Genomic DNA, 63,607 nt, shown 5'->3' with positions numbered 1-63,607 from the left:
TTGTGTATAATGAAATCATGGAGCCAAGATCTATTCAATTTCATGTTTTGAAGGAGGATGGTTGATGAATACATAAAGCTTCAATTAAGGCTTGCTTGGGACTGCAAGGATGGTTTTTTTTAGGGGTTTTTCAGATAAATTTTTAATGTAATTTATTAATATAATTTCATTTTATTAAATTTTATAACCAAATAAAATGCAAGTTCACTCTAATTTTTTTTTCTTTTTTAACATGTTTGTTAGCTACTGTGATGTTGTTGTGTTTTCCTAGTTGTTGTATTTTTATTAATATGCACTAAAGTGATATGATTTTCCGTTTTAAGATTTAACAATGATGTAATTTTATATTATATAATATTTATATTAATGATTCATATATGTTATGCGTATGTGTTTTTTGGTTACAAAGTACATGAGATTAGGGGTGTTTATAGGATGGGACAGGACTGAACTTAAACATGCCTATCCCGTGTCCCATCCCAAAAAATGACCGAGACTAAATTTTTGTTCTATGTCTCACCCTATCTTAAAAGTTATCCTATTTCATTAGGAATTGAAAAGGAATCAAGACAAGATCAGACATCCTGTTATTTTGATAAAGTGAACAATGTGGGAAAAAAGGTCAAGATAATAACATTTATTAAAATTTTAAATGACATAATTTATTGAGTTTAAAACCAAAACAACACGAGTACATAAATTACAACAGTTTAAAATTAATTATTAAATTATGTCAATCACAACTACAAATATGTAGCACATTGTAATGACAATTATAAATTATCCATAGGCTATAAGAGCAACAATAACAGACAAGCTAAGCACAACATTAGGTCATTATTCTTCTTCTTTAGTTGAGATATGTTAAGTTAGTTACTCTTTCAAAAATAAAGTAAGAAATATAATATAAATAAAAGTTATTAAATAAATAGATATAATAATAAATTGTATTAATATAATTAAGAAATTATAAAAAAAAATTACCTTGTATTGCCAACTCTATATCATTAAAATTATCAATATAAAAAATTTTTAGTTTTAAGAATTGTGTTTATTTAAATTATAATTAATATAAGAACAAATTATATTAATATAAATAATATATTTAATGTATACTTTTAAAATAAAAGATAATATATATATATATATATATAATATTTGGGATGGGACTTGGGACATTCCAAGAGCAATCTTGTGTCCGGTCCCATCTCGTCTTGAATCTCTTTCTCATTCAATCCCATAAAGTCTTGTCTTTATTGTTTTTAGATCGGGACAGGACCTATCCTGATTTAATCGAGAGAAAATTGGGTCAATCGAAACGGGTATAAGTTAAACACCCTTACGGGAGATAAATGAGCTTTTCTTATCTTGTTTATAAAATCTATATCTTTCACATATGGTCTAGACATGCATTTGGTTCTTTTATATATCTATATATATAAGGTGCATCTGTCCATAGAATCATGTCAAACAATAAAGGAAAAGCAACATGGGAAGTAATAGCGATACAGATTTTCATAAAGGAATGCTAAGATCAAATAGACAAGAAGCAACGTCAAGGAAAGTCTTTCACAAAAACTAGATGGGTTGCAATTGTTGCCACTTTTAATGGAAAAATAGGCAAAAACTGTGACAAGAAGCAACTAAAAGATAAGTTGGACGACCTTAAGAAAGATTGTAATGAGTGGGATGATTTATTTTCTAAAGAGACTGGTTTAGGTTGGGACAATGAAAGAAATATAGTGATGGCACCAAATGAGTAGTGGGAGCTAAAAAAATTGGTATGAAATGGTTAATGCTAAGTTACAAGTTGTATCATTCTTTTTATATAGGCTTTGATATTGGTTACTTGTAAACTTCCAGGAAAATCCAAAATATGAAAAGTATAGGTATAAGGGACTTATGTTTGCAAGAGAATTACCATTCTATTCAAGGATATGATAGCATCTAAAGAGTATATGTGGGCACCATCTTTTAGCCAATTTCCAAGACAAGTGGGTGAGGAGGATGATGTATACCGTGTCTCCATTGACATACAAGAAGAATCAAGGGATAGTGAAGAAGAGATAGTGGGTGCGGACATTGCACATAGTGTAGGAATCACTAATGAGTTGTTGGGCATGAACTTAACTCCAAACATTGCACCTAGTGGGACTAATGGTGAAGAAACTCATGGGAAGATAAAGATGATGATAGGGTCTGATAGGACCAAAAAGCAAAAACTTCTTACCTTTAAAAAATAGTGGATGCAGTAAGATAGCTATTGCATCTAAGGCTAGAACAAATACAGTGAACAAAATCATGAATAATGAGATATTAATTGGTGAGGTTATGGCTGAACTTCAAGGCATGGAGGAAATTGTTCATGATCCAGATTTACATTGACAATGTTGTCAACTTTTAATGTACAAGCCTCCTCGATAGATGTTTGTTGCACTTTGAGGACCTTAAGAGAGGTTGGTGAAGTGGTTGAGGAATCAAGCTTACAACCCACTGCCATTCGGGAAACCCCTTGAATGCTTTACTTGTATTTTAGTTTGTTATTGTGATAAGTCTTAAATTATGCTATGTTATTGTTTTTGACTTAATTGCATGTTCCTTTTTTTTTTTTTTCTGGATTATAAGGTGTTGTTTCTTTTGAGGGTGATTATGCAAGTCTTAAATTATTTACCTGTATGTTATCATGAAATATTATTTATTTATTTGTCACTTAGGATGCTTACACTTGAATTTAACCATACTAATAGGTTAAAGAATTCATGGCAAATTGGAATGATGAATTCATGTCAAGGTGGATGCAAGGTTGCGGGAAGAAGAGTCAAATAATAATCAAAATGAACTATCTCAATTGCTTCTCCTTTTACATGAAAGATATAACAGAGCATGAAGAGATATGTGCATTATTGAGTCTCTATGTGATGCCTTATGTGTGTAAAGAACTGCATAGAATTAGTGAGCAAATACGTCACTCATGGGTGTAAGAAATTTTGCAAGACCATCCAACACGTTGTCATGAAGTATTTTGAATACAAAAACATATCTTCCATCAATAGCGCCCTAAATTGGTTGAACATAGTTTAAAGAGTTCTAAGTGCATGGGAGTTAAAGAAATGGTTGCAATGTTCTTGCACATAATTGGACATGGAGTAGCTAAACATATGATACAAGAAAGATTTCAACATTCAAGAGAAACTATACATAGGCATTTTCACAAGGTATTAACTTCTTGCCTTAATTTATCTAGGGATCCTGTTTTGTAAATGTCATGCAAAAATAAAAATAAAAATAAAAAAAAAAAGACAATTGATATTGGCTATTTTTCAAGGATGTTATAAGAGCAATTGATGGCACTTATATACCATGTGTGGTTAGTCTTTCTGAGCAACCTAAATTTATCGAAAAAAAGGGATACATAACATAAAATGTTATGGCTATATGTGATTGGGATATGTGCTTTATTTTTGTTTTAGCGGGATGGAAAAGTAATGCACATGATGCTCGCATGATTAACAATGCTATCTCAACTCCATCCTTGAATTTCTCACATCCAACTCAAGGTATATTTATTATATCTTGATTATTTTTATAAATACACAATATAAAATAATACAACTCATTTATATTTGCATTGATTCCACATCAATTCTATTATTTATTATGAAAATATTATTTGCTCAATTTTGGCTATCCAACACCAAAAGAATATCTTGGTCCATATAGATGTGAGCATTATCACTTCCCAGACTTCAGGTGAGAATTGAGATTTGCAAATAATAATAAATCCTCAACTATTACCATGCAAGTTTAAGGTGCATTGTCAAAAGGATTTTCGAAGTTTGGAAGAACAAGCTTGCAACTTTATAGCACATGTCGAGACTCAAGTATCAAACACAACCTCATATAGTTTGCGCAACGATGATTATATAAAATTTTATTAGGTAAAATTCCAAAACTAATATGGCATTCATCCAAGCTAAAGTTGAAAGTGTAATAGTGGATAAAGATAATGAAGCATTCTTGTCAAATTTAACTAAATCATCTTCAAGACAATGAACTGTATTCGTGACATAATTAGAGATTGATTTGTCGAGCACATGAGATTCAATTAGTTATCTGTTAGTTTAGAAACTTGACATTTTATGATTTGTAGTTTATATATACTTTTATTCATTACATAGATATAATTAAGTCTTTTAGTATTGACTAATATTTTCTCAATAATATATTGTCTTTTTTATTTTTACATTCATAATTATAAATTTAATATTTTTTCTTAAATTTACCAAATTATATAATTATAATATATATATATATGTGTGTGTGTGTGTGTATATATATTATATAAAACTTATGTCCTTACTATCATTTCACTGATAAACTTTTTAATTATATCATTCAAATGTTTCTTTTTGTCAAACTAATTTTTTTTTGCAAAAAAATATGTAAACACAAATCACATTACAGTAATTGACATTTACCCCAATTTTAGCTTACAAATTGTAGTTTGTGCAAACTTTAGTTGGCGAAACATTAATCCAAATAGGCTCGAAGTAACATAGGAATATTAATCCAAGGTACATGCTACTTCTTTCTTCCCTTTCATGAACACACTAGATTAATAATAAGGGAAGACATAAATACTATGCAATCAAAAGTTAGATGATGTTACATTCAAACAATCAAAATACTGAATCCTTAACTTAGAAACAAAACCAACAAAATAATAAAAACAAACATTACAAGGTCATATGGCCAATATTCCAAGAAGCAAGCATAATAGTATAATACAAATAATATTAGTGAGGCTGTACAAATGCAAGCAACAATATTAATCATTCTCATCATCTAAATCACATAATCATCATGCAAAACACAATTGCATGGCCATATACTATTTTACAACAACCAACCAACCCTCCAAATTAATTCTTTAATTTAATCCACATAATTGATTTTAGAACCAATATTTAAAAATTTAGGACATTATTACCTAAGAGAATTTTGATCATTCCATCAAGTTGGATAGAAGGATAAGTGGAATCATTGCTAGCATCAATTGTTATAACTAAAGAAAATTGCAAGGACTTCAATTAAAAATTAAGTAAAATTATGAGGATTGAAGGATAACTTCGCATTATTTTCAACTATCATTATCCTTTTTTTTTGGTAGAAAAAGGAATTAAAATTCAATCAAAACTATAAACATTACAAATCACAAAGCAAAACAGGGAAAAAAAAAATTATCAACTACCACTTCAGTAGTGGTGGCGGTTGATCATTACTTTTTTTTTTCAGTCCAAAGTCCAAAGTGCCTTCCTCCCAAAATTTAATCACCACCTTTTCAGTTCAACCAACTCGTTTGATCAGACCACAAATATTGAAGAAAAGAAAGAAATCAGACACCTACATTGTTTTTCCCATTTACTGCAACTTATGGGCTCAAAATCTCAAATGCCGACCACATGCATGAAATTGGAACTCTCCTTGTCTCCTCCATGCCGTTTGTGCATCTGTAAACTGTGAGCAATCAATTGAAGACACCCGTCAACAAAGTTGGAGGTCTCAATCGACGCTTTGACGAAGATGATACGTTGAAGCCAGCAGGATCACGGGTTTCCTTTATAAGCGATGGGTACAATTCAAAGCCCGGAGATAAAAACCAAGCCAAGGACTTGCGTAAGTTCAAGCATTGGACTAGGAAGAACGAGAGAGAATGGAAAGCGACACAGGAAAAGGAAAGGTGGTGTGCGTGACAGGTGCTTCTGGGTTTATTGCTTCCTGGATCGTCAAGCTTCTTCTGCTTCGTGGTTATACTGTGAAGGGCACTGTTCGTGACCCGAGTGAGTACGATCTCTCTTTAATTACCCCCAACCCATTTATACAGAATGAGAAGTCTGATATGTTGATTTGTTCGTTTTAAGAGAGAATTAGGAGTATGAATTGAACACTTGACATGAAACGTACTCAAATTTTTTGCTGGTGTCATGTGGGATACTAAAGCTAATTTCTTGTTTCATTGGCTTGCTGTATTATGATTTTGGGTTATGGTTTTGAGTGACTGAAAATTTTGGATTCCAAGGGCTAACCAGGCTCTGAGCTCAAAAAGCGTTCATAAGGATAGTTATGAATCACTCACCAAGAACATCCTCGTATTGGCAGCAGAATTTGAACCCATGACCTTATGGGTTATGGGCTAAATTCTTACCAACTAAACTAACCTTTGTTGGTCCATTTTGTTGTTTCTTATCTGCTACTCAACATCATTTTGAGTTTCATGATAGTGATGGTTTGTAACTCCTTGCAGATGATCCAAAAAAGGTAGATCACTTGCTCAAACTTGATGGAGCAAAGGAGAGGCTGCAGTTGATTAAAGCAACTCTTCTGGAAGAAGGTTCCTTTGACTCTGCTGTTGAAGGGTGTGAGGGCGTCTTTCATACTGCATCTCCTGTTGCTCTCAATGTCAAAGACCCACAGGTTGACATCAATATAGTCTACTTCATCAAAGAATTCTTTTTGAATGGCTTAATTTGTTTGAAGAATCTATCTACCAGTTTTATCTTCTTTTGATTATTATCTTCTGCCCATTTTTAGATGACATATCAGGAAACTATTCCTGCATAGAAATTAAAAGCCCAATAACTGAAAAACAAAAGCTTCAACATATCATTTTTGTCCAACAAAGCAGGCACCATTTTTCCAAATACATAAAACAGTCTTAATGACCCTTTCAAAAGTTGCCCCTTTCTTTGGCGCCCTTGGAAAAATATAGTAAAACAATTTCTTGTATGGATAACCTAGTAAGTTCACTTGTACTTTAAGACTTCAAATATCACAGAGTTTCTTTTGAGTTTTCCATTAACTGTTAGGCCATAAAAATAAAGAGTGGCATGTCACACCTGCTAGCTACTGCTTTTTACCTCTTTAGTTAGCATAACGTCTTTTAGAAACAAAGATATGGTCATAACCTTGGCCTTTAGCTGTAAGGCTCATTTAAGATTGACTTATCTTGATTATTGTGGGGATCTATAGGCTGTAAAGTGCAATATGGAATATCTTGGCATGATTGACATCCAAAGTGGTTAATTCTTGAGTACTTCAGAGTGAGATACTTTGAGATTTTTGTATCGACTATGAACTATTTAGTGTTAAGGATTTTGTTTTTTTGGCTTTGGAATTCGTTAAGCTCTCGGGAGTTTAAACTTTAACCTATTCACAAGGCTGACAGCCTTTTAAATTACCATTTTGTTGTCTGGTTAAAAAAGGTTTCTTACTAAATTCTAACTGCTGTGCCTTTCATTTCAGGCTGAATTAATTGACCCAGCAGTCAAAGGAACTCTTAATGTTCTCAAATCATGTGTGAAATCACCATCTGTGAAACGAGTTATTTTAACCTCTTCCATTGCTTCAGTTTTATATAATGGAAAGCCTACAACTCCTGAGGTTGTAGTTGATGAGACTTGGTTTTCAAATCCAGACATCTGTAGGGAATATAAGGTATGCACTATATTTCATGATTACTGACATTGATTGTAGTTAATGGTGCATAGAGTTGAGATACCATGTTCTTAATATGAATGCCATTTGCAAGTCTTGCACATTGGCTTATCAGAATAGCGTACGTTTATGTTTTGTTATTCTGGCAGGTGGACTTTACAAGAAGTGTTTGCTTACGTTCACTTGAAATGTAGGATACATTCAAACTAAAATTGAAGACATCTTTTCTGTAAGAAATATGTAAAGATAGTTGTTTGACTATTATCATGGACACAATGCAGAGCAAAACATTCCCCCGGGGTGGGGGAAGCAAAGTAATTAGGCTTTTATTCAGATATAACACCTTTTGAGTTTCCGGTGATGTTTTTGTGCTTTCAGCTCTGGTATGTACTTTCCAAGACTTTGGCTGAAGATGCTGCCTGTAAATTTGCAAAAGAAAACAACATTGACATGGTGGCTCTCAACCCAGCAGTGGTGATTGGACCGCTCTTGCAACCATCACTTAACGAAAGTTCTGCTGCAATATTGAACATAATAAATGGTAATGTCCATAGATTCATAAGGTTCATGCTGTATAGAGTACAAAAATAAATTCTCTGTCAAAATTTATCTCCATCTGTTTTGTTTGATCTTTCAACTAAAATGCTTGTTCTGGCTCTAGTTAATAGAAAAGGGAATTGGTGTCAAAATGTTGATGTGGTGTCACAAGGTATGTGCCTAGGGATTATGAGAGACATCATGATTTTAATCAAAGACTCAATGTTGACTTATTCCACATGTATTTTTGGAATCACAATCCATGCCATTGTGCTAAATCAGAGACCCAAAACAGTAATGCTCTTTGCTATTTTCCTTTTTCACTTGACATTAGCAAATTAAGATAGCAACGATCATGATTTCATATTTTTAATAAAAGAAGAACTTTCCTTGTACAGATTTGATGTATAAATTCAGAGAAACTGAGTCTCTGAATGTCTGTTTATCATCATGGTCAACAGAGAAAGTGGACATATAAAGAATAGGGAACAAAACTCCTGATCAATCCCACTTAGCTAATTCAAAATTTAAGTTGAAGTATAATAAAAACTAATTGCAATCAAGATACATGAAACAAAATAAAAAGGATATAAATCAGGAAGGAATAATGCTAATTAAAAGGATACAGTGAATTCCACAAAAAAAAAAAAGGGGGGGATACAAAAAAGCTTTTAGTGTGATCTCTAACACTTTCTCTGAAGTTGTGGAGTAGGCATCTAACATTCCCAGTTACAAATTAATCTTTAAAACTTTATTAACACACTTATAGTTTTTAATTTGTTTTCCCTTCAAATTTGAGAGTTGTTGGCTGATTTGAAATATTGAAAAAAAGTACAGGGAACGGTAACAAAATGCGCTAAAATTATAAGGATTAATAGTTATGTTTCCCTATAATTATTTATTAGTTTATTATTATTTTGAGAGTTGTTGGCTGATTTGAATGCGTTAAAGAATTTCTTGGTTTGGCTGCTTGAGAAAACTGTTTATTTTGCTTCTCGGAATATTCTCAAGCTTGTTTGATGCAGGTGCGCAAACATTTCTAAATTATTCTTTAGGCTGGATTCATGTGAAAGATGTTGCAATTGCTCATATTCAAGCATTTGAGATTTCTTCAGCTAGTGGAAGGTATTGTTTGGTTGAGACAGTGGCACACTACTCTGACATTGTGAAGATTTTGCATGAGCTATACCCAACATTACGACTCCCAGAGAAGTAAGTTAATTAAATCTCCATCTGCTGAAACCCCTCTCTCTCCCCACGCGCGCTGATAAACAATTGCGTTTAGCTCTCCAGAGATTTTTAGAATTTTCGCTGACAGCCCTTAGGCTTCACCTTATTCCAATAAGTCCACTTTTCTATAAAAACAATTGTTAAACAAACTTTATACAATATTTGGTAAGTAGAAAAGTGTTTTCTAGAAAGAATATAGTAAATGTATATATCTCATTTTCTTTCTAGATACATTCTCTATTTTCTTTTTAAAAAACACTTTTCTATATATCAAACATGCACCTAGATCGTCTTAAAACTTACCAGACTTTTCTGTTGAAAACGCTTATTAACCTTAGTTTAACATGTTATAGACAGATCAGGGAAGACGAGGTATTTGAAAATGTAAAGTTATGAGAGGTTAGTATAAAATATGAAACAAGAAGGAAAATTGGTTTAGGTTTTATAAAATAAGAGGAAAATGAAGCTAGAGGGGTGATGAATATAGGTCTTATTAACTCTTGACTACTTTAGATGAGGTGAATGTAATTATTAAATCATCATTGTCACATACATACATACATACATACATATTGATTAGGAAAGAATTTAAATTCAGAAATAATAGGGTTGCAAAAGAGGAGAACATGACATCCTCTAAAAGAAGCCTAAAAAATAAACAGTATCAAAAAAATAAAACTAAAAAACATTTAAATTAAAAATGAAACAATATAGCTCAATCTTATCACTAACATCAGAGACTGGCTGCATATTATACATGTACTGTTAAGATTTCTCATTGTTGTCACATCTTCTCATTCATTTGTACCTTGGCATTGCCTCTTTAGTTCAAGCTTTTGTTTCAAATTTGTGCTCACCCCATTTCTTGCTTTCTCAATAAACTTAATAGGTGTGAGAATGATGAGCCATTACAGGCAGTGTATCAAGTTTCCAAAGAAAAGGCAAGAACTTTGGGGATTGAGTTCACTCCCCTGGAAACGAGCCTCAAAGAGACTGTGGAAAGCTTGAAAGAGAATAACTTTATCAATTTTTAGTGTTGATCTTTCCCTAAAACATGAATGCTAATAATCTTAATATTATATTTGATACTTGGAAAAGCTTCTTCTAAAAAGAAAATGAAAAATGCATCTATCATTTTTTCTTCCTAGATGTGTTTCTCATTTTCTTTCTAGAAAATACTTTTTCACGTGCCAAACATTATCCAAGTAAGCTCTAAATTAGTGCCTTTAGTGTTAGCCAATCCATTGGCTTTGTGAATTGTGATAATATCTACCATGCTTGGTGAGTAATAACTATGATGCTTGGCTTTTGCTTGAATTCTGTACAAGTTCTCTGTCAGTGTGCTGGTGAGATGTCTTACAAGCTTGTCCATGCTTCTTCCTCTTGTCATTCTCTTAGAGACAATTCTTCAAGACCTCCTAGAATTGGTTTAATGCATCGGAGAAGGATAATCAACTAGATTAGTTTTTGTACATCATGCTGAGTAAATTATAATCTCCATGGGATTTGGGTCTCCTCATACCTTCCCTTAATACAACTCTTCATAACAGTGTAAGATTGTTAATTATGATACTAAAATAAATATTTTATTTATAATGAATATCGTAAAGAAGTTTTATGATCTTATTTTTAAAAGTATTTAAACTATTCACTTAAATGAATAATATCATAATGCTTTTGAATATATTATTCACTAAAATGTTTTTAAAATAAAATCATATTATTTCTTTATGGTATTCATTAAATGAATAATATATTTATTTTAATGTCATAATTAGTATTGATATTGTAAACTAAATGGATAATTAAATGGATAGATGAAATTAAATATGAAGAGATATATTGAAAGAGAATATGAAAATGATCCAAATGTGATGACAAATGGACATGCAATGTATTGGAATTGGCCATCCATTTGTCATAGAAGCAATGTACACAGGTTGACGGACACATTAATATAGGATGTCATACGAGATGATACCTAATACTCTTTTTAATTCAATACTATAAGCATGTTATATCATGAAGTACTTTTAATGAAGTTTTACATGAGTTAATTTTTTTAATTTATACTCTCTTTCTATATTTATCTCTATTTAATAAAATATCTCAATTAAAAAATTTTATTAATTATACCTGTAATTAATGATAGTTTTGAAAAAATTTCATTAATTATATTTTAAAAAACTCAACGTATTATCTTTTTAAACATCTTGTCTCAAAAAAAATATATTATATTTTTTAACTTACGGGGTATATAGATAGATTTTTGCTATCACAAGTTTTAAAGCCAACCAAGTCATTTTTTTTTTAATGAAAAGTTAACCAAATCATTGATATGAAAGAAAAAGATAACCATGTAAAATACTACAAACAAAGTTATGCTTAGGGTAAATGAGCAAATTACATTTTGAATTTTTAATCCAATAGCACCATAGATCTTAAAACTCATTTCTTTTGTAGATTGTTTTTTCAACTTTTAAAAAAATACGATGTTATCTTGTGATTGATAAAAATTAAATTTGATCGTTAATTCATCAAAAAAGAATAGAAAATGGCAAAAGGAAGTAATTTTTTTTACATCATTTTCTATAATTTTTGATGTTTGTAATTTTTGAATCTTTTATTATTTTTTTGTACTTTTATGTAATTTTGATGTTTTTCTATTATTTTTTTATTAACTAATAGTTAAAGTTAACTTTTGTGAACAATAAAGACTAAATTACATTGTTTTTAAAAGTTGAGGGAACAATTTTTCTAATAAATGACTTTCAAGATCTATGATACTATATTGAATCTAAAATTTAGGGGATAATTTACCCATTTACTCTTATATCTTTGTCAATGTATATGATATTTAACTATTATATTAAATACTATTAATCATAATTACAATACTGATAGAAGTGTAATTCAAATCACATTTAAATAATTTTTTATTGCATATTACACTTTGAATGCAGTATTATATATTTTAAAAGATTTTTTAAGAGTTGGACTCAAACTTTAGTAATTATTCACGTTTTATCGTTTATGTTATGAACTCTTTCAAGTTTGCCATGTAAAGAGTCTAGTTACAACTTACAAGTTTATCTTATCTTTTTGAGTTTGTTTTAATTTATGAGTTTGCCAACTTTTCCAACTCAAAATAAAAACTATGTATAATGAAAGTAAAATAAAAGAGAAAACCTATTAATCGGTGCTGAATTTCTGTCTTTGGGCCGATCTTTCAGATCTCCCAGCCTCAATCCATCTCCATGTCTAAAATAAGTAAAATAAAACCTTTGAATTATATGAAAGAAACCCTCAAAAATTAATAATTACATTTGTTTTGATGAAGATGTGCGTTTCTAGTCTGCAATGGTGTTGTAGACCAGAAAGCATGATCATTGTTTTCTTGTTACTGATTCATGGCACCATGATGGTGGTGCTATGGCATCACATGCTAGAGCCTCTAATGTGTCAGACTTGTTGGACTATCTGTTTAAAATCATTTTTTAAGGTTTTGTTTTGAAAAAATTAGAGTATTTTTTTAATCTAAAAAAAGGCTTCCAAACCCAGCTCATTTATGTTTTTAAAAATGGACTCGCATTTGAACTACCTGTTTAGGCTGTAGTTAATTTTGTCTTTGAAAAATGAGAGATTTTTAATTTTTAAATTAAATTTAGGCTTTAAAATGTATTAATACTTTAAAATTAAAATTTACATAACTTATTTTTAATTTTTAAATATTATAATTTGTATTTTAGAAAATGAACATGTACTATTCAAAAGAAAATGAAAATGTAATATTATAATGAAAAAAATTAAATTTTAAAAAAATTTAAAAATAAACAAAAAAGGTTACAAGTCTGACAGTGGGCACAATCATGAATAAGAGTTGGGTTTTGAAGAGAAATGATCAATTTTAAGATAATATCATAATAGAACTTTTAGGTAGAGCCGGTAATTCGAGTGGACCAAGCTCATTCGGGCCGAACTTATTCAGATCAGACTTAAAGTATCCTAGACCTTTTAAAAAAGCTCATATAGTTAAGCCCGATCCTAATATCTTCGGGCTTCGGGCTTATTCAGGCTAGCCTGAATACCCAAAACTTTTTAAAAGTATTTTTTTTATTTTTTAAACCAATTTTAATTTTTAAATAATTCTATTAAGCGTAAAATATTATCTTAATTTTAAAAGAATGAAATAAAAAATAACTTATTAACTTTGTATTTAAGTAGCTTTGTTATTATTTTGTTGTATTATGTATAATTTATTCATGAATGTTTTCTTTACTTGTAAATTAATGTTTTAGTTGTTTAAATATTGCTTTTATCATAGTCATATGTAAATATTTTATATATTTTAATGAAATTATATTATTTTAATTATGATTAAATTGATCTCAATTCAATCACAGTTAGACTACTAACTTAAAATTATTATCCCGATTAGTTCAAAGTTTTTAATAAATTTTAGGTAAATTGTACTTTTCATTTTTATGAATATAAAAAAATTGCAGTCATTATATTATTTAAAAAAATTATTTAATTATGAATAAACTATTATTTTTTTGAAATCATTTTTCTTTAACTTTTTACATTGTTTAACTCTTACATATAAGGGATTCTGACTCTAGTTTATCTTTTATTTTTAACCAAATCTAGCATTGCCAATAACTAAGTAATTTAAAAATATTATTCTATTTATTATGTTTATCTAGTAGTAGAGTCAGAAATTCGTATATACCTAAATTTTATTTTTAAAATTATTTTTAATTTTTTTTACTTTAAAATTAATTATCTTAATTTATAAAAAATATAAAATTATTTTTTATATGAAAATGATTTATAGGATTCAATTTTTTTTAAAAAATTGGGTCTTAAAATATTAAAATTAATATTAAAATATATTTTAAATATTATTTTGAGATATTTTATTGATTAAAAATAATAAAAATATGAAATATAACTATTTTTAATTTTTTTTAAAAAAATAACTATATTAAAACACTTATTATATAGTATTTTGGTATAAAATGATATAAAACTTAAAAAATTAATTAATATTTGTCATATTTTATATTTTTTTAAAAAATTTATTTTTTTTATTCGAGTATTCGGGCCAAGCCCGACCCGATCGGCTTGGCTCGAACAATAAAAAATTAATATTTTTTGGGCTTGATCCTAAATTTTTTGAGCCGATTCAAGCTGGCCCATCGAGTTTAGCCTAAATTACCGACTCTACTTTTAGGTATGAGCTCATATGAGTTAGGTTCACTCATTTACTGATTCTATCACATAGCATTCCTCAATTTCTTTTATCTCAACTTCCTTTCCATATTAATTTCTGAAATTACCACAAGAAAAGTAATGAAAAAAATATATTTCCTTGCTTTAAGGTTTAAACCAATTTTTACAAAATTATTTTCATATGTTCTAATGTTGTAAGCGAAAGCTAAGATTATAGCTTGTCCCTCTTCGAGCAGAGGGCTTGATCTAGCTTTCTAGTCTCAATTTTAAAGGATTTAATTTCCACGACATATTATTGAATGTTGTTTAAAATAAAAATAAGAGTAAGCATGAAGAATAAGAAGCCAAAGTTATCATTAACATGCTATACTCAAGATAGAAGAACATTAAAAAAAATAATTATTTAAGAAGAGATTAAGAAGATTAAAGATATTTATACAAGTTTAGATGGATCATAACCTTAGAATTGACAGGTATGTTATCTTTATATTAAAAATTTCTATGTTAAATTTATTGATTTAGATATACAAGACTAGCTCAAGATATTTCAAACCAAAATATGCATTTTAATTCTTAAATTAATAGTGAAATATAATTTTCTATAACTCATATTTTTTATCTTTTGTCATCTATATCTCAAAATTTTTGAAATACTTTGATCATTAACTCTATAGGATTTTCAAATTTGTCTATTTACTCAAAATAAAATTAAGTTAAAAAAAAGTTATAAACACTTAAAATCTAAGTTTTGAAATGTGAATTACATAGAAAATCAAATTTGACATTTGGTCACATTTTTTAATTCTATCTCTTACAATAATGATCATTTTAATATGAAATATATCTCATTTTAAAATACACTCTAACATCCTTCCAATAATAATTAATTCATTTAAAATAAAATTCTATTAAAAAAGTCATGACTTTTTGAAGTAGTAAAATATTGATTTTGCAATATGTTTATTTTCACCTTTGTCACTCTTTTACTCATGTCTCACAAAATATATTGAATTTAGTTGTAAAATTTGTTTTTTTGAAAAATAAATTTTAAAATCTTTCCAATACCACATACTTTGCTTAATTTAAAGTTATATTAAGTGAGTTACAATCTTTAAAATTTTTGTATTGTAATATGACTCGTCCTCGTTTGATCCTATTTTCGCCCATTGTGAATTTTAGCCTTGAAATCATTTCACATATCATCCTAAATCTTGTGTCTCAAAATATTGTCAAACCCGTATTCATGAGTTCCAGAAAAGCATCTTGTGAGTTTTAATGTTCTAAAAAAGTTTTTGCTTCTGCCTATTTAAAACATGTCAGTTTCAAAAAGCATCCTTATGAGCTTTAAAGTGACAAAGAGGAGTTTGCTTTTGCCTGTATAAAACGTGCGAGTTTTAGACTCATCTTTATAAGTCTTTTATGTTTGACAAACATTAAATGAATTTTTTCAGAAAAATATACATTTCACAAAAAAAAAAAATCCTTCCATACTTAACCCAACAACTCCGAACAACTATATTATATTTTCAATAACTATTTTACTTTACAAGCTATAAATATAACATTTTAAATTTGTTTTAAGAAGAAATTAAGCTAAGAAATTATTAAGTTATGAAATTTGTGTTCATGTTATTCTCACTTTGTAAAAGCTATTGTTCTTGAGCCAATATCTTTAAAACTTGTATCATTTAAGTATGTGAGCTTAATTGTACTTATTCTACTCTTAGAAAGAGTTTATGTGAGTGTAACGAGTGTAATAATAGCTCACATATACTCGACTCACACTTATGGCAGATAGCGAAGGAATATCAAGTAATTGCTTGGAGACTAAACATGAGCTCTATTTTCAGCTTCTCATTCAAGTTCTATTTTTTCTGTTAAACATTTAATTTGAAATATTTATAACTTCTTACTCAAACTTCCACCTATAAAGTGATTTTAATCTTTTTTTACTTACATTAAAATTATGAAATCAGGTTAGCATTCTTTCAAACATAATTTTGAACTTAAATTTGTTTAAACTTCCACTTATAGTTTTATTATGGAAGTTTTAAAGTATTAGAAATTTGATTTACATTCAGTTTACTTTTAGGGTTGCCATTTCTAGTGGGTAAGACTTCCTAACTTGGGAATTCTTGCATTTTCAATCTTGGGATTTACTTCTATTTTTAATCGCAGTAACGCTGAAGAAATTATGTTACAGTCTTTATGCACACAAGATATAAAGAAGAGTGAGGGGAGATCTCCCTCGATCAAATTTAAATGGCTTAGAACCAGTTTAGTCTATATGGTTTAAGTTAAAATTGGACAACCTAATACATATATGAAAGGTTACGCTCTGAGATGAGTACTAGTGAGGGAAAGCTTTTGGGGCCGTCGCCGGAGGAACGTGATGCTCTAGCACGACACTGGAAAAAGGTCCGAGCAGGGGACGGCTCTTTCTCCTTCGAATAGAGCCTGGTTCCACGAGAAGAGGCTTGGATGCGTGATGAAGGTGATGAGTCTGAGGGCGAGAAGGAGGAAGGAGGTAAGGGCTTCTCTATTACCGAGACGACCAGGAAAACGAGCAAAATCTAGAAATCTTATAAACACGCATGCACGAATGGGAAAGATGATGAGGAAGAAGAGGAGGATTGGTGGAGTGGAGATAAGTGGAAATCGAGGGTAGCGGTGGAGATGACAACAAGGGGTCTGAATGTGATCATTCCTCCGGCGGAGAAATAAAGGCTAGCAAGGAAGTGGAAGAACGCTCTTATAGTTACTTTATTAGGTAGAATGGTCAGGTCGGAGTATATGGAGTCCAAGCTACCTTAGATGTGGGGGCGGTATGGCGACGTTGAAGTTATTGACGTAGGTTCAGGATTCTACGTGGTACAGTTTAAAGATAGGAAGGATTATGATTTTGCACTTACTGGTGGACCATGGCTTCTTTTTTATCATTATCTGGCTGTTCAACCTTGGAAACAGGATTTCGAACTGAATGAAGAGAAGATAACTACGATTACTGCTTGGATTCGTATCTCTCAAATTCCCCTAGATTATTATGATCAAGGCATTTTTTATGTTTTGGGGTCACAAATTGGCCGCGTCTTGAAGGTAGACACAACCACCATGAAGAGGAAGAAAGGTCGCTTTGCTCGCCTGTGTGTTAAACTGGATCTGAATGCTGCGTTAAGACCGATTGTCCTTATCAACGAGAAAGAAAAACAAATTCAGTATGAGAGCATTCACCTAATATGTTTGAGTTATGGTAGGTATGGACATGATGTTGACAAATGTCCAGTGAGACCTCTACCACAGAAGACGACGTAAGGTTAAGCTTCAGAGATTTCAGGTAACAAAGACGAGAACGTTAATGTGAATCCTGATGCGACTACACTCCACACGAAACTGAGAGCGGTGGAAGACAGTAAAGAAGTAATGGAGGTGGCTGTTTCAGATGTCTGTTATGAAGAATGGATGATGGTCCAGAGGAGGAGGAGATTCCGGCACGACGGTGGGTCAGAAAATCAGATCAACAAGCAGAGGTGAAATTATCAGGCAAAATCCAACACTGACGAGCGTAAATCTCAGTTTTCTGTTTTAGATGTTGAGGAAGGAAGATTGGATGAATCAAATTATCATAAGAATACAGCACGTAATCTGCTTATGGATATTAGCAATCAAATATGGGAGATCAGTGATACGGCCAAGCAGCACGGTTTAAAGGGACAAAATGGTTATGGGTCGAAGTTCAATAAAGACGATGCAAAGCCTACGGCAGCAGGTAAATGGGCCTAAATACTCAGGAGCTCTAAAACCACGGGGGAAAAAACAACCTGGACCTAATGAAATAGACACGCTGCAACAGGCTAAGGTTAGACTGGATTTAAATAATGCTTCAACAAAAACTGGGCTAAACGACCAGAACGACATGGAGACGGATCATGAAGATGGAACGGATAAAAATCTGGATCATATGTCTGAAAAACTAATGGAAGAGGATAGTGCAGAGTTTGAAGAAGAAAGCATGAAAGTTGATGATGATCCTATAGATCCAAGAGCGGGAGAACCGAATGAGTTCCTCATACATTCGAACCCGCTTTCATGTGATCAGAATGCAAATATGACGGGCATCTCAGAGGTTGGAGACCACCATGCAGCTCATGCGTAATAGATGAATATGGTACGTAATGAACAAGTTTTCTATGGATAGAAGTATAAATAATATCTTAATCTGGAATACTCGAGGGATTGGTGGAAGAAGCTTCCCGAGACTACTTGTTGAGCTAAGGAGTAACTGTAAGTTTGATTTCTTAGCTATTCTTGATCCCAGGCATGATAGTTCTAAGGCACAAAGGATTGCTCGTAAAGTTGGCCTCTCAAAGTTTGACTGTGTTGAAGCTGATTGTTTCAGTGGCGGAATATGGTGTTTTTGGGGAGAGCAGATTGATTTTCGAGTAAAGGAGAAGTATAACCAAGTAATTCATGGGTGCTTTAATCGTGGCACCAGAGAGGAGTGGGAGCTCTCTATTGTTTACGAAAACCCATGCTACGCAAGACGGCAGGGTCTATGGCAATCCTTACATCAACTAGAAGAGAATGGTGCACAGAAATGGTGTATTGGGGGCGATTTTAATGCCACTTTATGAGATGAGGAGCGTGTTTCTTTTTCTCCTACCCCAGTTCGATCAAATAGATTTTTCAAAGAGTGGTTTACTGGTACTGACTTAATTGACATGGGGTTTCATGGACCTAACTATACATGGAGTAACGGCCGAACATAAAGCAGAATTGACAGGGTATTAGTTAATGTAGATTGGTACGAGACATTCCCTCATGCGGTAGCAATATACTTACCCAAGTTCAAGTCTGATCACTGCCCCGTACTGCTAAAACTACGGCAAGAAGCTAGAAGGACGAAAAAAGAACGCTCTTTCAAGTTTTTCTCCCCCTGGGTCACCCATGAAGATTTCAACTCAGTTGTTAGGTGTTCATGGAGTTCGTCCCAGAGCTGGGAAAAGAACTTAGATCTCGGTTTATCTCGAATGTGATTGATTGGAACAAGAACGTGTTTGGGAACATCAATAAACGCAAGGATGATTTGCTTTATAAGCTCGAGATTATTTCGAAGCATATGGCTAATGCTACTAACTCGCACAACATGGAAGTGGAACAAAGTAGGCTGTGGAATGAGTTGGAAGGAGTGTTAGTACAAGAAGAAATTATGTGGTTACAAAGGTCAAGATGCAACTAGTACTTACAAGGTGATAAAAACACTGGATATTTTCACATTATGACTAGTACCCGTAAACGAAGGAAGTTGATTGAAGCACTTAAAGGGGAAGATGATGAGTGGATCTATGACACAGCAACTTTGAAAGGTATGGGGACTGATTACTTCACTTGTCTTTATTCAGAGGATTCTCCTACACTAAACAGTATTATCTTTAAAGGTACATTCCCTAAAATCTTAAACGGGGAATTAGAGGTGCTGGGAAGGGAGGTACCTACTAATGAAGTTAAACAAGCTCTTTTTTCTATGGGGCCTTTGAAAGCCCCAGGTTTAGATGGGCTTAATCCGCTTTTCTTCCAGAATCAATGGGATTTGGTAGGCGATTCGGTCGTCTGCTTAGTGCAACATATCTTCCATACCCCTGAACTAATAAGCAAAATCAACGATACTAATGTTGTATTAATTCCAAAGGTTGATACTCCAGAGTCTATAAAAGACTTCCATCCTATAAGTTTGTACAATGTTATCTATAAAGTAGTGACTAAAGTCCTGGCATCAAGATTGAAGACTATCATGCCTCAAATAATCGCCCTTAATCAGTGTAGCTTTGTTCCTGGAAGACACAGTATGATAATATTATTGTCACCTAAGAAATTATTCACTCTTTTCGCAAATGCAAAGGAAAAAAGGGCTTTATGGCTTTGAAGATTGACTTAGAGAAAGCTTATGATAAAGTTCATTGGGGCTTTGTTACACAATGTCTAGAGGAATTGAATATTCCAAAGGAGTTTATGGACCTAGTATCCAAATGCTTTACTACTGCTTCCATGCAAGTATTATGGAATGGGGAGAAGGGGGGAAAGTTCATACCTTCGAGGGGATTGAGGCAAGGAGACCCCATATCCCCTTACTTGTTCGTGTTAATTATGGAGAAATTAGTCAGCTAATTCAAGGAGAAGTGGAGAATGGAAATTGGCTTCCCTTTCACTTCAAAAGAAATGGGATAGGAATATCTCATTTATTCTTTGCAGATGATCTCCTGCTATTTGCTGAAGCTAGTTTGGATTAAGCCGAAATGATTAAAGCTTGCCTTTAAGATTTTTGTAGTATCTCAAGGGAAAAAGTCAATAGTGTTAAATCTAGGATTTTTTTCTTCAAGAATGTGGAGCAGATACAAGCAAAAGAGATTAGTAGTTTTTTGGAGTTCACATTGACATCGAACCTGGGGAAGTATTTAGGTGTACCTTTACTCCATAAGAAAGCTACAACAGCCACGTATCAACATGTATTGCATAAGATGGAGACGCGTCTCTCAGCTTGGAAGGTGAACTCTTTATCCTTAGCTGCCAGGCACACGTTAGTCTCATCAGTGGTAGCTGCTATCCCTTCTTACACGATGCAATCAACAATGTTACCTACCAGCACATGTAATAAGATAGATAAAAAGTGTAGGCAATTCATATAAGGGAGCACAAACATCCATAGGAAGATGCATTTAGTCGTGGGAGGATATGTGTCAGCAGAAAGAAGAAGCAGGAATGGGTCTTAGGGAGGCGCATAGACAAAATAAGGCTTTTATGATGAAGTTAGGCTGGGGCTTGATTAAAAGAAGAGATGCGCTTTGGGTCAAGATTATACGTGAAAAGTACAAGTGTGGAGAAGACTTGATCTATAAAGTAGAGCTTCAAAGACATGCATCTAGTGCTTGGAAAGGAATATGCAGTGCCTGGAATGACACCACTAATAGTATTGCATGACAGTTAGGATGTGGAAACCGCATTAGCTTTTAGAAGGACTGGTGGTTTCCTCACCATGAACCTCTAATTAGTTACACTACTAATCCTGTGTCTAATGAAGTATGTGTGGAAATGGAGGATCAGTATTTTACAGCATCTGGTAGCTGGAACAGAATCAAATTCGAAGAGCTCCTGCCTTCAAGCGTGGTGAGGCAGATCCTTCACATGAGTAGAACAATTAATGAAGATGAGATAAGGTGGAGATGGTTTAACAATATGAGTTCACAACAAAATCTGCTTACCAAGGTTTATGTCCCATTAGGAACACGACTTGGAGAAGCTTATGGAGGAAGATATGAAAAGCTCCTATACCCCAGAGAAACAAGACCTTCTTGTGGTTATGCTGCCGGGGTAGGATTATGACCAATATGTTTCATGCCACCAGAGGGTTACAAACGAACACCAACTGCTCCATGTGTACTGATTAACCAAAAGACATTCTGCATGTGCTACGTGAATATCGACTGGTAACAGGTTGTTGGGAGAGATTAGTTCCATCCGAAAGGAGTAACACCTTCTATTCTATCGAGAATTATGTTGAATGGATTGACTGGAATATGACACAGAGGTTTTTAGTTAATAGGTATAGATGGGACGTGTATTTTGCTATTTTGTGTAGACAAATCTAGATCAATAGAAACATAAGGATTTTTCAACAAAAAGCCGTTGGTGTTTGTTAACATCTAGAAGTTCATGTTATTTTATCATATTTTCCTTAGATTCTAATCCATTTTGGTTCAATTGTATATGTTTTTATTGCCCAAATTAAAAAAATGTGTATTTTGTTTTCAACTTGTGTTCTTGGCTTTAATTTGATATTTTTAGCCTAATTTTATGTTATTTTGATTGAAGTTTTGATTAGAAGCATTTTTGGAGCTTTGTGGATGTTTTTGGAAGGCTTTTGGATGAAGAAATCAAGAGCAAAATGAATGATTTTTGTTAGCTGTAAAAATAATGTAAAACTGCCAAAGTCGTCCCAAAGTAGTGACTTTCGTTCCCGACTTTCACCGCTGTCAGAAAAACGCTGCGTTTCATTTATCAGAAATTAGTTTGCTAGGATACATATAAGCTAAGAGCTCGACCCAGAATGCATTCTTCAGACTTTTAGACACTTTTAGAGCTTAGTTGTGCTAGGGTTTGGGCATTGAAAGAGTTGGGATCAAGAGATTGAAGCTTTGAAGACATTTGGAGCTCATTTTCTTTGGTTTTTCTATTCCTCTTCCCTTTCCTCTCTTGTAATCTGAAATGGGTCCACTTATTTTGTATATTTGTAGCTTGTGGATGATTATGAGTAGCTAAACCCTTTGTTCTAGGATTATTTGGAACCTTTGTATGGATTAACACTATATTTCTCCTCTCTTTTTGTGATTAATGATATATATGTGTTTATTTTACTCTTTCCTTAATGCTTCTACTTGATTGGCCACCATTTAGATGTTGGGTTCACTTAATTGATGCTTGAGAGGGCTAGGTTGAGTGTAAAACTTGAGTAAAATTGTGTAAGAACTTGATATTTGTATGTTGAATGGATGGTTTTGCTAGTAAGATAGAGATATACTTGTTAGCCTTGCATAGCCACATTAGGGTTGGTGTTTAAAACTGAGTTTTATTAATTGTAACAAGAGACTGAGCAATTAATTTAACTAAACACTTTTTCATGACTTGAGAGAGCTTGTCTAAGTATTTTTAGAACCTTAGGTTAGCACTTATTTTCATTAAAAACATTTATGAGATGAGATAATTTTGGTGTTATGAAATGCAAGGGGGACAATTAATCTTAGGTCTCAATTTGTGTTGGAAGTTTGTAAATCACTCACTTTCTTAATTTTCTTGTGTTAGTTTCATTTGCAAAACCATTTCACCTAACTATGTGTGGCTCAACTTGATCAAATTTACTTAATCTTTTGCTTGAATATAGTTTTCTAAACAAATCCTCGAGGGAATGATACTCTACTCATTTTATATTACTTGCTACGACCTGTGCACTTGCGGTGAGCAATAGTGTTCAAGCAATACTTGCACAGACATTGGCAGTGATCAGATGGGTAAATCCGAGATTATTGCAAGACAGTATGGATGAGGATCGAAGCTTACGGCATGCCCCTGTTATAGGAACAATAAAGTTCAATATTGATGGTGCTTGCATTACTGAAAGTGGTATCGCTGGTTGTGGTGGTGTCGCTAGAGATCACGTAGGGAAGACCTTAGGAGGATTTATGTATCATATTAGATTGGGCTCCAGTCTGAGTGTGAAACTTTGGGGAGTAATTTGGGCTTTTAAGAGAGCTTGGGATATGTCATTGGTCGACGTGGAAATTGAAACTAATTGTAGAGAAGTCCTGGTTCTTCTGTAACAGGATGAGGCGAGTAGTCACCCGGATAGAACATTGATTGATGAGATTCAGAATATCAGAAGCAAAGATTGGTCTGTGAAGCTTACATGGTGCAGTAGAGAGGCTAATTTGGTTGCAGATAGGTTAGTCAGGGAAGCTATCGGTCAAATGTCTGATGTGTTGTTCTTCACGAGTCCTCCGGATTGTATTTCTGATGCTCTGAAGTTTGATAGCAAGGTCTAATACCCTTAAGCTATTCTTGATCGAAAAAAAAAATCGAACAACCTAAATTTAATGTAATTTTTTTTAATGTTTTTAATAAATGATTATTTTAATAGGTGTATAATTTAAAATAAAAATAATTTTATTACTATAACTTTGTCAAAAATAATTATATAAAAAATTACAAATTGAAAAAAATAATTTTTTAGTTTTTCAACTTTTAACTTACTTATAACTCAATCTTTTATCTATAACTCACTACAACTCAATTCCTTAACTATAATTTATTATAAGTCAATCTCTCAACTTTTGATTTATTTATAATCTGATTCTTATTTTAAAATTTTTTTTGAAAAATTATCCTTATCAAATAAGGAGAGAAAAGAAATGCTCGTATACTCTAAAATATCCTTCTTTTATTCTTTAATGTGAGATTTAAGTTAATATAAAAAAAGAGAACTAATAAAAGTTGAGAGATTAAATTATAAACAAGTTAAAAATTGAGGGATTGAATCATACAAAAGTTAAAAATTAAAAAATTAAGTCATACCGAGTCATAATTGAGTGATTGAGTTACAAATAAGTAGAAAATTGAAGGATTAAAATATTATTTTTTTTATAAATTTAATTTTTTTAAAACAAATTAAACCGTTAAAATCGCTTTTCACATCACGTGTGCTGCCTACTGTGTGACTTGAGAGCACCAAATCTCGTCACCTCCACCGTACGCCGAGTACTGACCTCTTCCCTGTGTCTCTGTTGAAACATACGCTACTTAAAATTGACTGCCTAAATTAGCCATTCGGCCAATTTTCTAATTTATTTTGAATTTTGACGGATTTAATTTAATTTTCTCCATGATTAGTTCTATAAAATTTCAGCGTGATTCCAACTCTTAAAGTTCAACCAAGCTGTAGTGTTGAGCAGATTCAAGTTATGTATACATATTTATATCCCTCACTCATGACGCCGAACACAGACTCCAAGCCCCGTTTTTTGAAAGAAAAGTGAATCAAAAGCCTACACTGTTACCCATTCTATTCTTACGCATGGCACAAAATTAAAATTCCACTCAAATGCATGAAATTGAAGCTACACATGTCTCTTCTTCCATCTGTGGCTGAAAGCACACACGTCAATTAACCGCCGCTTTGATGAAGATGATACGTTAAAGCCAACAATATGCCGACTTTGTTTTCTGTAAACAATGGGTACAAATCGCAGCCGGAAAATAAAAACCAATCGATGGACTTGCCAAAGTTCAAGCAGTGTATTAGGAAAAACGAATAAGAATGGAAAGCAACAGTGGGAAAGGAAAGGTGGTGTGTGTCACTGGTGCAACTGGCTTTATTGCCTCATGGATCGTCAAGCTTCTTCTTCTTCGTGGTTATACAGTCAAGGGGACTGTTCGTGACCCAAGTGAGTACTCTCTCTTTACTACTGACATAATCAAATTCTGTTTCGATGATCTGTTCCTTTTCTTTTTTTTTTATTTTTAACCAAGAGGTAGGAGTAGGGATTTGAGCACGGGACATGAAACGCGCTCAAATTTCAAACTTTTTTGGTTTTACCACGATCTTTGGTTATTGCTTTGAGTAATTGGAAATTCTGTCGAAAGTTGAAACCGATTTCCAAGTTTTGATTTCTAGTCATTAGCCGGCAATCGGACGTGAAATTCTTCGGTTTGTTGCGTCCAGCTACTGGATGGAGATGAATCCGTGAGCAATGGGGAGAAATGGCTAAAATAGACATAAATCTAGATACAACACAGATTGCTAGATACATCAGTCATTTTCATAATTCCTTCTTATCTCGCCACGCTTTTATTTGGGCCACAAAGGAGCATATGATCACCCAATTACAATACTAGATTTTTTTTTTTTTTTTTCATAAAGGGGCCAAGTGGAAGGAATCCATGGCTCTGATATTGGCTTTTGCAATGAACATTGCATTTCTTTGTAGCTAAATTTTGGCCATGTGGAGAAAATATAATTTTAAGTATGAAAGTACACACGTGTATTCACCAAGTGCAAATACTAATAACTAATGCAATAGGTTTCCTTAAATATAATATGATTGTGGATGCCTGTATTTATTGTGGTCCTTTCTTGTCAGATACGTTTCCAAATTGTTCTATTTCATTTTGCTTTCTGTAAGTTTCTCTATCATGTGAGACGAATCAATTATACTTTATTTTTTCTTATTTACTATACAACATCAATTTGATTTAGTAATTAGTGATGGTTTGTGACTCCTTGTAGATGATTCAGGAAAGGTAGGGCACTTGCTTAAACTTGAAGGGGCAAAGGAGAGACTGCAGCTGATTAAAGCAAATCTCCTGGAAGAAGGTTCCTTTGACCAGGCTGTTGAGGTGTGTGAGGGCGTCTTTCATACTGCATCTCCTGTTGCTTTCTATGTCAAAGACCCACAGGTTGATATAATTATATTCTACTTAAGGCATTCTCTTGAAATGCTTTAATCTGTTTAAAGAATCTATTAATTTTTCTCGTTTTTTTTTAGTATCTTCTATGCATTTTTTAGATAATAAATTGTGATATTATTCCTACTTTGAAATAAAATATTCTCTTGTATTTATAATCTAACAAGTTCACGATGTACTATGAGACTTCAAGTATCAAATTTTTTTTGGTGTTTTCCATTAACTTCTGGGGCAAACTTGAGATTTATGCTAAACTTATGGTAAAGAATAAAGCATCATCCCTTCGGTGCCTCGGTGCCCACTATTCATGCTGTAAAAGGTGATAAAATTAAAGAATGGCATGCTTGCACCTGCTAGCTACTGCGCTTTGGTCTTTGCCTCTTTACTTTGTAATATCTGTTAGAAGCAAAGATCATACTATAACTTGAGCCTTTTGCTGTAAGGCTCGTTTAAGATCACCTTATTTTGATTGTTATCAGGATATATAGTTAGCAAAGTACAATCTGGAATCTCTCAGCATGATTACCATCCAAAGAAAGTGGTGAATTCTTGAGCACTTCATGCTTTGAGCTGTTTCTGAAATCTGTCAGTTAAGGGCGGAAATTTGTATCAATTAAGAAATATTAGTATAAAGGATTTTGCAGATTTGGTTTTGAACCTGTTAAGTTCCCACGAATTCAAATAATTCTCACAGCTGACAATCATATCAATATTGATTTTGTTGCCCCATAAAAAAAGCGTTTTTTTCTAAATTCTAACAGTTGCATTTTTCATTTCAGACTGAATTAATTGACCCTGCAGTCAAGGGAACTCTCAATGTTCTTAAATCATGTGCAAAATCACCATATGTGAAACGAGTTATTTTGACTTCTTCCTTGGCTGCAGTTGTATATAATGGAAGGCCTATGACTCCTGAAGTTGTAGTTGATGAGACTTGGTTTTCAAACCCGGATATCTGTAGGGAAAATAAGGTATGTACTATATTTCATTTTACTAACATTTAATTGGAGTTTGCACTTATTGCATAATTGCATGTTGCACGTGTGATTGTAGTTAATGGTGCATTGGGTTGGGATTGCCAGATGCCATCTGCAAGTTGAGCACATGGGCTAATCAGAGCAGCATGATTTTATGTTTTGTTGATCTGACAAGTGGATTCTATGAGCAGTTATTGCTTACATGCATTTGAACTGTGGGACACATTCAAACTGACATTGAAAATATATTTTTTTTGCGTATAAGAAATAGATAAGGACAGTTTCTAAAGATCCATGAGTTCTCATCCTTCCTTGTCCTCTGTTATTTTTCATATATTTTTCTTTTTCCTTGCCATTTGGCTGATATCATTTCTCCTCATTGCCTCATTGTTGGTGGGCCTATAAATGGATGTACCCTTTGGTTGAAAATCATTCAGAATATAATATACAACTAATTATCAGCTCATTTATTTGTTGTGACTTTATTCCACAAGAGGGCTACATATTGTTTCAATCATGACAAAGGTCAGTTCTTCATGATATTTGGATCATGAAGTTGTAACTGCGATGCAGAAATTGCCCATTAAATTTTCTAAACTGCTTCGGCAGTCTTCCTAATTAGTTTATTTGATAATAGATCATTCTTTGAAACTTATATGCTGTAGACAATTTCGGCAGAGAAATAGTGCTGATATATATGTTCTAACTTCCAACGTGTGCAAATATGATACTTGTCTGTAATCACAAATAATATTCTATGATGCCCTTCAAGTTTCCTGCTATTTTTGTTTTGTGGTTTCAGTTCTGGTATGCACTTTCCAAGACTTTGGCTGAAGATGCTGCCTGGAAATTTTCAAAAGAAAACAGCATTGATATGGTTGCTCTCAACCCAACAGTGGCGATTGGGCCACTCTTGCAACCATCACTTAATGAAAGTTCTGCTGCAGTATTGAATATTATAAATGGTAATTATGATATACTCATAAGGGTCATGCTGTAGAATACAAAGATAAATTCTGTTACGTCATTTATCTCCATCTGTGTTGCCTGATCTTGCAACTAAAATACTTGTTCTGGCTCTAGTAAATAGAAAAGAGAATTAGTGTCAAAATGTTGATGTGGTGCTACAAGGTATATGCTTAGGGATAAGAAAATGGGATGACAACGACAACAGAAGATTTTATTCCACTAGGTGGGATTAGCTACATGAATCATACTATGGCAATGTTCTCTATCAACAACCTTCTCTTTAGGGATAAGAAAATGGGAGGCATGATTATTTTAATTATAGACTTAATGTTGACTTGTATGATATGTATTTTGGAATCACGATTCATACAATTATGCTAAGTCAGAGACCCAAAGCATTAATGCTCTATGTTATTATCCTTTTTCACTTGACATCAGTAAACTAAGATGGCAAGGAAAGATTATGATATAATTTTTTTTAATAAAAGAATAAATTTTCTTGCACAGGCATTTAACAGACACATCTATCCCGCTTAGTTGATTCAAAATTTAATCTAGATTACATTAAAAACTAATTACAACGAAGATACATGAAACAAAACAGAAGAGATACAAATCAGGAAGGAACAATGCTAATTAAAATGAATATATTAAAACTTAAGTGAGATCTCTAACACTCTGCTTGAAGTTGGGGAGTAGATGTCTAACATTCTAGGTTTTTAGTTAATCATCTAACCTTGACCTGGGGTGGGTCAGTTGGTTAAGACGTCAACTTCGTGATTTTGGGTAGATGTGACTGTTAATTCAAGAATTTCATTTTCAAGTTTTTTCATAATGAAGAGCTTATGAACTTCGACTGTTTTCATTCAACCATGTGCACATGAATTTATGCAATAATAATTGTAGACATAGCATCACAATTTTTTCTTGTATACGTGTTGGACACAAGATGCTTTTGCAGAGTTCTGAGTGAGAACTATATATTCATCTTTTAAAGAAACGCAATGATAGTACTGCATGTTTTCTACTTCAAATCTGATATACATGTCATAATGTCATTAAATTTCTTCAATAACAATCGTTAGTTGATTTGAATGCGGTAATTTATTTCTTGTGCCCCCTAGACAAATTGTTTATGTTTCTCCTTGAACTATTCTCAGACTTGTTTGATGTAGGTGCGAAAACATTTCCAAATTTATCTTTTGGATGGATCAATGTGAAAGATGTTGCAAATGCCCATATTCAAGCATTTGAGATTTCTTCAGCTAGCGGAAGGTATTGTTTGGTTGAGACAACATTGCACTACTCTGACGTTGTGAAGATTTTACTTGAGCTATACCCAACTTTACAACTTCCAGAGAAGTAAGTTAATTAAATATCCAATTGCTGAAACTCTCTCTCTGCGCGCTGGCCCCATACACACTCATATGCTCACACAGCTAATTACATTCAACTCATCAGCGATTTTTCGGACTTTCACTGATGGCCTTTTGGTTTCACCTTATATGCCCTCCTCTATAAATCAAATGTCAAAAGGACTAGATCCCCCTAACACTAGTCAAACTTCTGTGAAATCACTCATTTACCTAAACCACCAGAAATGCGAGCGAATACTTAAACATATTATTGACATATCAGGAAGTTGAGTTAAATTATCTGGAAATGTAAACTTAAGGAGGTTAGTGTAAAATTTGAAACTAGAAGGAACCTTAGTTTGGTTTTATGAAATATGGGGAAATTGGAACCAGAGAGGTGATGAACGTAGGTCTTATTAACTCTTGAATACTTAAAGGGAGGTGAACGTTAGTAACACATCATACATGTTGATAAGAAAGGAAGTTAAATTTAGAAATAAAAGGTTTGCAAAATAGGAAAGCACGACATCCTCCAAAAGAAACCTAAAAAAGAAACAGTATCATAAAACTGAAAAATAAAAAAAAATTAAATCTAAAATGAAACAATGTAGCTCAATCTCATTGTTAATATCAGGCAAGCTGGTATGCCTATGCTGCTGAGATTTCTCTGTCTTCACATCTTCTCCTTCATTTGTACAATAGACTGTATGGCCTTTCTTTTATTCTGAGTACAGATTGCAGAAATTTTACTCACGGAGGAAACTTAAGTACATTTGTAGTGTTTATTATCAAATTCTCCTATGAAAGTTTGGAATGCCGATTTTTTGTTGCAGTTCAGCATCATGTGAGTAGGTCTTTCAAAGTATGTTTTCTAGTGTTCCAATTTTCCGACAGATAAGAAACTTGCTTAAATCTCATCCTACAAATCCTTTTCAGTAACAAGAAACTTCATTCAAGCGTCTATATTGATTCTTAAGATTTTGATATAGGCATAAAGCAAACTGTAATTCTGCTACCATATTTTGAATTATCTTGTTCACCTCTGTTTTTGCCTCGTGGTTGTGTTATCCTTACATTAGTATGAATGACACTTGAAAATAAATTTCTTAATCACTCATCGCCCAAAGTTTTGCGTTTGACCATGTCAGGCCATGTGTGTTGTATAGAGTTCGGAAAAAAAAATGATTTGCAGTCTTCACAGCTTGTGTCCAGTGTAGTTTGCTGCAGCTTTTGCATCTTACAAATGATATTAATATATGTCAATAATGGTTGTTGTGTCATGTGACAAAATGCCCACATAGTTTCGATACTGTGCTTTAGTTCTATTTATGCCTTCATTTGGCATTTTGCTGATTCCATATCCCTTTAGCTTTCCCTCAGAAGTATTCAATTTAGTTTCCATTATTTTGATCTTTCTTTATATGATAAACTCGAAGCACAAAAATGAAATTTGTGTATCGTAAGAACTATATTTGTATTATGCTTTCCCTCTACATGACAAGTGGGTGACTCGGAGATTGATTTAAATTGCTTGATGTATACCTGTATCATGGGAATTGATGCGAATGGATTTTGATTATATATATAATCATCCAATCATATTTGATTATCCAAATAGTTTGCTATCACTTCTTATTCTTAACTACTTTGGCTTTGCCAATTTAATTCAAGCTTTGCTTCCAAGTTTTGCTCACTGCATTTCTTGCTGTCTCAATAAACTTATTAGGTGTGACTGTGAGGACGATAAGGCCTTCATGCCAGTGTATCAGGTTTCCAAAGAAAAAGCAAGGACCTTGGGAATTGAGTTTATTCCCCTGGAAGCGAGCCTGAAGGAGACTCTGGAAAGCTTGAAAGAAAAGAACTTAGTCAATTTTTAATCGTGATCATTCCCTTAAAATTAAGTATTGTTAGCCTTAAGCATGCTTAAAAAATAAGTGCCTCTGGTGTTAACAAGTCCATATCCTTTGTGGCAAGATATCTACCAGCCTTGGGAAGTGATGATGACTTTGACATTATGAACTCCATAATAACAATGTGTTTGTGCAAAGTCTATCAGAAAATATATTCTCCATGAGCTCCTAGAATTGATGTGGATGTGGTTGGATATGTTGATGCACATCTTTATTTGTGTGTGTTGGATTAAAGGATATTTTTATTCTTGAATTATTTGGTGAGAGACATTGGTTCTCCTAAATTATTTACTAGAACAATATCGGCCTCAAGTATCAAAATTATTGTAATTTCCCCAATTGACTGATTGACATTGATGTTGATCATTAACTTCATATTAATTTTATTTTAAGGAATATTTTTGTCGTTAAAAGTAGTTAAGGTGAAATAATTGGCAGCCAAAAGTTCTGTAATATAGAGCAATTGGAACTAGGTTTTTGTTCTAGAATGAAACCTGTTGCATCGTTGGCTCGCCAATCACGTATTCATTAGTTAAAAAAACAAAAAAAAAAAAAAAAAAACTATCAATCTATATTAATGACTAGCTAATGTTATTATCATGTTATATTTGTCTATATTGGTACAAACTATATAGGTATCCATCATTAGTAATCAATGGTCAATCAATCCTATTGCTAGTTAGGATAGATAAATATGACTGTTGGTGACAACACTGTTTGTTGATTGTACGCGTGGGCTGACAAAACGATATCTTAATCCATGAATCTTTAGTTTGCGAAATGGCAACCATTTCTTTCTCGAACTTTTTTAGTATAACATGGGCAATGCATTTTTTTTTTTTTTTACATTGGCGCAAATTGAGAGATTTTTTTTGGATTGTCAAGTGTGTAGTTAACGAGTTAATATATATGTGTATGTATGTATATGTGTGTGTGTATATATACTATTAACAACTTTATGTGAACAATGTTTAATAATAAGGGGCCCACAAAAAAAGAAAAAATTGGTACAATGAAAATAAAGATACAAGGCGTGAAATTAAATTTTACTGTCAATTTAAAGATGTTATTAGTAAATGATATGTAAATATTTTTTATAAGCATTATTTAAACTTGAAAACATGTATTGATTTTAATGAACTTGTAGGACCGAACTCATTTAAACTTTTCTGAAAAAATACAATCATTAATCCTTGTAATTTTATTAAATTTTTCTTTTAGTTCATTTAATTTCTTTCAGTGTTTTCAACTAAAAACACTGAAACTATAGAAATCTGAGTAACAAATATTATCTAATTTTACTGAAACTGTAGGAATTGAAAATACTGAGAAAATTATGAGAATTAAAAGTAAAATTTGATAAAACTATAGGAATTGATGATTATGTTTTTTTAAAAAAAGAAAGAATCTAAAGATGAAGTCCACACGATACTATTTATTCAACAGTCCAAAATTATTGTGGTTAATATATATATATATATATATATATATTTAGAGTTGCACTGGGAATAAAGTTTGTGCCAAAAAAAGATGATGTTTCAGCTCCATAGTACATACATGAAATGTGCAAAGATGATTAATTATTTTATCATAGACCAAGGCCATCATGTCCGGATAATCTTCAAACTAAGGTTTTGGGCCACTAAAACCTTAGACCTGTTTGGGTTTTACCTTCAACAAACCAAACATTCTTTTCACATAGGATTTAAACTAAGAAGTCGTTGGGATTTAAATTTTTCTCAAAAAATCTATTTAAAAAGTTCATCCCAAATCTACCTCAATTTGCTTTTCCTCAACTCTCAATATAAGAGAATCGTCCCTAAAAAAAAAAAAAAGCCTAAATTTGTTGTAAAATGGGTAGAACAAGTGAAATAATTTGAGAAATAATTTTGAAGCCAAATTCAAATCATATATTACTGTGTGTATGCATATGTACGACCAGATTCATGGTCCCTACCATATATGAACCTAATAAAATATAATTAATGCATGGCTACAAATGTTGACTCCTACAATCACGCTTATAGAAGGAAAAAAAATCTCAATAATTGCACAATCTCAATCACATCCCAATTATCTCTCACACTTTTCCCTCAAGTTGGAGGGAATTGGTTTCGGTGCTCAACACTAAAAACACTGTTTTCTTTTTCGTTTTTTTAAATCACAAACTCATTGTAATAATAAATAAATAAATAAATATTATAAAAATATTTTTTTAATATTTAATAAATAAATAAATAATAAGATGTTAAAATTAAATCAGAGTAGCTCAAATAAAAATTTTAGTTTGAACAGTTTAGAATTATACTGAAAAAAATAAAAAAATAATTTAAAGAGTTTAAAATTGAGATTGAGTTTAGCAAAATAAATTAATTTCTTACACTACAACAAATCAATATTTGAATTCTTGTTAAAAAAAAGTATCTATATTTAATGCTTGATCATGTCTTGAATAATATTACTTTTCATAGATAGACAACTGAGCAAAATTAATAAAATAAGAAAATAAAAATTATTTTTTCAATTCTAATTTTTTTAATATAGTCCTAAACTGTTTAGATCAAAATTTATATATGAATGATTCAAGTCAAATTTTAATGAGTCAAACTATTTAGGTTTAATTTTGATATCTTAATATTTATTTTTTATTAAATATTAAAATAATAATTTTATAATATTTATTATTATTATTATTATGAGTTTATGATTTAAAAAAAGCAAAAAAAAAAAGAAAAAGAAAAAGAAACAACACTGCCAATCGGCAGCATTTTGGTGCTGAGCACTACGGTGCTCATCTGATGAGCACCAAAACCGATCCCCAAGTTGGAGCATGTAAATCCATAATGTCCAACTTGCTCACGAGGAACTTCAATTTTTCTTTTTCTTTCCCAAGTGCGTTTGTAAATATGTCTACCAACTAATTCTTTGTCCATATCTTTCATGGTTCTACTTCTCTTGATTGGATTCTCTCTCTCTCTCTCTCTCTCTCTCTCTCTCTCTCTCTTACAAAATGACAGTCCATTTCAACGTGCTTGGTTCGCTCGTGGAAGACTAGATTCATTGCCATATGCAGTGTTGCTTGTCACAGCATAGTGGTGCTACCTTGTTTTTTAGTGCTTTCAACTCTTGCATGACCCACCAAGGCCATATTATCTCGCTGACCGTTGATGCCATTGCTTGATATTTTGCTTCTGCAGATGATTGTGATACTACGTTTTGCTTCCTTGATTTCCATGACACTGGCGCTCCACCAACCTTGATAAGATACCCAATACATGACCTTCGTGTTGTTGGACATCCTGCCTAGTCTACATCACAGTAATCTTCAAGTTCCAATGGCCCTTTTAATGTGAGCGAAAATCCATGTCCTGGAGTGCACTTAAGATACCGCAGTATTCTTTCAGCAGCTACCATGTGTAATTGTCTTGGAGATGCTACAAATTGACTTAAAAGATTGATAGCATATGCTATGTCATGACGGGTTACTGTTAAATATTGAAGCTTACCCAACAATGTTCGATAGCGCATTGCATCTACATGGGGATCATCATCATTCACCTATAACTTACAGTGTTGTTTTATTGGAAAACCATTGGAACGACATCGGTCCATTCGTACTTCTTCCTTCAATATGTCTAACGTATACTTACGCTGGCTTAGAGTGAAACCATGTGATGATCGCACTACTTCAATCTCGAGAAAATATTTTAATTTTCCCAAGTCTTTTATGCCGAATTTATTCTCCAAATGCTCCTTCGTCTCCTTTATCTTTTGTAGTTCATTTCCTGCCAAGAGTATGTCGTCCACATAAACAAGACATGCTACATAAAATGTGGAGTTGCTAAAAGTGAACAGAGAATTATCTGCTTTGCTCTATTTGAACCCTATATGCGTTAATGCTTGCATAAGTTTCTGGTGCCAATTTTGAGAGGCCTGTCATAATCCATACAATGATTTCTTCAACTTGCATACTCTCGTCTCCCCCTCACGATCAAACCCTTGTGGAATCTTCATATAAATTTCTTCATCAAGATCACCATGCAAGAACGCATTGTTGACATCTAGCTGGTGCACTAGCCAATCTTGCTTAGCGGCAACTATGAGCAATGTACGGACCGTAATGAGCTTCGCAACAGGTGAAAAAGTGTCATGGAAATCAACTCCTTCGATCTGAGTAAAACCTCTCGCAAACAAATGAGCGTTGTAACTCGCCACTTCGCCATTTGGTTTGAACTTGGTGTGATAGACCCGCTTGGAGTCAATGACGTGTTTGCTTGGAGCAAGAGGCACCAAGGTCCACGTGTTGTTTGTCTCAAGTGCTATAATCTCTCGCTGCATCGCGTCTTGCCAGTATGAATGATGGCGCACCTGAAAGAAGGTTTTGAGCTCATATGCAGACTCGATGGCTAAAAGAAAAGCTTTGTGGATAGGAGAGAAACAATTGTAAGATAGGAACTGAGAAAGAGGATGTCTTACATTGTTTCCCGATGGATAGGTAGTGCGTGGGACATCTGAAGATGGGGCCATAGATGGGGGAGATCAATGACATAACCATGAAGCCGTTTGGGTGCTGCACGTTGGCGTTGACTTCGATGAGAGAAGCGTTGATGAGGATCCAGAACTGTTGTGCGAGAATCAGGGAGTTGATAAAGATCAATGATTTGATGATGATTCACACGTGTTGTTTGTCTCAAGTGCTATAATCTCTCGCTGCATCGCGTCTTGCCAGTATGAATGATGGCGCACCTGAAAGAAGGTTTTGAGCTCATATGCAGACTCGATGGCTAAAAGAAAAGCTTTGTGGATAGGAGAGAAACAATTGTAAGATAGGAACTGAGAAAGAGGATGTCTTACATTGTTTCCCGATGGATAGGTAGTGCGTGGGACATCTGAAGATGGGGCCATAGATGGGGGAGATCAATGACATAACAATGAAGCCGTTTGAGTGCTGCACGTTGGCGTTGACTTCGGTGAGAGGAGAGTTGATGAGGATCCAGAACTGTTGTGCGAGAATCAGGGAGTTGATAAAGATCAATGATTTGATAATGATTCACGTGTGCTAAGCTAGAATCAAGGAGATGTGAGTCATCAACGATTTGATGATGATTCACACGTGCTAAGCTAGAATCTGGTGTTTCTTTCACGAGTGAAGACAGTGCGATTGCTGGGGTCAAATGCGGTGATCAAGCAAACACAAGCAAGGGACATTCGAGAATCATGACTCGGTGAACAAAAGAAAATGCACCGTCTCAATTCTTGCACAGGAACGTGTGACAGTTGTCAGCGGATTAAGCAAGAAACACAGCGTACTAGAATGGTTTCTGTTAAACTAAATTCTTGACTTTCGTGGATCAGCTTCTTGATTATGCGACCTGTTTCCTTCAATTCAGTCACAACCTTGAAATGTAAAACACAACTACTCTGGCCCATTAGTTGAACCAAGTTCATGATACCATGTTAACTAATGTAAAACCTCAATAAAAGAATGATGAATATGATGAATCGATGATTAAACAACATAATGAACAATACAACTTCAACTTGGAGAAAAAACCATGAATCCCAAAAATACTTTGAGATGAGGAGGACCTATGTTAACCTCCTTAAAGTTGGGATGTAACCCCCTTATTCAACTTAACAATATAATGCCCTATATATAGACTTTTAGGGCCACTAACGAATCTAGTGATTAACTCTAATCACCTATCACTAACAAACCTAATGATTAACTCTAATCACTTATAACATTCCTTAATAATATTCCAGCAAAGATGTTCCCTTTCCTTCATCTTTGTCATCTGCTTTTGAAGATCACACTTGCAACTTCCACATATGCATTTGGGCCATGGCATGATTGAATCTAATTCATCCCAGAGCCCTTTCAGTTTTGTGAAGTAAGTAGGAACCGAGTATTTGCCTTGCATGGTGTGCGCTATTGCTCTTCTCAACTCGTACAAATGTGGTGCACTCCTTGGCATATCATTTTTCAAGATCTGTCCATATCTCTCATGTCACCTTTGCGTAATGTACACTACTTCGGATCTCTTTGTCCATTGTGCTTTTCGGTCATCCCTTCACCATGGCATTACAACGCATCCAATAACTCAGATTTGACGAATCTACACAGGCATGAAAATGAATCTATCAACAAAGCCAATCTTGTTCTCGGCAAACAAAGCATTGCTCATTTCATTTATCCATTCTCCATAGTTAAGTTGCTCTTGTGTAGGAGTTCTCCAACATGTACTTGCTCCGGATTGTTAGATGCGTGAATGCAATATGGAGACAATACATCCACCCCACCTATTTGTGTTTTTGTCGAGCTATCTCTGTCTTTTGTCATTCTATAGTAATTTGGCTACTTGAGTTTAATTTGAGTGTTTTTTGAACCTAGTGCTTTGGTACCATGAGAAATAATTGTGAAGCCAAATTCAAATTGTATATTACCTTGTGTATGCATACATACATCCAGATTCATGGTCCTTACCAGGTAAACCTAATAAAATATAGTTAATGCATGGCTGTTGAGAAATTCTTAAGTAAATTAGGTACGCTACTTCATTTATGGTTTATCTAATAAAAACATGATATTTAAATTGATTCTAATATCAATAATAATAGAAAGAGAAAAGACCATAAATTAATTATGTATTCTATTATAAGAATAAAATTAATTAAAAGAATGTCATGTAAGATTTTATTTAAATAGCTTGGAGCATTCTAATGGGATAAATCATAAATAACGTGGTGTAGTGGTGCACCTGGTTTACTTAAAAATTTGTCCATGACTGCTTTTGTTGACTCCTACAATGACATTTATAGGAAAAAAAATTCACAATAATTGCACAATCTCAATCAAATCCCAATTATCTCTGACAAAATTTACATTGAACAGTTCCATTTTCTTTCACTAATAATCAGCACAAAATTTAATACATATGCTACATGCTCCTAATTACAAATGATTTTCTTTTCTGCTTGTAAACTCTTACAAATTAAATGATTTAAACATTAATCAAGCACCACACCCAACATGACTATTGAAGAAATTACAGTTCTATAATTAAAGAGACACTCATGCCTTATTAGATATATATGAGTTTTTTTTATTGTTTCACGTGATTTAACTCTTAAAATTAAACTAGGTCTTAAGCTCACACACACATATCACAACAAATTCACTTATTATAAGGAAGAAGTGATCAATCTTGTTTTGAGCATTGTATCTAACTCCGTCACAAATCTCTCCATGGCTTCACCAGGTAAACATAAAGGCACCACCAGACCTTCTTGTCCTTTATCATTCTTAAAAGGTATATAAAAGCTTGCCGTCTTGACTACTCTCGCCGGACCGCCATACACAGCCTTTCCCCACCCAAAATCAACGCCATGAAATCCGGCACGTGTCACATCAGACACCGAGTACGTCCCCCACTCGTTGAAAGGACTAAGAGGTCGTCCATTTATCACCATGAAATCTGCCAAAGAGTGCATGTACTCATCAGTCACAATACCTTTCACTTTCTTCACCAACTCTAAAGCATATCCCAATGGGCTCCTCCGAAGTTTCCCGGCGGTGGTCACGGCCATCGGAAAGGCGAAGGCATTGCCGTAGTAACCTTCTGGCAATGGAGGGTTGAATTTGGCACGAGCATTCACAACACAGATAATACGAACCTTATCATCATCGTTTGGTTGCAGAGCTATGGTACGACACCGCCATAAGAACGCAGTGATGATTTCAAAATTAGAAGATTGACGAAGATGATAAGGGATTTGATTGCGAATAGAAGCAATTTCATTAGGTCCAAAGAAGAAAGAATGATGAACCATGTCCATGGCATTGAAGGCGATGGTTACCATTTCTTCAGTATTAGAGACATCTCCGTATTCACCATGCATGCATGTCACACGTGGTGGGTCTCTTGCAGTTAAAAGCTCACGACGCCAGACTGGTGGAGTCAAAGGCCGACGCGCACCGCGAGCAATTTCTCCTAACGCTCTCATAAATTGAACGACGCCAGCTGCGTCACTCATAGTATGGTTCAAGCGTAGAGCAAAAATAAAGCCACCGCATTTCAAGCGCGTTGCCTATAGATTTGGAGAGAGTTGTCAAGATTTATTTATAAAAAAATTAGTCATGATATAACTTTTAATCCCCAAAATTTAAAATTTATTTTACTTATTGATTTTATCTCTTAAATTTAATTTTTATCAATTTAATCTATTATATTTTCTTAAATTATCATGACTTTTAAATTTATTGATGATTTGGCATTTATATGTAATTAAATAAGAACAAATTAACCCTTAAATGAATTTAGCTTTTATCAATATGATCCCTTACAATTTGTTTTATTTTCTTGTTTTTAAAATTTTAGAATCTACTTTTCATACCTAAATAATTAAACTCATCTTCTTTAATATATATGATTGTCATCAATATTTTATTATTCAAGTTGGAAAATTTTAATAATGTAACTTCTTTTTTGAACAATAAGGACTAAATGAATAATCAAAATAAATTTAAAAAATTAAATTAATAAAAAATTAAATTGATAATTCAAACAAATGTAAAGGACTAAAAATTATATTATCCCGAATTTTAATATATGGGAAGTTGTATAAAGAGAAGGATGACGACAACATTTTATTTTCGTGAATAAAGTCAACCTCATTTTCTTGGAATTCATATCCGCGATCTGTCGTCAAATATATTGCCAGAAGGTCATGCAAGTTTTTAGCCCATTGTATTCAGGACTTATTAATTTGATTTCTTAAATAATAAATTATTTTTTGCACTCCATTATATTCAGAAAATACTATTGTTTAAATTTTTTTAATATGCATGAAGTAACAAATTATAAAATAAAACATGTCATTTAGATTTAAATTTGTATGGGATAAAATATTTTCAAATAAAATAAAGTTTTATTTATATTCTTTATATACACAAGGGTAAAAGATATTAAACTAAAAGAAGTGGTTATATATGTGTACGGGATAATGAATTCTAAACTAAAACATGTTTAAATTTTAATACCTGTGGGATCAACTATGCATTTTTTTCTTCAATAAACTTCTTGTTTTATTATAAATGAATTATAATTATAATATTGTGTCCTCCGTAGCTTGTGCCGACAAGAATGCTAAATAACCATCTTCTAACACCGTTAGTCAAACACAAACACAAATACTCAAACTTGATTAATGCCACATGGATGAGTTTTGGGGACTAACTTTGTTTCTTAAATTTGAGGGACAAACAGATTAAGTGGTAGATAGAAACTTGAAAAATTAATTTTTAGAGACTAAATAATTAATTTTGAAAAAAAATCCACTAAATTGCTAGCTTGTGCCGACAAGAATGCTAAATAACCATCTTCTAACACCGTTAGTCAAACACACACAAACACTCAAACTTGATTAATGCCACATGGATGAGTTATGGGGACCAACTTTGTTTCTTAAATTTGAGGGACAAACAGATTAAGTGGTAGATAGAAACTTGAAAAATTAATTTTTAGAGACTAAATAATTAATTTTGAAAAAAAAATCCACTAAATTGTACACCTACTTTTATTTATAGTTTGTATATATTTTGTAATTTGTTGTATAAATATTCTTATACCTATTTTCTTTTCTTTTACCATAGCCCACATTATTTCAACATCTCCCAACTATATAAAAATAAAAATAAAAAATAAAAATATTTTGAAAAAATAACATAAAAGGGGGAAAAAGCATGAATACGGAAGTCACCGTTCAAAAAACTGTTCATGAAGCTGATCACAAAAAACTGTTCAGAATAATAAACTTCACTAAACTTCATCAATGTGTGTGTGTGTGAGAGAGAGAGAGAGAGAGAGAGAGAATAAAAAGAATAAAGATAAAGATGTATGTTTAAAAGTAAAAATAAAAATTGGAAATGGAAAAGCCAAAAAAAAAAAAAAACCTGAATAAGGAGAAGTGGGGTATCAAGAATATCTGAAGTTCCAGGCACATCGTAAAGAAGCTCTTCAAGGCCAGGAAATGGAGGGTGAAGATCTCCAAATTCCTCCAGGGTGACATCAGCATCAGCTTCGATGAAAACGACGCCATCGCCATTACAGTCCACCATCAGCTTCTGGTTAGGCCCTTCCCGGAGCCTGCCGGCGAAGGGATAGTAGAACACCAGAGTCTCGGCCAAAGCTTTTCTGATCACCTCAACTGGATCTCGTCCTCTCATCGAAGGATTGTTCCTATAGAACTGGATCACCGGAATTTGGGACCGAAGGCTCCCTTGGTCGTCGATATCTGACAAATTCTTCACCTCGTGCGGTGTGGCCTTTGCAGGAGCCACCATCTCCGGCTGACGCCGACGAACTATGAACGAAAGACCTGATGGTGGTGCCATTATGGAATACAGAAATAAATTATGAATTGGTTGTTATGCAGAAGAGAAGAGTATGCGTTTATATATAATAATAAACTATGTGTTCATAAAATATATATATATATATATAAGAAACCATGCATAAACAGAATAATACAAGCGTGAAGCTTCATGTTGATAAAGAAAATTAAAAAAAATAAAAATAAAAGGACAGATCCCGTGGTCAAAATTTTGAAATTAAATTAGAAAAACTTGCATTCAAGGCCCTAAAAAACATTGTTCACAGATACGGCCCAAATAATTCTGATATGTTTCTATAGGACCTTATTTGCAAATATATTCCGGTTTGAAAAGACTTGGTTACTCTTCTTCCTTCCCATCTTCTTCCTCCCTCTTTCCTCTGCCTCTTCACAACATGCTTTGTCTTCTGAATGATATATATATGGAGGTGGCCTGAGATCACAAATGATATGTAGGTTCTTTTTCCGCGAGGACTAGAAATAATAGGTGTGCAACAGATTTAATGGATTTAGAGGCGATAATTCCGATCAAGCTCGATTAACCAAATTGAATAAACCTAAAAAATGTTAGTGCCGAGCTTAGCATCTGAGAAACAGACCAAGTTCAAATGCAATACCCGAATTTATTTATTTTTTTAATAGAAAAATGAATTCACCTGCTCTTTCTTTCTTCCTGCTCTCGGTCTCGCACGCGTCCAGAGTCCAAACTCCAAAGACCAAACCCCTGAAAGCAAAACCCTCTCGGCTCTGCGAGTGCGCCTCTGCCTCTCGCCTTCCTTCTCGTCCGTGTTCTCCTCCTCCCTTCTCAACGGCAACGGCGACCGTCTTCTCTGCTCCGAAAACGGCGACCGTCTTCTCTGCTCCGAAAACGGCGACGCTTGATACTCACAGTCACGCTCAGTCTTCTTCCACCTTCGTCCTTTGTCTTCTTCATTCAATCTTCGGTCTTCCATGTTCGTCCTCCTTTCTTTCTCGCTCAACGCTGGCAGCTGGATTCAGACTTCAGATAATCTTACAGGCTCTGATTGTTTCTCATGTCTGTTCTTTATATATCGTTTTAGATTGCGCAGTTCAAAAGCGTTGAAGGAGTAGTTGTAAAAAAGCAAACCCGAAGTTTTCAAATGAAAAGGCAAACATTATGATATAATCTTATCCTGTTACCTTTGTCGGAGTGGGAAGAGAGTGACTCTCCAGGAACCGAGGGCGAGAGAGAGGGGGAGAGAGAGAGAGAGAGAGAGCGCGCGGAGAGAGAATGGAATCAAGAGGGAAGGCAGGGAGAGGAGAGACGTGCGAGGAGGAGGAATCTCCGAGAGGCGTGTTGGAGATAATTTTACTCTTTGAGTTGTCTCCTTTAGAGTAATTTTACTTGCATTGTAAATTGTTCAAGGCTATATATTATTTGAATGGTTTCCAGGTATCAGATATTGCTTGGAAAGACGCCAAATATGCTCAGATATGGGAGTGCCTCAGGGATGAATTTGAACTCAGAGATTTGCAAGTCTTGATTAACATTGATTTAATTTTTATGATTTATATCTTGTGCATTTTACTCTTGTAGGGTGTGTTGTTTGTGGTTACGTTGCTTTAAAAAATTACTTTTTAAGTTAAAAATTGAAATTGATCTAAAAAAATTAAAAAGTTTCATATATTTGGACTAACCTGAATAAACTTAAAATTTAAGTATTATGATCGAATTTAATCATTTTTTATAGGTTTGAATATTTCAAGTATAATTCAAATAAGACTATCTTGAATTGAACCCAATAAAATTACCGGCTTGAACCTCCATGATGTTCATCATGGAGATTGGAGCTAATAACCGTGCTAAGACTCTGACCATTCCCATATTCATTTTGTTGAAACAAGAGCAACGACGTTCGTCAGTTTGATTTGACTGTGAGGACGATAAGGCCTTCACGCCCGTGCATCAGGTTTCCAAAGAAAAAGCAATGGACGGAAGGACCTTGGGGATTGAGTTTATTCCCCTGGAAGCGAGCCTTAAGGAGATGGTGGAAAGCTTCAAAGAGAAGAACTTAGTCAAATTTTTAATTTTGATCTTTCCCTTAAAATTAAGTAATGTTAACCTTAAGCATGCTATTATGATGGGAAGTGATGATGACTTTGATATTATGAACTCTATAATATCAACGTGTTTGTACAAACTCTATCTAAAAATATACTCATGCGATTCTCTTTATAAATCATTTATATTAATTACATTAATATTAATATAAAAAAAGTATAAGGAATAAAAGTATGTATAATTTTAAATATACTTTTATATAATAAATTTAAAAAATGAGATTATTTTACTTTTTTTCTCTCATGAAGGGTAATTTTAAAAATATATTTTAAATATTATATAAAAAGCCACATCATAACTTATAAATGAGATCAAATAAATTTTTTAAAATTTAATTTATAAATAGGGCCTGAGGGAGTGTTCTCCATAAGCCCCTAGAATTGATATGGATATTGTTAGATCGGTGGTGCACATCTTTTGCTTTTTTTTTTTATTTTGGGTTAAAAGGTATTTTTGCTTCTGAATTAATTCGTGAGAAGTATTAATTATCCTAAATTATTTATTAGAACAATATCATCTTTTAAATGTCAAAATTATTACTAAAATCCAAAATTATAAGATACATTTTGAAAAAAAAATTGGTATCCTAAAATATAAGACACTTTTACAAAAACAAAATTTCATTAATGATACTTGTTTAATATTATCCTTGTCAATATATTCTCTCTTTGTAATATTCTTTCACAAATAGAGTATTAAATGAAGGACATTTTAAGAAGTTTATATTTTTATTTTAAAAAAAATTATAAAGTGCATTTAACAAGTTTTATTGAGACATGTGATTTTATCTAAAATTGTTCATAAATTGGGATGAAGGGAATATTAGAATGTCACAAATTAACTTTGTCATAAAAAATATTTTATCAAACTTAATATTAAAATTTTTATAAATTGACTATCCAAATATTCTTTTAACATTGCAAATATCTACTAACAAACATTTTTTAAAAAATTATAAGTTAAATATTTTACATCTAAAGTATATCTGAATAGTCAATTTATAAAAATTATAAAAAATTTAAATATTAAATTTGGACTAATAATATTAAATTTAGATTGTTCAGATTGGTAATAAGATTTATTAATTTTTTTATAATTTTTACAACCTTTTATTTTTTGATAAAAATGAAACATAAAACTTCAAATCTAAACCATCCCTAGACCTAATATGAACCATTCATATTTTGGATTGGTGCAGCAAAGCCTCTTCTTAGAGTAGCAAAGCCGAGTCCAATGTTTCAGCTCCATAGTCCATACATAAAATGTGCGAAGATGATTAATTAATTATCATATATTAACTTGACTAATAGTAGTTGGCGGCGGGTTCTGAACATGGCAGCCTAGGCGAGACTCGAGACTCGGGTGTTCACACTTCTGTCACATCCAGGCCTAATCTTCTATTTTTAGGTGCCTTTATTTAAGATTAAAAAGTATGTATATTTTTTTATAAATATTTTATAAAAAGAATATCATTTTATGTTTAGTTTCAAAAGGTTTGCTGAGGTAATTTCTTGGCTATCAGAATTAATCCAGTACTTAGATTGGACATTGATGATCAGTGTATTAAAATGGAGCCGTGACAAGGCCTTGTTCATAATGGGTGCCAAAAGTGGATCGAAGCTTTCATGCAATACCTTGAATATTAACCCAAACACATACCATATCTGAATTTTTTTGACAGTAAATATCCTTGACAGTATCAACCTTTGATCTGATGAAAAGTTAACTCAAGTCATTGTTTTTCTGCGATTCAATGAAAGTTATCAACCTCATTCAGAAATAAGCACGCTTAGATTAATCATCCCCTAATTACCAACAACATCAAATGAAAAAGATTAAATTTTCTTCTGCATTTAGACCATCACTCTGAACCATGCATGCATTCAGGGAAGCCAACCAATCTATTAACAAACTCGCTTACCTAACCATGATAATATAATTTTGACAATAAAATTTTACATGTCCCACCAATGAAAGTATGTGTATTTTACTCAATTATATTCCTATTTCCCACACGGTTGACTCGTGGCTTTGTAATTATATTCCAAAAAAAAAAAATAATCCTGTATCTATTTCTATTTTTGCTGGGTCGTTTTTTTTTTTTTACCGAATAGTCCGTTGGTTGACTTCTTTGTGTTTTTGCCTGCTGGTTTACGACTTTGTTAGCCGTTATGTTTGAACTTTTGATTTGCATATTCCTCTCTTAGTTTTAATAGAAGAAGAAGAAGAATGTTGCAGCCGTTGACATTCAAACTTCAAAGTTGATAGGAACTACTGTTACGCATGCAATTTTTTTTACAGCTTTCTTTGCTGTTTTTCCAAAATGAGTAAATCTATTTATTTATTTATTTATTTTTTGGCTTTTTAACATTACATAACTCTAAAGTGGCCTACTTTTTTGTATTCATCATTAATATTTATCAATTTTCAATTAACATAAATATGAAAGACATAGTATATATGTAATTATTATTGTCTTTATGTTGTATGTATATGCTAATACATTCATTAAAATTATAGTACTAAGTTTTAATTACAACTCGTTTAATAACCCTAGTCTGACTAGTAAAACGCGACTGATTCAAACTTCAAAGGACCTGCCCTTTTATTTTCCTTTTTTTTTATTTTTTCTAATCAACGTAGAGCTTGCAAGTTGTATTTTAGATTTTAGTTATAGTTACTTCTATATATATATATGCTCTTTGGCAAACAACCAATTCATAATTTATATCCATATTCCATAATGGCACCACCATCAGCTCTTTTGTTCAAAGTTCGTCGGCGTCAGCCGGAGATGGTGGCTCCTGCAAAGGCGACACCGCGTGAGGTGAAGAATTTGTCAGACATCGACGACCAAGGGAGCCTTCGGTTCCAAATTCCGGTGATCCAGTTCTATCGGAACAATCCTTCGATGAGAGGACGAGATCCAGTTGAGGTGATCAGAAAAGCTTTGGCCGAGACTCTGGTGTTCTACTATCCCTTCGCCGGCAGGCTCCAGGAAGGGCCTAACCGAAAGCTCATGGTGGACTGTAACGGCGACGGCGTCGTTTTCATCGAAGCTGATGCTGACGTCACCCTGGAGGAATTTGGAGATCTTCAGCCTCCATTTCCATGCTTTGAAGAGCTTCTTTACGATGTGCCTGGAACTTCAGATATTCTTGACACCCCACTTCTCCTTATTCAGGTTTTTTATTTTTTAAATAAACGTCTTTATCTATATTCTTTTCTCTCTCTCTCTCTCTCTCTCTCTCTCTCACACGTTGAAGTTTGGCGAAGTTTATTATTTATGAAGAGTTTTTTGAAAGGTGACTTCCATCAAGCTTTCCCCACTTTATGCTTGTTATTTTAAAACAAAAAAATATTTTGAGAGAATCATATTTAGACCCCTTCCAAAAAATTTATCACAAACAATAACTAACAATAAATTTCATTTAAAAAAAAAAAGTCATGTTTCCGTTTTAAAAACAATTCGTTCTCTATTAATTTTTATTTATGATTAATTCTCTTGAGAAGGGGCTAGCTATAATTTTTTCATATTTTATTCAGTTTTCATTCCTATTTTTGTTTAGTTGGGAGATGTTGAAATAATGTGGGGTTTATGGTAAAAGAAATGAAAATAGGTGAAAGACTTATACAAAATCTATACAGACTAAATAAAAATAGGTGTACAATTTAATGGATATTTTTTAAAATTAATCATTTAGTCTTTTAAAATTAATCTTTCAAGTTTCTATATACCATTTAATGTGTTTATTCCTCAAGTTTTAGAAATAAAGTTACTCTCCATAACTCATCTATAATGTGGCATTAAATTTGACTTACTAATGGTGTTAGGAGATGGTTCTTGCCTGCATTAACTACTAAAGACACAATATCATCATTATAATTCATTTATAATTAAAAAAGAGTCTATGAAAAAAATGCATAGTTGATCCCACATAAATTAAAATTTAAACATGTTTAGTACAGTTTAGAATTTATTACCCTGTACAAATAAATAACCACTTCTATTTATTTTAAGATTGTTTATCCCAGTAAATATAAAAAATATAAATACAATTTTATTTTATTTGAAATATTTTATCCCATTCAAACTTAAATCTAAATGACATGTTTTATTTTAATTTGTTACCTCATGCATATTAAAAAAATAAACAATATATTTTCTAACTTAATTTTTTGTCATTATGCATACTTAAAATATAACAAAAATTCATTTTATTTTACAATTTATTACCTTGTACATATTAAAAATTAACACAAGTAAAATATAATTTATGTAGAATTTTTTTCTATGTAAATTAATATTTGAAAAAAAAACTATTTGAGAAAAATAAAATGACTAGTGCAACTTTGAGTCCTTTAAATTTATGGGAGTTATCAATTCAATCATTCTAGTTTAATTTATATTATTTTAATTTTTAACGTTTGCTTTTATTGTAAGTTGGTTCTTTAAGTTTTGTAAGACAAATTAACTCTTCATAATGCTGACATTTAAATTAGGTTGTTGATGTGAAATAATTAATACACATAAATAAAATCTCTTAATCCTAATCACTCCCTTTTTTAATAATTGTTAATTTAATCTATGTGACTTTGTCCTAAATATGTTGCTTTTTTTTTATTCCTGCCCGATCTAAATCAATATTCTTGCTTCCCACATCATTAATGGTATTAATTTAACGTTAGTCATGCCATTATAATTCAATGGTGTATTAATTTCGCTTATGAAATCATGAAATACTTAGATACATTTATAAAATATTAAGAATTGAAATGATCAAAATTACATTAAAAATAATAAAAATTAAATTTAAAAAACAAAGTGAATAAATCCCTAAATGCAATGGACTAAAAAGTTACATTATCTTTTGACAATATACTAATTGACGACGGATCACGGATATGAATTCCCTGTAATTTAGGTTGACTTATTATTCAAGAAAATAAAATAGTGTCATCATCCTTCTGCTTATACGATCCTTCTTTGTTAGTGGTTGATACAACTTCCCATATACTCTTTTTAGTTTCATTTATAAGTCATATTTTAAAAAATTTATTCGATTTCATTTAAAAGATATAATGCAGCTTTTTAAATAATATTTAAAAAATATTTTTAAAATTATTTTTTATGAGAGAAAAAAATAATATGATATTACTTTTTAAATTTATTATATATAAATATATTTAAAATATTACACATTTTTATTTTTTATATTTTTTAATTTAATATTAATGAGATTGATAGAGATATTTATAAAAAGGATTAAAGGATTATTAAAATGATAATTTTTTAATAAATAAATCTTGACGTACTCTCTAAATCTGTAGGTAACGCGCTTGAAATGCGGTGGTTTTATTTTCGCTCTACGCTTGAACCACACTATGAGTGACGCTGCTGGCCTAGCACAATTTATGAGCGCGTTAGGAGAAATTGCTCGCGGTGCGCATCGGCCTCTGACTCCGCCGGTCTGGCATCGTGAGCTTTTAACGGCAAGAGACCCACCACATGTAACATGCATGCATGGTGAGTACGAAGATGTCTCTGGTACTGAAGAAACCGTAATCATCCCATTCGATACAATGGTTCATCGTTCTTTCTTCTTTGGACCCAATGAAGTTGCTTCAATTCGCAATCAAATCCCTTATCATCTTCTTCAATCTTCTAATTTTGAAATCATCACTGCGTTCTTATGGCGGTGTCGTACTGTAGCTCTGCAACCTAACGATGATGATAAAGTCCGTATTATCTGTGCTGTGAATGCTCGTGCCAAATTCAACCCTCCGTTGCCGGACGGTTATTACGGCAATGCCTTCGCCTTTCCGATGGCAGTAACCACCGCCGGGAAACTCCGGAGGAGCCCATTGGGATATGCTTTAGAGTTGGTGAAGAAAGTGAAAGGTGATATGACTGAGGAATACATGCACTCTTTGGCAGATTTCATGGCGATAAATGGACGGCCTCCTTTCAAGGAGGTGGGATCGTACTTGGTGTCGGACGCGACACGAGCCGGATTCCGCGATGTTGATTTCGGGTGGGGAAAGGCTGTGTATGGTGGTCCGGCGAGAGCAGTCAAGGTGGCGAGCTTTTACATGCCTTTTAAGAATGCTCAAGGACAAGAAGGTTTAGTGATACCTTTATGTTTACCTGGTGAAGCCATGGAGAGATTTGTGAAGGAGTTAGATAGAATGCTCAAAACAAGATTGATCACTTCTTCCTTATAAGTGGATTCTTTTGGTAATAGTATATATGTATATGTCTGAACTCTGAATGTAAGGCCAAGTTTACTTTTTAGGGTTGAGGCACGTGAAACAATAAAAAAAAAAAAAATCAAACATGCCATGAGGAATGAGCACTGTCTCTTTAATTTATATTGTGTTGCAGTTTCTTCGACTTCAATAGTCCATTTTGGATGGGGTGCTTAATTAATGTTTTTTTTTGTGGGGGCCAAAATGCTTAATTAATGTTTAAATCATTTAATTTGTAAGAGTTTACAAGCACGGAAGAAAATCATTTTGTATGGAGCATGCAGTATGTGTATTGAAATTTTGTGCTGCTACATTGAAAGAAAATTAATGGATATTGCCACTGTTCAATGATGATGATGCTTTCTCGTTTTACTCATGTTATAACTAATTTAGGCTCTTTTTTTTGGATAATTACACTGAAATCCCATATAAAAAAATTAATTATTGTAAAATTCATTAACAACTAAACTAAACTCTATTAAAAATGCATTCAGTTATCAATGCAGTTTAGTTCAGTTATTAATAGATATTACAGTAATTAAGTTTTTTGTGTGAGATTTAGTTATAATTTTTTCTTTTTTTAAGGGATGACTTTTTCAGGTTTTAAGTTTTAGCTTTTAACAATACTAAGAGTTGGTTTGGATGGAGGAAAAATAAGAGAAAACTAGGGATGAAGAGGAAAACTAGGTGGGAAAACATTCAAAAATATATAGTAAAATTTTTTACTATTTTTAAAAGTTCTCCCTCATAGTTTTCTTTTCCCTCTAATTTTCTTTCCATCCAAAACAAGTGTAAAAATTCGAGTGAAAAATATATTTTTAGTGAAAATCTCTCATTGAAACTTTGATAAATATCCAACAGAAAAAAAAAAGACAAATAAGAAATGGTTTTGGTTTTTTAACCAATGTTTTTGGATAAAGAGATATACATTGCATTAAATTAAATCAATTTTTAAATGAAGGTTTTATATAATTAAATTATGTTTTTTAAATAATTTGAATACATACAAAATTCTCATAAGAAAATGAGTAAAAAAATGTGGACCTTGTATTAAATTAAATTTTCTTCTTTCTGTTCTGTTAAAAGTATTAAATAAAATTTTCTATAAATATCAAAAGTGTTTTTGTTTTGAAAGAATTAAACATTTATTAATAGTTTTAATCGTTAGGAATTAACATATATAATAGATTAAAATATAAGGATTCAATTAAAATAAAATAGATTACAGGGACATAATTTAAAACTGAAAAAAAATATAATAAGAACCTATGAATTAATTTTTTCTAAAAACATTTAATTTGTGTTCTTCTCTGTGTATTTGCTGTTTCCCTGATGGCTTATGACTTTATTGGCCGCTATGTTTGAACTTTTGATTTAATTTTGCATCCTCTCTTGGTTTTGATGGAATCTTTCCTCTGATTGTTTTTTTTTTTAAAAAAAAAGAACGTAGCAGCCGTTGACATTCAAAGTTGATAGGAACTCTTGTTATTTATATATGCAATATTTCTTTTTTTTTTTGGTAGGCTGCAATTATTTATTTATTTATTCAATTTGGTTTGGACATTATAGTTCCATGAAAATCCTCCCATAAAAAATATTTCAACTTTTTTCACAGCTTTCTTAGCTGCTTTTCCAAAATAAGAAGATTCTGTTCCATAAAAAAAGAAAAGAAGATTTAATTATTTTTTTAGATTTTTTCTTTTTAAAATTAACATTGTCATTATATAACTCTAAAAGTAGCTTTCTTTTTTGTATTTATCATTAATATTTACTCTCCCCAGTCAAATTATAAGCAACTTTCAACTATATATATACATATCATCTGTACACTAATAAAATTTAGTTTTGTTTGTGGTTTTTCCTTTTTATTCTTAGCCACAACTACCAATGATAAATTAAATTAAATAGTGAGAAGTTATGTCAATAACGTGGGAAAGTTAAAATGATATAAAGCTGATGACCAATAGATTAATGAGGTACTAAATTTTTATACTATATAATGAAGCAGGTTAATAAATATAAGGATAAAAGAAGAAAAAATAATTTTTTAAAATACTAAACTTGTTATATTTTGAATCAAAATTGGCTGAGAAAAAATGACTTATAATTTGTATATATCTTTTTCAGTTAAAATAAATATGAAAGACATCGTGTATGTATTTTATTTATTATTTAATTTCTGTATGTTGTATGTATAGTACTAATTTTTTATTACAACTCGTTTAATCCTAGCCTGACTAGCAAAACGCGACTGATTCAAATTTCAAAGGACATTAGTTGGAATAATTATTAATCCGTACATAGTATTTTATTTAAATATTTTAATTTCGACATGAAGCTTGTATTCTAGCTTATGCATGGTTAGTTATTATATATAAACTCATGCTCTTCAGCAAAGCAACTCATAATTGATATCTATATTCCATAATGGCACCACCATCAGCTCTTTCGTTCACAGTTCGCCGGCATCAGCCGGAGATGGTGGCTCCGGCAAAGGCAACACCGCGAGAGGTGAAGTATTTGTCCGACATCGACGACCAAGGGAGCCTCCGGTTCCAACTGCCAGGGATCCAGTTCTATCGGAACAATCATTCGATGAGAGGACGAGATCCAGTTGAGGTGATCAGAAAAGCTTTGGCCGAGACTCTGGTGCTCTACTATCCCTTCGCCGGCAGGCTCCGGGAAGGGCCTAATAGGAAGCTCACGGTGGAATGTAACGGCGACGGCGTTGTTTTCATCGAAGCTGATGCTGATGTCAGCCTGGAGGAATTTGGAGATCTTCAGCCTCCATTTCCTTGTTTTGAAGAGCTTCTTTATGATGTGCCGGGAACTTCAAATATTCTTGGCACTCCACTTCTCATTATTCAGGTATTTTCGCTTTCCATTTTTCCAATTTTTATTTTTATTTTCTAAAAAAAGTCTTTATCTTTGTTATATATATATATATATATATATTGAAGTTTGGTGAGGTTTGTTTTTTATGAACATTTTTTGAGCGATGACCCTCTGTCATGTTTTCTTGGGCCTTTATATCTGTTAGATTTGTTTTAAAAAAATTATTTTGAGTTTTTATTTTTATTTTTATATAATTGGGAGAAGTTGAAGGAAGAGCAAATGACAAATAAATCTCTTTAAAATAAAAAAATGACAATTTAATTCCGTAACATGTGATAATGACTTCTTAGTCCTAAGGGATTTATTTATCATTAATATTTTTAATGAAATGGAAAAACTATCTGATAATTTAAAAAGAGTAAAGAAAAATGGTGAGAAAATGTTGTAAATGTCTAAACCACTATAGTCATTTATTTATTGAACTAGATATGTGAATTTTAAAATGAAATTTGTGAATGAAAAGAACTTTATTGTACTTTACTAATTGAAGAAAAATGGTGAAACAAAGTTATTAATGTCTGAACTAGAGTTAGGGAAAATTTAAAGCTAAAGTTGTGAACAAAAGTTACTTTATTGCACTTTTTTAAATTAAGAGGCATTTTTGTTATTTTATCAAAACTTTAATGACAATTAGATCTCTTGAAACTTAGAAGGCATTATCACATTTTGTGGGATTAAATAATTATTTTTTATTTTGAAAGGATTTATTTATCATTCTTTCTTAAAACAAAATGTGGGCTCTCGAGTTTTTTTTTTTTTAAAAACAAAAGTGGTATAGTGAACATGGAACCTATAATAGAAAGGTACATTTAAGTATACTTTGGATAATATATTGGTGATGGTTATGAATTACACGAAAATTAGGTTAACTGTTATGTACGAAAAAAATAAGAGAGAATGATAATAAAATGTTAAAATAAATAATTTATTACAATTAAGTTTTTTAAATAATAACTTACAAATATTAATTCAATTGTAAATTTAAGAATTTTAATTATAAATAAGATAATTAATTTTTTAAACATAACTCCCAATTTCTAATTGGAATAGCTATTTCCATTAATGGTCTAAACTAATATCTCTAACTTATTTTTTAAGAAAACTACTCTTTTTGGTCTCATTTATCATTTCATGAGTATTAAGGATAACCTTAAATTCTATTAACTTTATTTTAAAATGTAATAAATTTCAATATTTAATCTTGATAAAGATGAAAAGAACTACTTTTAATAATTTTTTTATTATTTAATAAGAATATAAAAATAAATATAAAAATAATGAAATACTTCCTCCATTAAAAAATATAAGGTATTTTTAATTGAATTTTACCTCCAATAAAATAGTTACCTACTTTTCAATTAACCTTATTTTTTTATATTTACTCTTATTAAATACCTTACAATAAATATAAAATTATTATCAATTGGGGCACTTTTGAAAAAAAGATAATGATTACACTTTAAAAAATTAAAAATATATTATATTTTTGAATATCTAACTTCTCAAAATATACTTTATATTTTTGAATAGAGGAAATATTGTATAAATAGAATTAAAAGAGTAATAAGTTATTTTATTCTGTCTTTCTCTATTATTGACACAACTTCCCTTAAAATAAATTCATTCATAAAAATAAATATTAAAACCTCTCTACAAATCCGTAGGTAACGCGCTTGAAATGCGGTGGTTTTATTTTCGCCATACGCATGAACCACACTATGACTGATGCAGCTGGCCTCGCTCAATTCATGAGCGCGTTATGACAAATTGCTCTTGGTGCGCGTCAGCCTTTGACTCCACCAGTCTGGCATCGTGAGCTTTTAACTGCAAGAGACCCGCCACATGTGACATGCATGCATGGTGAATACGAAGATGTCTCTAATAATACTGAAGAAACAGTAACCATCCCATTCGATGCCATGGTTCATTGTTCTTTCTTCTTTGGACCCAACGAAGTTGCTTCAATTCGCAATCAAATCCCTTATCATCTTCGTTAATCTTCTAATTTTGAAATCATCACAGCGTTCTTATGGCGGTGTCGTACTATAGCTCTGCAACCTGATGATGATGATAAAGTTCGTATTATCTGTGCTGTGAATGCTCGTGCTGAATTCAATCCTCCGTTGCCGGATGGTTATTACGGCGATGCCTTCGCCTTTCCGATGGCCGTGACCACCGCTGGGAAACTTCGGAGGAATGCAATGGGATATGCTTTAGATTTGGTGAAGAAATTGAAAGGCGAAGTGACTGAGGAATGCATGCACTCTTTGGCAGATTTCATGGCGATAAATGGACGACCTCCTTTCAAGGAGGTGGGGTCGTACTTGGTGTCCGACACGACACGAGCTAGATTCCACGATGTTGATTTCGGGTGGGGAAAGGCCGTGTATGGCGGTCCGGCAAGAGCAATCAAGGTGGCGAGCTTTTATATACCTCTTAGGAATGATAAAGGACAAGAAGGTTTGGTGGTACCTTTATGTTTACCTGGTGAAGCCATGGCGAGATTTGTGAAGGAGTTAGATAGAATGCTCAAAACTAGATTGATTACTTCTTCCTTATAATAAGTAGATTTTTTTTGTAATATATATATATATATATATATGGGCGCGTGTGAATGCAAGACCTAGTTTAATTTTAAGTGTTTAGTCACATGAAACTTATAAAAAATTCAAATATGTCTAATGTACGTGGCATGAGTGTCTTTTTAATTTATAGTATTGTAACTTCTTCAATAGTCACTTGGGTGTGGTGCTTAATAAAGATTTAAATCACAATTTGCATGACTTTACAAGCAGGGAAGAAAATCATTTATAACTGTAAGGGGCACGCAGTAGATGTATTTAAATTTTGCAAATTGTAATCTATTGAAGAAAAATTAATGGCTCATGCATATTGTTCGATGACGATTATTTCAAATTTAGATTTGATGACTGTATTTAATATAAATATTAAATACATATATTATCTAAATCATTGAAATTCAGATCAATGATTTTATGTTCATACTTCATTTAAAATTAATAAATGAGTGAGTTTATCTGAATCGATGATATGAATTTTAATAACTTAGATGGTATGGATATTCAATGCCTACAGTCTTCGAATTTAAATCCTAATTATTTCACTTGTTTTACAAATTTTTCAACAACAAATTGAGGCATTAAACTTTCTTTTTAAGGGACGATCCTTTTAAGTTTTTTCTTCCTTTCCTTTTTTTGGTCGATAAAACAAAGACCTTAATATATTAAAGGTCACTGGCACTAATCATATCCTTAATTATTCAGCAAACGTAGAAGCTATCAGAAGGATAACAGATAGTATAATATCTAGGTTCCATGTCCAGTGCTTGTTAGACCAGATGGTGAGCAGCAGTGTTTGCAGAACAAGGAGGGAGGTGTGAGAGTTGTAGATCCCATTTACATAAGATATCATTACATGTGCTTAGTCGGATAGCCTCCATAGAATCTGATTCAATGGTTACCTTGCGAAATCCAGCGAGACCCACCCTTGTTCTGGGCGTTGCCAATTTTGGTGAAGTTCACATAGCACTGATCCATTCCATTTGATGCCCATGTGGCCGAGTTCAGAGATTTGTAAATCGCATATTAGCTTCTGCTAAGAGGGCCTCGTTAAACATGGATCGTCCATCAAACACCCGTTCATTTCTTTGCTTCCACAGAAGCCAACACACAATTGTGAAGATCAAATGCCAATCCCCATACTCCAAACTCCAATTCCATTTGAGATTTCTCTAGGTCCAAGTAGCATGAGGAAAGCAACAAATTCATCAATCTTGGCAGGGTCCACTGTGGACTTCCTGAGAGCAGCTAAACTTGGACAATCCCGTAATAATGAAGAATGTCCTCCGATGCTAAGTTGCTACACATGCATGTCGACATCTACTACAATCCTTCATCTTTTCCTAGCTTCATTGGTGAGAAGCCTGCTATGATTCACTAACCAGAGAAAAGACTTGCAATGTTGTGGCACATGCAACTTCCATATCCTCTCCCAAGTACGATCAACACTAACCGGGCTTTGCAAGAATGCAATGTAGGCTGACTTCACTGAAAAGGTCCCATTTCTATCATATCTCCATCTGACAAGATTCCACCCTTATTTCACATCCTCCTATGTAGCCTTGATACCGAAACTCTTCATATTGAATCGTGGCATTAAATCTTGGCCAGTTATACTTTTCTCTAACAACTTGAACCCAAAACTCAATTGTCCTTATGATTCTCCAAATTCCGTACTATTTTCATGAGAAGCACATGATTCTGTGTTCTAGCATGCCGAAGCCCAAGGACGCCATTCCTTTTCGGTTTACACATGCTCTCCCAAGCCAACAGGTTCTTTTTCCTTTTTTTCGCTTTTATGACCTTAGAGGAAATTATGATTTTACTGATCGAGAGCACTCCAAGTGCTCCCAAGTAAGTGGGCTGCTTGAATAACATAGGCCGTATAGCAGAAGAAACCTAAGAGATAAGAGAATGTCGTCCAACAAGTGAGAGATTATTCACCTTCCACTAGGACAATCTTCCTTTCACCTTATCCACAATTTTGATGAACGACTCTTTCCTAACCCTCTTGTGGTGTAAAGGCACTCCAAGATACTTGCCAAGATCGGCCGTACGCGTGAGCCCCAGTTGACTTCTACTCTCCACTCAACAATTGTACGTTAGGCACATTTTCAGAGAAGAAAATTCGAGTCTTGAAGGCATTCACCTTCATGCAAGAACTAGCATAAAAGGTATCCAGGCACTCCTTCAAAGTTTTATCCTTGCTCATTGAAGCTTCTGTTATAGAAATTGTGTATGTGTGTGTCAAAAGAAGAAGTCCCACATTGCTTAAATGACAAGAGCTCTTATTATATAAATACTAAAGAATGAAATGGGTTAATAAAATGGAATTGAAGAAAAAGTGAGTTTATGCACACAAAACAAGGCAATCACAGTTGAAAATAGTTAATTTACTCTCTATGTGTGCGAGTTCAAAAGACATTGAGTTTTTTTAACTAAATTATTTTTATGAAAAAAATAAATAATTATTTATTTACATGAGCTTATGGAGTTTGAATCCAAACCTTTAATGTTTTTTTTACTATAACTAAATTCTTAAACATATTAATCAATTTCTTACGCATCTATTCCTCTAACAGCTCCGAACAATCGTTTAAATATGTTTTATGTGTGTGTAACCAAGGTTCTAGAGATTTTGAATCCAACATTCATGTTCAGGATTTTGGCCTATATATAGGCATGCATGTAGGTTGAACTGGTTACCTAGCTCTTGAGTTTTTGAGCCTTTTCTTTCCTCCTCCGAATTTTTTGCTGCTTTGTTTAGGTTATAATTTTAGTATATGTTGTTCTGTTGCCTTGTGTTGTGCAGGATGTGTTTGTTTAATCTTGAGAAACTACTGATCTGATGTACCAGTGTGCTAGAATAGTTCTTAAGGATAGTGTCCTCTGTCACAACTTAAGCAATTTTTTATTTCCTAAACCTAACACTAACAGCTTTAACAAATAGCAAAAAGTCATTAGCAAAACAAAGATGAGATATAACGGGACCATTCTTACCAAGCTAAATAGGCCTCCACACATTGTTCATCATTGCACTACATTTGGATGAGATGAGACAATTTCTCAATGATGATCACAAAGATATTAGGCGAAATAGGATTCCTTGGTGAACCCCTCTGCTAGGATTAAAAGATTTTGCCCGATTACTATTCTAGAGAATTTGCATGAAAGCAAAAGAGACAGTACCTTGATTACTTCAATAGTAGAGGTAGGGAGTTTCAACTCCTTAAGAAAATCAATGATGAAATTTCAATTGAGCCTATCATAGGCCTTTTCAAGGATGTAGTGTAAATCCCTAATAGTCTCCACATTCTCCTTCTTTGAAATAAGCACAATAAAAATTTTATTTATTTGGTGAATTTTCTCAAGATGCTCAAAAAATTCTTTGACAAATTTAACCATTGATGGACCTATAATACCTATTGATTCACAAATTTTCTCAGCATGTATGGCCACAAGACCCATCTGGCCTAAGAGATTTAGGGGCTCCCATTTTAAAGATTGCCCCTTTGATTTCTTCCTCTTCAACCATCCTTCCAAGGGCTTCTATCTCTATAGGGTCAACTACAAGGTAGGACACATTACAATTAAGATACATTTTGGAAGTTTCCTCTTAAGGGGAAAGATTTTCAAAGAAAGATTATGCCATTGACTTAAGAGCTTGGCTATTGTAAATCCCCCATCATCATCCCACAAAGCACTAATTTGATTTGCTTTTCTTCTACTATTAGCCTTGGCATGGAATATCTTTTTTTTTTTATCACCATATAAGAACCATTCAATTTTTAACTTTTGTGCCTATAGGATACTCTCTTAGCTCATGAGTTCCCCTAACTCCAACCACAAACTCATATGCAATTCTTCAAGTCCAGCATCAACATTGCCATAGCTTAAGGCTCAATTTACCATATTAGTATGCTTTAAAAGAGCCTTTTTATGTATGTCCAAGTATCCATACACTTCTATATTCCACACACTAGTCTAACTATCAAAACCCAATTTGGTCACTGTCTTTCTTGCCTTATCACCACCACTTTGTGTTTTCACAATAGCGAGAAAATTCAAATCATAAAACCTTTTTTTAACTACATATTAGGCTAGGAAAGGTTTTCATTAATTAGAACTTGTACCCTTGAGTTCTAGATCTACATGTAATTCATGTAGAAATATGACGGTTAGGTAGGTTGTTATCCCCTATGTTATCCTTTAAAATAATATCCTTAATCTAAGCCATTATTAAAATCCATACCATCCATATTTTAGTCTTGGTGCCTTACTTTATGTGCTTCCTCCTGATCCACAATTAGAGGCCCATAAACTAATGGACCAATACCCCTCCCCTTCAAGTTCAAACTGGGTTGGTCATATCCCTATAACTATGACGAGATAAGCCCAGTTTTTAGGATAACAGAATAGTTGGGCTCATTATTTAATCAAGCTTAGTTGGGATCTTATCACCTTAACTTGTTGATCCCTTGCGCCTCCCAATATGAACATTCTCTTTCCCCTTATACTTACGTTTTGGTCTTCCTTTTCACTTGAAATATCTGCACTAGCCAAATCTGTCCTATTTATCCATTTATAGAAATCTCACTTGATCAAATTATAGGCTCCAAACACAACCTTCATTTTTGATAACCTATATCCATAAAGGCTCTATTGTATTGATTGAAGGAACACAAAACCATTTTCATTGATTGGTGTTCCTTTATACTTTTTGCACATGCCCTTAGGTGGTATCTTCTCATTGGTTGACTGTGTTGACTTCATTTTTGATAACCTATATTGATAGAGGCTCTATTATGTTGACTGAAGGAACACCAAACCATTTTCATTAATTGGTGTTCCTTCACACTTTGTGCACACATTGATAGGGTAATAATTCCTATGTTAATATGAATAATCCTATGCTTTACACTTAGGCCTTGTTTGGTACAAAGGATTGAAAGAGTGAGACTGGGATTGGGACTGAGTAATCCCATGTTTTTATGTTTTGTAGGAGAGATTTAATACTAAGCCTAATCCCATTTAGGTGGGATTACCCAATACTACCTCTCACCTGGTATTGAAAAATCAATCCTGGGATTGATTTTTTTTGACCAAATTACCCCATTCTCTCACTGTCCTCTCTCTTTGCCCTCGTTGTCCCCTGCCCTCTCATCTCTCTCCCCCATCCTCTCACTATCTTGTCCCTCCCCCCTTTTATCTCCCTTCCCTAACCAAATAACCTCCCTTGCACCTACCACATCTAACGGGTTAGAGCTCGAGTTCAAGTATATCCATTCGTCTTCCTCCCTTTCCTTTCTCTTTAGATCTAGATGTAGATCGTGTCTTCACCTTTTTTGGGTCACGAGCAATCTGGCAGAAGCAAAGGCAGGTGAAAATAGAGCCACCCTCCTCGATGGAGATAGAGACAGAGGGAATTTGAGTATTGGCTCGATTTGTTCATGCTCCTCGCCCCTTAAAATTGTTAGCAGATTTTGTTAGATTTTTAATTTGTGCTTCATAAATTTCTGAGTATTGGTTATTTGTTTGTTTATGACTTTTTCAAATTGCAACAAAGTAAAGCACGTTGTAGCTGATGGAAGGAATAATGGTTTAAGGGTGGTTGGAAGATTTGAGTGGAAGGAAGAAGATGAGGGCATGTGTGTCTTTCTTATAATTTTTTTGTTTCAATCCCAAACTCATTTTTTTTAATCCCTCGATGTACCAAACAACATTTTAAAATTTATTCCCACTCCTAATCCCATTCTCAATCCCATTCCCAATCCCATTCTCAATCCTTCAAAATGTGATACCTTGTACCAAACAAGACCTTAGGAATTTAGATCTACCCTAACCATTCAACCTTTTCTCATGCCACATGTGGTCTCCCAAGTCCTCTTGCCTTAACCAGTTGATGGAAATCTAAATGCACATACATTGCCTATGTCACATAATAAACAAATTTAATCAAATACATATGCGTGACATAATAATTCATACCTTAGCATATGAAATAAATTATTTAGATGGGAGAAAAATAATAGAGTAAAAATTAAGGCTACCACACATGCAAAACAAGCCATGCGCATACAAACCCTAATTAGATTAACAAAGTCAACAATCCTAAATTGTGCTTTTTAATTAATATCTTTCAAACCAAATTAAATTTTCAAGATCTAATTTTACATTCATTCTCCTGGGCATAAAAAACATTAAATCCAATATTAACCCTAATTTTCATAAAAATTACATTTTTGGACCAAAATGCCCCTATTGTACACCTCTGTCCCTTAGGAAATTTTCTCACTTTTAACACCATGAATGCATTCAATAGGAAATAAACATGACAAAATGGGTCCTAAATAGCTAGAAAAATTGTGTAAATAATGTGTCTTATCACCTGTACTAAACTACTTTTTAGAATTGCTTTCGTCATACTCTCTACACCTCCTTTCCTCATTATCTTAACTTCAATATTCATCCCCTATTTTAGTTTCTAATGTATGGCCATAATGCTATAGTGAAAACAAACCATATGAAGCCCTTCATACTTTATTATAGTGTCCTACCTGAACGCATTAAACAACGACAGTAGAGGTTGCTCCAGATCAATTTTCATACATATCTGTGTAAAGCCCTTTTTGTCATATATCGAGGTAGAAAAATAATTCTTGATAGTCCTATCAACCATATTTCCAATGTGCTTAGCACTTCCATATTATGGATTTAAACAAGTAGGTCTAGAATTCATATCTAGACAGCAATACATTGTTGAGTATCCACTTTTTATTGGTTAACGTTTAGTCTCTACTTTAGAATAAGGAGTTAATGTTCATTAATAATCTAGGGGCCTTCTTGATAGGCATAGTCACCTTTTTGGTCATGAAGGAGACAATAAAGTACCCACTATTAATTCAACATCATCACATTAATTAGTTCAAACATTATCCACATTCTTTGAAACCATGTTAATAACACCCTTGTAATCATTTTTCCAAGTAGTTTCACGATTAAGGAGTTCATCTACAGCATGCACCATTCTTCATACTCTTTAGGTGTGAACTAGAGAGTAGGTTTCTTCTTGACCCCTTTATCAACCTCATCATCCTTTATATCATAGCCATCATACTTTTCTTTTTCCTAAGCCAATCACTATCCATGTTATTTCGCAATAGAAATCTAGTAGAATTCAAGCTAAATAAGGAATCCTAGTATGACATAGGTTTCTTATTCCTCCTTCATCCCCTCATCTCTCTTTTCCTTTCTATTGATGTGGCATGTATATGTGCTTGTATATGAGGCTCATGCACAGTGACAGGTAGGACTTTGACCCCTTATTGATCGTGATTTTTAGTACTAATTTTTTCTTGAACTCTTTTTTCAAGAGTGTTGGGCACCCAATCTTGTTAAAATATTTAAATATATATTTAATAATTTAAATAGTATTATTATTTATAAACACTCATTTAGAATTTATTAGCTTTAGTATAAATATTAATGGCTCAAACTAGAAGAACTTTATAGATGACTTGTATGTGTGTGAGGATTTATATATAATAATAACAATAATATTTACATCAACAGGGTTAGGTCTATTGAAAGATGCTAATTCCTCACAATGTGGTGAATCAAGATTCGAGTCCTCACTAAAAGATGTGCGCACATTGAATACCTCAAGCTATTAGTGCTTGCCCCTCTAGTAATT

The 63,607-nt window shown here is 32.9% G+C and overlaps 5 protein-coding genes and 1 pseudogene across 9 annotated transcripts; 4 read left to right on the top strand and 2 right to left on the bottom strand.

The window, feature by feature from the left end:
* The first annotated feature begins 5,454 nt into the window (after positions 1 to 5,454).
* LOC129302047 (phenylacetaldehyde reductase-like) lies at positions 5,455 to 10,775 on the top strand. Its single transcript, XM_054940709.1, has 6 exons — positions 5,455 to 5,840; positions 6,305 to 6,474; positions 7,303 to 7,494; positions 7,873 to 8,035; positions 9,057 to 9,243; positions 10,151 to 10,775. Exons 1-6 carry the CDS (start codon positions 5,714 to 5,716, stop codon positions 10,293 to 10,295), a joined length of 984 nt encoding a protein of 327 aa, XP_054796684.1. The 5' UTR covers positions 5,455 to 5,713; the 3' UTR covers positions 10,296 to 10,775.
* Positions 10,776 to 24,815: 14,040 nt separating this feature from the next.
* Positions 24,816 to 31,966, top strand: LOC129302044 (phenylacetaldehyde reductase-like). Of its 5 annotated transcripts, none has more exons than XM_054940707.1 (6): positions 24,816 to 25,481; positions 26,333 to 26,433; positions 27,282 to 27,473; positions 28,282 to 28,444; positions 29,624 to 29,810; positions 31,530 to 31,966. In XM_054940707.1, the coding sequence occupies exons 1-6, from the start codon at positions 25,355 to 25,357 to the stop codon at positions 31,678 to 31,680; spliced, it is 921 nt and encodes a 306-aa protein (XP_054796682.1). In that variant the 5' UTR covers positions 24,816 to 25,354; the 3' UTR covers positions 31,681 to 31,966. The 5 variants fall into 5 exon arrangements, with proteins under 5 accessions (XP_054796682.1, XP_054796683.1, XP_054796680.1 ...); XM_054940708.1 differs by having other exon boundaries at positions 26,324 to 26,493; positions 29,624 to 29,723; XM_054940705.1 differs by having other exon boundaries at positions 24,818 to 25,481; positions 26,333 to 26,493.
* A 6,588-nt stretch (positions 31,967 to 38,554) lies between these two features.
* On the bottom strand, positions 38,555 to 42,214 carry LOC129302041 (benzyl alcohol O-benzoyltransferase-like). Its single transcript, XM_054940701.1, has 2 exons — positions 41,669 to 42,214; positions 38,555 to 39,804 (listed from the first exon to the last, which is right to left on the bottom strand). Exons 1-2 carry the CDS (start codon positions 42,107 to 42,109, stop codon positions 38,899 to 38,901), a joined length of 1,347 nt encoding a protein of 448 aa, XP_054796676.1. The 5' UTR covers positions 42,110 to 42,214; the 3' UTR covers positions 38,555 to 38,898.
* A 251-nt stretch (positions 42,215 to 42,465) lies between these two features.
* LOC129302048 (uncharacterized) lies at positions 42,466 to 43,442 on the bottom strand. The gene is made up of 3 exons (XM_054940710.1): positions 43,270 to 43,442; positions 42,765 to 43,097; positions 42,466 to 42,665 (listed from the first exon to the last, which is right to left on the bottom strand). The coding sequence occupies exons 2-3, from the start codon at positions 43,059 to 43,061 to the stop codon at positions 42,618 to 42,620; spliced, it is 345 nt and encodes a 114-aa protein (XP_054796685.1). The 5' UTR covers positions 43,062 to 43,097; positions 43,270 to 43,442; the 3' UTR covers positions 42,466 to 42,617.
* Positions 43,443 to 46,934: 3,492 nt separating this feature from the next.
* On the top strand, positions 46,935 to 50,652 carry LOC129302043 (benzyl alcohol O-benzoyltransferase-like). The gene is made up of 2 exons (XM_054940703.1): positions 46,935 to 47,375; positions 49,523 to 50,652. The coding sequence occupies exons 1-2, from the start codon at positions 46,935 to 46,937 to the stop codon at positions 50,414 to 50,416; spliced, it is 1,335 nt and encodes a 444-aa protein (XP_054796678.1). The 3' UTR covers positions 50,417 to 50,652.
* A 2,215-nt stretch (positions 50,653 to 52,867) lies between these two features.
* LOC129302042 (benzyl alcohol O-benzoyltransferase-like) lies at positions 52,868 to 56,079 on the top strand (annotated as a pseudogene).
* The last annotated feature ends 7,528 nt before the right edge of the window (positions 56,080 to 63,607 follow it).

Source organism: Prosopis cineraria, unplaced genomic scaffold (genome assembly GCF_029017545.1).
Source record: "Prosopis cineraria cultivar Desert tree isolate PC_DT_omini unplaced genomic scaffold, ASM2901754v1 PC2, whole genome shotgun sequence".
NCBI classification, from domain to species: domain Eukaryota; kingdom Viridiplantae; phylum Streptophyta; class Magnoliopsida; order Fabales; family Fabaceae; genus Prosopis; species Prosopis cineraria.
Note: the sequence above shows the minus strand (reverse complement) of the source record. Positions and strands in the feature narration are given on the sequence as shown.

Bases quoted from the DNA above. Each gene is read 5' to 3' on its own strand.
- LOC129302047 (XM_054940709.1), top strand. From the start codon at position 5,714: ATGGAAAGCGACACAGGAAAAGGAAAGGTGGTGTGCGTGACAGGTGCT. The intron at 5,841-6,304 runs GTGAGTACGATC...AACTCCTTGCAG, and splicing joins GGGCACTGTTCGTGACCCGA to ATGATCCAAAAAAGGTAGAT. The intron at 7,495-7,872 runs GTATGCACTATA...TTGTGCTTTCAG, and splicing joins ACATCTGTAGGGAATATAAG to CTCTGGTATGTACTTTCCAA.
- LOC129302044 (XM_054940704.1), top strand. From the start codon at position 25,355: ATGGAAAGCAACAGTGGGAAAGGAAAGGTGGTGTGTGTCACTGGTGCA. The intron at 26,494-27,281 runs GTTGATATAATT...TTTTCATTTCAG, and splicing joins TCTATGTCAAAGACCCACAG to ACTGAATTAATTGACCCTGC. The intron at 27,474-28,281 runs GTATGTACTATA...TTGTGGTTTCAG, and splicing joins ATATCTGTAGGGAAAATAAG to TTCTGGTATGCACTTTCCAA.
- LOC129302041 (XM_054940701.1), bottom strand. From the start codon at position 42,109: ATGGCACCACCATCAGGTCTTTCGTTCATAGTTCGTCGGCGTCAGCCG. The intron at 39,805-41,668 runs GTTTTTTTTTTT...CCAAATCTATAG, and splicing joins CCCCACTTCTCCTTATTCAG to GCAACGCGCTTGAAATGCGG.
- LOC129302048 (XM_054940710.1), bottom strand. From the start codon at position 43,061: ATGGAAGACCGAAGATTGAATGAAGAAGACAAAGGACGAAGGTGGAAG. The intron at 42,666-42,764 runs GTGAATTCATTT...AACATTTTTTAG, and splicing joins CAGGAAGAAAGAAAGAGCAG to GTTTATTCAATTTGGTTAAT.
- LOC129302043 (XM_054940703.1), top strand. From the start codon at position 46,935: ATGGCACCACCATCAGCTCTTTTGTTCAAAGTTCGTCGGCGTCAGCCG. The intron at 47,376-49,522 runs GTTTTTTATTTT...CTAAATCTGTAG, and splicing joins CCCCACTTCTCCTTATTCAG to GTAACGCGCTTGAAATGCGG.